This window comes from Theropithecus gelada, chromosome 5 (genome assembly GCF_003255815.1).
Source record: "Theropithecus gelada isolate Dixy chromosome 5, Tgel_1.0, whole genome shotgun sequence".
Classification (NCBI taxonomy): Eukaryota; Metazoa; Chordata; class Mammalia; order Primates; family Cercopithecidae; genus Theropithecus; species Theropithecus gelada.
In genome coordinates, this window is record NC_037672.1 from 72,293,017 (window position 1) to 72,365,105 (window position 72,089).

General features: G+C 36.3%; 1 protein-coding gene across 1 annotated transcript; it reads left to right on the forward strand.

Annotated features, from left to right (window-relative positions):
* The first annotated feature begins 18,516 nt into the window (after positions 1–18,516).
* SULT1B1 (sulfotransferase family 1B member 1) lies at positions 18,517–52,824 on the forward strand. The gene is made up of 9 exons (XM_025386466.1): positions 18,517–18,658; positions 18,864–18,906; positions 23,920–24,111; positions 24,384–24,512; positions 29,436–29,533; positions 45,396–45,522; positions 46,158–46,252; positions 48,974–49,154; positions 52,472–52,824. The coding sequence occupies exons 3-9, from the start codon at positions 23,964–23,966 to the stop codon at positions 52,591–52,593; spliced, it is 900 nt and encodes a 299-aa protein (XP_025242251.1). The 5' UTR covers positions 18,517–18,658; positions 18,864–18,906; positions 23,920–23,963; the 3' UTR covers positions 52,594–52,824.
* Positions 52,825–72,089: the final 19,265 nt, after the last annotated feature.

The following is a 72,089-nucleotide window of genomic DNA, read 5'->3' on the forward strand; positions in this document are numbered from 1 at the left end:
ATAGTTGGAAAAATATAGTATATAGTCTTTTCAGATTGGCTTCTTTTACTTATTAATATATGTTTAAGTTTTCTACATTTTTAATGGCTTGTTAGCTGATTTCTTTTAAGCACTGAATAATATTCCATTGTCTGGATGTACCATAATTTATTAATTCACCTACTGAAGGACATGTTGTTTGCTTGCAAGTTTTAGCAATTACAAATAAAGTCGCAATAAACATGTGTGTACAGGTTTTTGAGTGGACATATTTTCAACTACTTTAGGTAAATAATCATATAGTAAATATGGGTAAATAATGGGTAAATAATCACATAGAGCTAGACTGCTAGATCATGTGGTAAGTGTATTTCTAGTTTTATAAGCAACTGTCTTCCAAAATGTCTGTACAGTTTTTCATTTCCACCAGCAATGAACTCAAGTTCTTATTGCTTTTCATCCTCTTAAGCATTAGGTGTTGCCAGTGTTCTAGATTTCGGCCATTCTAATGGCTGTTTAGTGGTATATGCATTTCCATGATGACTAATATCTTTTCCTATGCCTATTTCCCATCTGTATATCCTATTTGGTGAGGTATATGTTAAGGTCTTTGGCCCATTTTTCATCAAGTGGTTTTCTTATTCTTGAGTTTTAGGAATTCTTTGTATATTTTATATAATAGTCCTTTATCAGCTATATTTTTTGAAAATATATTTTTCCCATTCCATGGATTGTCTTTTCATTCTCTTGACAGTGTTTTTAATAGGACAGAAACTTTTAATTCTAAAGAAGTCTAGCTTATTAATTATTTCTTTCAGGGATCATGCCTTTGGTGTCATATCCAAAAAATGTTGCTATATTCAAGGTCATTTAGATTTTCTCCTACATTATCTTCTAGGAGTTCTATAGTTTTGCCTTTTACCTTTAGATCCGTGATTCATTTCTGTTAAGTTTGGTGAAAGGTGTAGTAATGTCTGTGTCTAGTAACTTACAATTTTAGAATGATCATAGTTTTCTAGTGAGTTGAAATATACATATATCACTATTCAATGACCTACTTTTCCATCGAAATTGTGGGTGTTCTTATTTTACCTGATGTTAATATGGCTAACATAATTTTTATTTGATTAGTATTTTGCAAGTATACTAACATTCTTTAAATTTTAGTCTGTTTTTATGCTGCTGGTGTTTTACTTTAAAATACTTTTATTGTATTTTTTGATGTAATATTCTATATTTTAGGTGGTACAATTAAATACTTTAAAATGTTTTTCAATTACATATACATTTGAATTTATTTCTACCATTTTGTTTTATACTTTCTATTTGTTCTTATTTTATTAAACTTATTTCCATCCTCCTCCTCTTTCTCCTTTATTTCTTTTTTATTTCTTAATTCTTTTGAATTAATTTTTCTCTATTCTTGTTTCTACCTGTACTTGTTTGGAAGTTATATGGTTTCTTATTTTATTTTATTTTATTTTTTTGGTAGCTTCTCTCAAAATTGTCCACATACAATTAACAAAGTTGTAAAATAATCAATGCACACATTTACCTATGTAACAAACCTGCACATCCTGCGCATGTACCCTGGAACTTAAAGTAAAAGTTGAAGAAAAATAAATAAATAAAAATAATCAAACTTTTTAATTTTTGCTTCTGAATAATAGAAGACAGTTAGAATTTGTCTTAACAGCCTACATATCCCTACAATTAGCATTTTGGTGCACGCAATTTGAATTTCACAGATATTTTCTCATAGTCCTAGAAATACGTTATTCTATTACCTTCTGACCTCTGTTGTTCAACAGTCAGCACTATGTTGTGAATGACTGCTATGGTCTGAATATTTGTGATGATTTCTATTGCAAGCAACTCTCCCAAAAATGTGCCCATGAGACCAGACTCCATTAGTGTTCAGTCAGAGCAATATTGGGAAAAGAAAAGATACAGCTTCATGTTAAGGAAGTTCTAGTAATTATGAAGCCATGTTTGACTTCACTCTCAGCTCATAAACACTCCTCATTTTCAGACAGTGTCAGAGAAGGATAACATCTGTTCCTGCATGTTTCTGACAATCAGTTTCCATGATATCTGTGCCCTACTTACATCCCCTTGTTAGATAGCTGCTAAAGATTATAACATGAAGTCTAACAAACCAAAACCATAGCTTAACTCAGAAATTCATGGTATAGTTTTATTTGAAAAGCAAATACATTCTTAATAAAATATAGGCCACAATTTCTAGAGGATATACAGGGTCCACAGTAAGAACTTCTACATCTGAGGCACTGTGATGGCTTCAAAATTCCTGAGAGTAAATTTAGCAAGAACAAATATGAACAGTGTAGGGAATGATAGAGGCTGTGGATGTTTATGGTATGTGAGTTTTTGAGTTGAGGTGTTATGAGAAAAGAGGAAAGATAGTAAGAAAACCAGAGAAGGTGAAGGATGCGCACATACACTGAAATTTTATTTGTACATGTAGGTATGTAGTAGTAGCAGGAATGGAGTTTCCTAGGACAATGGAATGAAAAAACCAAATGTGATTTCTAAGAACTGACCTCTAAAGAAGAGTAGCTGTAGCACAGTTGAGGAGGAAGCCAGTCACAATGACCTTCCCATAGGGATACAGTCCCTACTGTCATGAACAATGTTCTTTGTGAGCATGAATATATCTGGCTCATTAAAAGTTCTACTAAATAGCCTATTTTGCCCCATAACCCACTGCTCAGAAGCCATCTTCATTGTTCTAGCTTATTCTGTTACTTAATGAGAAAGTGAATGAAAAAATAATAATTATAAAAGCCTATACTTCCATAATACTGACCATCAGTGATAGTACTAAGTGCTTCACAAACATTATCTTTGAAAATGTGCACACCGTCTCTGTGTATTAGGTGCAGTTTTATCCCCATTAATATATAATAAAACTGAAAGAGATATTAGGTAACTTCCTCAATGTCTGAAAGAACTGGGATTTGAAACTAGACATTTCTACTTTGCTATAAAAATCCTACCTTATCTGGACCCCAAATCTATACTTTACAAATTAGAAAATTGACACTGGAGTTGTTAAAAGGTATTTCATGGGCTATATTGATAACAAAATAGCAAAGACCAGGTTAGAAAGTATCTTGAATTTTGACTTTCAACCCTAAACCTCTAATGTAATTGGCAAAAGCAGCAGTATAAACTAGAAAGTTAAGGAGATTTAAAAATAAAGTTGTGACAAAATAAAACATAGGCATATCCTGGAAAGAAAGACACAAAACCATGGTGCTTCTGGTAGTGGGTGAGTTGCAATACAGGGTTCTATACTTTCTCTACTTTACCCCTTATGGATTTTCAGTATATTCAACCTGTCCATGAAGTTGCAGCTCTTCCGGAAAGATTAAAAATGGACCAGCTACGTTAGAAGTCTGAATCACTATTCTGTGTTTATTTACTGGTTAAAGTTTATTATTTTATGAGCATTATGATAGGTACAGGGTGTATATTAAACCACCTATGTCAGTTCAACATTGTATAGCCAGGTGACACAAAATTAACTCTAGACTCACCTCTTTGTTTCTTTAAAAATATACAAAAACCTAAAAGTTCTCATGTATCTTAAGTTATTTAATGTAAACTTGGAAAGCTCAACAGCTATAATACATAATATCGCCTTAATTTTACTCAAACTGAAATAAATCATTATATCTTTCAAAATATTTTTATTTCCTGTGGGTAAATAAAATCAGTCATTTATTTTGTTTTTTAAATAATCATAAAACAACCATTTCAGACTAGTCACTCTTTGATAAGTTTACCTTATCTAGCTAGGAAAGTCAAAATTCTCAAAAGATTTAATACAACTTTTAAGAAGTAAATGAAGCTAATCATCGGCAAAGGCAATTTGAGGAAAACCTAGAAGGCAGATGGATAAAAGGCAGCAGGAATCTCTTCTAAAGACTTGTTCAGTGGTAAAATAATAATTTCTAAATATGGTTTTAAAAATTGAGATGGTAGTATTTTGATTCATTTGATGTATGTACAAATAACTACATTCAATCTAATACATAAACCATTCTTCGTTTGTTAAAAATTACATGAAGCAATGTATTCAATAGGGACACTGGCCTAGCTGCACACTTTGATATAGTTTGGCTGTGTTTCCCCAAAATCTCATCTTGAACTGTAGCTCCCATAATCCTCACGTATTGTGGGAGGGACCTGGTAGGAAGTGATCATGTCATGGGGGTGGTTTCTCCCATGCTGTTATTGTGATGGTGAGTTAATTCTCACGAGATTTGATGGGTTTGTAAGCATCTGGCATTTCCCCTGCTTGCACTTCTCTCTTTTGCTGCCTGTGAAGAAGGATGTGTTTGCTTCCCCTTATGTCATAATTGATAAGTTTCCTTTGGCCTTGTCAGCCATGTGGAACTGTGAGTCTATTAAACCTGTTTCCTTTATAAATTACCCAGTCTTCAGTATTTCTTCATAGCAGCATGAAAATGGACTAATACAGTACATTGGTACCAGGTAGTGGGGCACTGCTATAAGGATGCCCAAAAATGTTGAAGTGACTTTGGAACTAGGTAACAGGCAAAGATTGGAACAACTTTATCAGGCTGAGAATGGATGAGGATCAGAGATGTGACCAGTATCTCCAAAGGTGAAGAGTTCACAGAGGAGGGGATAATGGGGTAAAGGTTGGAGATATTAAAGCGCAAATTACATGTTAATAAAAATATAATTTTTATGTTTTACTGAAGCCACCTAAGAAATCTCAGTGTAAAACACACTCTTTTAAGAGAGCTTTTGTTGTTTCTTTTTCATGAAATAGAAACCACAGGCAGATATATGGGCAGTGGAGGCAGCTGCTCACCTTTCTTAAGGCTACAAAAAGAATAAAAGGGCCATCTGTGTCTCCCCTTGCTTCTTTCCAACCTTGGCATAAAAAGGAGAGGTAGTCTTGCAACTCAATCCCTTTTATGGTAAAAAAGAAGCAGGTGAGCCTCCCTGTATTTTTGTAAGTTAGAGTGTGCATGTTGGTCTGATTCCCGAGGAAGTAGTAACTCTCTTATCCTCTTTTATTGTGCCGAGAAAAGGATTGTGAGTGTATGTGTGCTGTAGGTAGAATTGGGTGTGTATAAGTGGGGAAAAAACATATCTGTAAATGAGCATAAGGTAATTAGCTTTGTTATTTCCTTCTCCAGAGGCAAGAAACAGGCCAGAAGTAAATAGAAAAATTATAGTCCTCAAACAGGTCTTCTTTCTTTGGCAGCTAAGAAAGTAAGCACTCATGTAATTCCCAAGATTACTACAATTTTGGTACTGGGACATTCATTGTCTAGTGTTCTATAGACTTATATTTATTAACAATGAGAAAGAAAAAAATACATACCTATCTGCTTAGCCCCAAGAATCTTGTCTTGCCTAACCGGATACATCTCCTTTTCTGGAGAAAGAAGTGAATATATTGGTTGGTGGCAGTTGTGTATGAGAATTTAATTTTGTGCTCATTTTGGTTTCAGTTGTGTTCACACAACAAGCAACAAGTAAGTTGGAGAATCTTGATTTGAACTCAAGTCTTTTCTTTCTGATACTGGAGTTCATGATTTCACCACTGTACTACATTTGTATTGAAAGTTGATTAGCTGGTTTGGGGACAAATAAATAATTAGAGATGAAACAATTGTGATAACAATTACATGATTGTACTTACCAAGTACAATTGGCTCAATAAAATTAATCTGTTTTCTATACCTAGGACTGAAAATTCCTCTTATATGTCACATAACTCTATGATTATTAACATATACCTAAAAGCCTTTCATTCAGAAATACCTTTACTGAGTACATTCTAAAGGCTAGGATCAGTGTTAGTCTACAGTACCAGTGTTACAGAAAAGGGGTCCCAATCCTGACCCCAAGAGAGGGTTCTTGGATCTCACACAAAAAAGAATTCAGAGCTAGTCCACAGTACAAAGCAAAAGAAAGTTTATTAATAAAGAAAAGGAGGCTGGGCTTTGGTGGCTCACACCTGTAATCCCAGCACTTTGGGAGGCCAAGGCAGGTGGATCACTTGAGGTCAGGAGTTTAAGACCAATCTGGCCAATGTGGTGAAACCCCATCTCTACTAGAAACACAAAAAATTATCTGAGCGTGGTGGAGCATGCTTGTAATCCCTGTTACTTGGGAGGATGAGGCAAGAGAATCGCTTGAACCCAGGAAGCAGAGTTTGCAGTCAGCTAAGATCATACCACTGCACTCCAGCCTGATGACAAAAAAAAAATTAAAAAAAAAAAAAAAAATTTTTTTTTTTTTTTTAAAGTGAAGGAATAAAAGAATGGCTACTCCAAAGTCAGAGCAGCCCTGGGGGCTGCTGATTGCCCATTTTTCATTTTTATAGTTATTTCTTGATGATACACTAAACAAGGGGTAGATTATTCATGCCTCACATTTTCAGAACGTATAGGGTAACATCCTGACATTGCCACAGCGTTTGTAAACTGTCATAGCACTAGTAGGAACATAGCAGTGAGGATAACCAGAGGTCACTCTTGTCACCTTCTTGGCTGTGGTGAGTTTTAACTGGCTTCTTTACTGTAACCTGTTTTATCAGCAAGGTCTTTATGAACTGTATCTTGTGCCAACCTCCTGTCTCATCCTATAAGTTAGAATGCCTTAACTGCCTGAGAATGCAGCCTGGTAGGTCTCAGTCTCATTGTACCTAGCTCTTATTTAAAAGGCATGCTCCAGTTCACATGCCTCTGACATTTACCCCCTCCCCTTCATAGGAGAACCTTTTATCTTAAGAGAGCAGAGGGATGAAGATCCATCTTATGTAACTTTTTCTGCTGAATAAAGGTGATGATATTCCTGCCTAACCATGAGGGTCTCTTGTGTTTAGAATAGAGAGAAGCTCAGTCAGAAAGTGTTGGTATGACTAGTGCCATATATAACTCCGAGTTCTGACAAAAGATGATATCTGGAAGACTAATAAGTATTCAATATAATAAAACATTCAGTAAGCTTGTCCCGAATACCTATGCAAAGAGTAAAACAGCAATATATTCCACAACAATAAAGCAAAATCAGTAAAATTATCCCAAGTAAACTAAATCATAGGGCTTTCCATGAAATGGGCAACTGTTGGAACCAAGCTGATATGGGGTTGCTAGGTGATTCCAGCATATGCCCAGGATAAGAGTACTGATCCAGATTTTTCATTACCCATCCCTCTTGCTTCTTCTGAGCAGCAGTTAGAGATCACTGGTTTGTTAACAGGAATACTCAGGATTACCATAAATTGCAGAAACATAAAAACAACTGAGGAGACTAGAATCTAAAAGCCAAATATAACATAGTTCTTGAAATGTAATATTTCTCTCTCTAGTTTCCCATTTTTACTAAAGACAAATCATAGTGAGACTGATTTGCCTTATTATACTTTGCCTGATTATTTGTATAAAGTACAGCAAGAATAATTATTTTTCATATAGGCTTTTAAAAATTGGTTTTGATGAAACCCTGTTCTATAGAAAAAAATCTGAGATAAGACATTTTTGAAGTTGAACCCTGCTATTTGTACCCTCAAATACCTAAGAGTTGGGTAAATTCCTCTTCCCTTGGGTCCCCAGATAACTTGGGGTTCCTGGAACTGTTCAAAAGTGAGATTCTTGGTTGGGCATGGTGGCTCATGCCTGTAATCCCAGCACTTTGGTAGGCCAAAGTGGGTGGATCACCTGAGGTCAGGAGTTTGAGACCAGCCTGCCCAACATGGTAAAACCCTGTCTCTACTAAAAATACAAAAAATTAGCTGGGCATGGTGATATACACTTGTAATCGTAGCTACTCAGGAGGCAGGAGAATTGCTTGAACCTGGGAGGTGGGGGTTGCAGTGAGCCTAGAGTGCACCACTGCACTCCAGCCTGGGTGACAAGAGTGAAACTCCATCTCAAAAAATAAAAATAAATAAAAGGAAAAAAAGTGACATTCTTCACTTACCACAGGTCGGAAACCCTGTACAGGGACTGTGTAGGCAAGGTATGAGGCCAGTTCCCCAAAGGGCTTTTATTGACTTTACAACTCAAATTTGATTCCTTAAAGGAAAGCACACCATTCCAGTCAAAGCCTTAGTAAAATGATCAATTTCTCTGTGTCTCGTTGAAAACAAAACAAAACAAAACAAAACAAAAAACAAAACAAAACAGATTCTTATTGCACTTACGCAAATAATTATAGTGTCATAAATTAAGATACTCACAAATAGTTACCAAATTTTGGAGAAATCAGGTAGAGAGAAACAAATATACTCCAAATTTGGTTTACAGAAGTACACTTTACTCAATTTCTACAAGCTATAAATAGCTCAAAACTTTCCTTGACTCTGAAAAAACAAAGCAAAGGATCAGCAACATTTTAAGCAAAAAAAGTTAAAAAGTTTACTTCAGTTTTCTATTGGTTCAGTTAATTCAGTTTACTCTTGTTCTGCTTGATATTCATGAACATTTCAGCTTTCTTTGAGTATTGAAAGTTTTCCCCTCTATTTTAATGTCATAATCACTAAAGATATCAGAAACCTGCATTCAAGAACACCTGCTAGAGTTTCATAGCTGATTATAAACCCACCCTCTAAAGAGGGTTAAAACAATTGTTTGTAGATGACAAAACATCTTAGGACAGTCACTATTAAAGTCACAATTGATAACAAAATTTGGTTACTTCTGTGGCATGTAACAATTTTACATAACAATTACACCTATTAATAATATACCCTAAATCATATTAGATTATAGGAGTTTCCCATTATTATGGAACAATACCAATAACATATTTATACAAATATAGTCCAAAGAAAGCCAAGCATCATTTCATATTTGACAATGCTTCTTGTATGATTTTTATGCCAAATAAGCCAAATTTCACTGTTCTATTAGTACATTATTTATGTCAAACTCAATTCTTAATAAAACTTTATAGATAAATCTGTCCAAGCTAAATCAGCTTGACCATAAGGTAAGATTCTCATAAACTTTTTATAAACCTTTGAAATTTTTGTTAAAGAGTAGATCATAAGCAGATTTTTGCTCTCAGAAAAACCTGTTATGCTTTTATTTTAATGTTCAGTTTACAGAAAAACTGAATAATACCCCTTTAACTTTAGCCAATATGTTCACAGAAAGAGTTTCTTTTACAATTAATTTTTTTCATAAACCTTCCACAACTTATGCAAACCTTTAGCTTTATTCTATTTAACCTAAAACCATCCTTTAACCTTTTAATTTAGGCAGGAAATCCACATTCCCATGCCTTCTTATAATCTTTTACCAAAAACACACTTCACTTTCCTTACGTGCCCTGCATGCAGAACTGTTTCTTTGGTAGTCTTAATTACGTGTTACACTGTGAGCTCTTAGTGACTTTTACATTTAGTGAAAAGTTGTTAAGTTCAGGATTTTAATTACCTACTAGGTATGGCGCCTAGGACAGCATACGGAAGTACAGATAAGGCCTACTCTTTCTAGTGTTTAACTCCATGTGTCCCAGGCCTTACCTAGCTGTAAAGCAGGCAGGTTGTACAATTAAGAGTCATAGTGGCATTTAATTAAACATTTAGGAGGCTTAATCACCTTTAAATTATACAACATTTCTTGCATAAATTCCCTTTTTTAAAACAACCAGTTATTTTACTTTAAGACAAGAATGTGCCATACAAGATCCTTTCTTATATAAAATCTCTTTAATGTACAAATCTCTTTGCATAACTAGGAGGCATGGCTAATTCCCTATGTCCCCAAGCCTTATCTAGAATATAATGGTCTGAAATAAATTGAACAATTTTCAAGAGTCAAAGAAGCAGTTTATGACTTTAAAGCATTTAGCAAACCTAATATCTGAGCTGTCTAATTTAAACCAAAAGTTTACATTTTTGAAGATACTTCTATTTTACCAATAATCTTTAAAGGTATCATTGTTTCCCAAATATTAATTAAGTCACATGAGCTAAATAAAAGGCATCACATTTTTACTTTTCTGACAAAATCTTTGATTTAAGCTTTTATTATTAAACCAATTAAAGCTTGTTCATATGTAAACATCACACTCATAATACATAGAAGACAAAGGATCATCCCCTAAGCCAGGAATTGAACCCTGAACCCGAGGGACACCACATATACTTTATACACACACACACACAGACAATACACACACACACAGACATACACTCACACACACACCAGAAGTCTGTCTGGTAAGAAATTCTTACCCTTTGACCAGCATGCCAAGCTTCAGGGTTCTCTTTCTCTGACCCTTCTGGGGTCCTACTGACCCTACTCACCCTTCTGGTTGCACCACAGCCCTGGGGGCCGAGTCACAACCCAAAGGAAAATTATCTCTTTCATTTCTGGCCAGAATAAGATACCTGTGACAAAACATATACATTAGCCACTCTTCTTAGCACCCAATATCAAGCTGGCAAGGCTCAAATTTGCCCCCAGTTGGGCCCCCATCATTATTAATCCAACCTCGGACCAGGAGCTTCAACATGTGATCTCTGGGAAAGAAGGTTACCCTGAGTAGTAGGAAAGAAAAGAAAGGGAAAAGAGAGACAGTAAAGCTTTGCCTTGGCAGGGTGGGGTAGGCAAAGCACTCAGGGAGGCCAGAGAAAGGCCTACCCATTGCAGTGACACTTAAATTTCAGTTGGCTGCTTGTTGGTCACAGAGGGATCTTTTCCAGCAGTCCCATCAGCTCTCAAGTTTTCCCTTTTAGGGAGGCAAAAGCTCCCCATGTCCCACGATCCTGTGCATACCTAATCCTGTCACTCATAGCTGTCAGCAAAAAGCGCAAGGCAGATCAATCCAGAGAGAACAGCAGTTAACATCCCAGAGTGCCAAACCCATTCTCAGCTGAAAGACTTTATAGAGAGGGGTTTACCGAGAGGGGCCTCTAACCACTGAAATTTTTGAAGGGACTCTAACCTTCCTAAGTTGGGCCTCTAACCCAAGGTCGGTGAAGCCTCCTTACCTTTTACTGAGATGAGCCTTTAACCCACTCTGTCTTAGGAGACACTCTCACTCCCTTAAGTTGGGCCTTTAACCCAGTCCCATCTTTTACCCGGGTACATCCATCCCGCTTACCCAAAATCATTTAATCACTGCTGCAGTCTATTTCCTTTGGGTCGGGGTCTCCTCAGTATTGTCCCTTCAAGGCTTGCCAGAAAGATGTTACTAGATCCCACCAGGTACTCAAAGTTAGCCTTTGGGTCAGAGATTTCCTTAGCATCGTCCTTTCTGAAGATGTTACAGGATAGGGGTCCTGATCCAGACCCTGAGAAAGGGTTCTTAGATCTCACACAAGAAAGAATTCAGGGCAAGTCCATAGAGTAAAGTGAAAGGAAGTTTATTAGGAAAGTAAAGGAATAAAAGAGTAGCTACTCCATAGGCAGCCCTCGGGGCTGCTGGTTGCCCATTTTTATGGTTATTTCTTGATGATATGCTAAACAAGGGGTGGATTATTCCTGCCTACCTTTTTTAGACCATATAGGGTAACTTCCTGACATTGCTACGGCATTTGTAAACTGTCATGGTGCTGGTGGGTGCACGGCAGTGAGGATGACCAGAAGTCACTCTCATCAATCACCATCTTGGTTTTGGTGGGTTTTAGTCAGCTTCTTTATTTCATGCTGTTTTGTTAGCAAGGTCTTTATGACCTGTGTCTTGTGCCAGCCTCCTATCTTATCCTGTAAGTTAGAATGCCTCAACTGTCTGGGAATGCAGCCCAGTAGATCTCAGCCTTATTTTACCTAGTTCCTATTTAAGATGGAGTAGTTCTATTTCACAAGCTTCTGACACCAGCACTTATGATTGTGCATATTGTGCACTTCACAGTTCCAGGAAGTAAATTACATATCACAGCACACAACATAGTGTCCCTAAGTGGGATCTTGAAAACAGTCAGTATATGAAGAGGAAAAGTCAGAGGTGTTGCCATGAAAGGACACTGAGCTAGTGTTGAGCAAATAGATTTATTTTCTTCTGAACATATCTAAAGAAGAAAGATCCAAATTCTATGAGCTTACTTTTGAATATTTCACTTATTTTCTAATGTCAAAATTTTGTTTATTCTGGATATTACTTTATCTAACAATGTTCCTTTGCTGTTACCATCCTTCTTCCTCATTAAAGATAAGTCAGGGCATACAGGGAGATCAATATTTAGATGAGAGACTTCAATTGTGCAAAAGGAAATGAGAAAAAGCATTCTGGTGACACCTGTCAGTGGAACACAACTTCGGAGAGACAAGTAGATTCATCTTCATTCTAATCCCTGACTTCTCAGGTGGATGAGCTATGATGAAACAAGGGAGGTCAACGATGTGAATCTTACCATTGTTTCTATCACAAGAGAAAAATGATAACCCTGTGGACAGGAACTTATATGGATGCAAATAACTGCATTAAAAAATGTCTGCTTCTTTGAACTCACACATTCAGAAGAGGGGCAACTGGAAAAGAAATGCATGTAGAATTTGCTGGTAAATGAACCAATACATTTGGAAAATTTACACATTCTAATATTAAAATGCATGTCTCTAGATGAGAAAAGTAAAACAAATGTCCTCAAATTATAAAGTAAACTAGGAAAACCATTCTTTCTCATTTTTAGTCAACTCTAAATATATATATTTTTAAATTCCTAGAAATTTAGTGATGTTGAAAATTATTATTTATGAGTTGAGGGACAAACCTAATGCCTTTTTTTCCTAATGTAGTATCTCGGAGCTGGTAAATTTGGTAACTGAATGAACAAATACATGAAAGAATGATTCATGAATGAATTAACCATAGAAATCTTTGAAGCAAGAGTGATTTTTTTTATTTGTGCTTCTAAGTATGGTCCTCAAACTGGTAGTTTACCATCATTTGGGAACAAGTTGGAATTGCAAATTTTCAGACTCCTCCCTAGACCAACTGAATCAAAAACACTGAGTATCGGGGGGAAGCAGAATTCATATTTTATCAAGCTTTTCAAGGTGATTCTGAAGCATTCTAAAATTTAAGAATCTCTTCTCTAGGTTGCTTTTCAATACTGATTTGGAGTTTAATTAGTTAATTAATAACGTGGTTTCCAGGTAACCTATGTACATTTAAGTAGAATTTTTATGTGACTAATACCTTATGTCAAAGTTTGCAAACTGCACCTCGTCATGTGCCATACAAAAGTGTTCGTCTGATGCATGTGCTTGGTTATCAACACTTAAACACTTACTGTATGCACACTTCTCATGAAGAATCTAAATCTTTAAAATGTTGCCCTGTTGTCTTCATGACAAGAATATGCTGGACATGGCCGGGCGCGGTGGCTCACGCCTGTAATCCCAACACTTTGGGAGACGGAGGCGGGCGGATCATGAGGTCAGGAGATCAAGACCTTCCTGGCTAACATGGTGTGAAACCCCGTCTCTACTAAAAAATACAAAAAAAAATAGCCGGGCGTGGTGGCGGGCGCCTGTAGTCTCAGCTACTCAGGAGGCTGAGGCAGGAGAATGGCCTGAACCCGGGAGGCAGAGCTTGCAGTGAGCCATGGCGCCACCGCACTCTGGCCTGGGGGACAGAGTGAGACTCCGTCTCAAAAAAAAAAAAAAAAAAAAAAAAAAAAGGTACAAACCTGCAGTTGTGCACATGTACCCTAGAACATAAAGTAAAATAAAAAAAAAAGAAAGAAAGAAAATAATAATAATAAAAAAGGAATATGCTGGACTTTAGCCTCTCCATATTATTACCATATTATTCTCCCAAAATGGAGACCATGTATCAGTTTATTGCTTTATTGTTTTGCTTGAGCTATTGCTTTTCTTAATCTCAAACTGTTTCATGAATGTTCCATGAATGTATGGGTAACCCATCCTCCCAGTTTGAGGCCCAGTTTACATCTTTTGTCACCACATAATTATTCATAGCCTCTTCTTTATTCCCCAAAATATCTTGGTTCGGATGATAACTGATGGGTCACCCTATTCATAGGCATGTGTTTTTGCAACTCCAGACTTAATGTCAGCCCTGTTCAAAGTTAATATTGAAGATAATCTCTCTAATTAGACATGAAAGTAAATGTGACTGTAGGCACGAGGAAAGGAGAGAAGAAAAGTTAAGGGGCATAGCTCAAACGACCTGTTCAAGAATAATATTTTTTGAAACATTGTATCTTTTCTTTAAATCTATGTAATATTTCCTTCTGTGTTATTATATTTACTCTAAAATTAAAAGACCAGCTTTAAAATGAGAAACATAAAGGGAAAAATGTCTTTAAACTGTTTCAATCAGTTAAGGAAATGCCTTTGCACTAAGTATATTTTAAAAATTTGGCATGAATTGAAAAATAATAAACATCAGATTAAACTCCCAATCAATTTCACTTCCTTTCTTTGTCAGCACAATATCTTGAGAACCCTGGCTTTTATGAATATATGGATTAAAAATGCAATATTGTTTTCACTGGTTTATTTGTTATAAGAAGCCCTAAACATAAATGTTCACAATTTTCACAATTTTGCCAAAGACTATGCATAGCTACCAGGTGGAGGCCTTTTGGGTAGTTTCCTGATGTTGCTGAAAGGTTGTACATAAATCAGTTTGTTAGTTTTTTTTAGATATATTTATAATATTTTTCCAGCGTGGGAACATTGTTGATAGCAACATTGTTTAAGTGACACTGTAAATCTAATTTTGAGCTTCTTATAGTTTCCACAGTCAATTTTCTTCTTTCAAATCTCTTAATTTGTTCTCAGGTTATTTTCTTATATAAATAAAACCATGTAGGTGTGCATTGCAGTAGTTTATTGAAATTTTATTTTTTAATGAGAGCTCAATATGTATATTTTCTAAAGAGAAATTAATTTGTTTCCAAGAGTCTCTGATGGAAGATTATTTTTCTCATGAATAAACCCTACAATTCCACACAAATAAGGAGACCTTATTAAGTTAACATCAGTGTAGTACAGCAAGTGTTCAATGTTATTCTCATTAAAAAGAAAATAACAACCAGGATTTATATTCCTTTTTATAAAGTGTTGCTTGATTTTAACACATCTCTGCACATGTACACACACACAGATACTACTTTTACATTTTAAATGAAATCAAATAAGTAACAAAAGCCTAATTATTGTAAGAGAAATTTCTTCATTAGGGCTTTATTTTTGCTGTATGTATTTGAGATATGCAGTTGACCTAATTTCCAGTGTCCTTGCATAACGACACATCTTTCTTTTCTGCCCAGACAGCATGGTCCATATCTGCAGCATGAAGCCTCACCATTTTCTTCCCTATGACTCTATGATATAACAACTCATCTTCCAAGATGATTTTAAATTTCACACCAAGTAAGAATTAAGTAATTTAAACATATTTTTTGCTAGAATTTGCTTGTCCTTAAATTCATTCTAAACTTGATTCTCTCTTTTGGGTTGCAAAAGATTATTACATATTGTATTCATGTATTAAAACTTCATAGATACTCTATAGATATTAGCATATAATGTAGTATAGACCCATGAAAATTAAATATACTTTAAAAAAATTCTACTGTTTCCTTTAAGCTTTGTAGATTGTATCTCATATGCTGCTGCTAGAATAATCAGCTACAGGGCTTTCTCACAGGACAGATGCTAAGGTTTCAGCTCATTTGTATCTCCGTAACAATAAACACTATATTTTAAACAAACTTTTAATTATAATGACTAAATTTCTTTGAAAGAATGTGATGGATAGGATATGTTCTAAGCGCAATATTTATATTAACTCTTTTAATAATCAAAACAAATATGTAGACAAATGGGAACTGTTGTGCATTGTTGATGGGAATGTAAAATGATATAGACAAGTAAAACAGTATGGTGGTTTCTTTAAAAAGTTAAAAACATTCTTGCAATAGTTTGCTGAGAATGATGGTTTCCAGCTGCATCCATGTCCTTACAAAGGACACGAACTCATCCTTTATTATGGCTGCATAGTATTCCATAGTGTATATGTGCCACATTTTCTTAATCCAGTCTGTCACTGATGGCCAAATACTGCATGTTCTCACTCATAGGTGAGAATTGAAGAATTAGATCACTTGGACACAGGAAGGGGAACATCACACACGGGGTCCTATTGTGGGGAGGGGTGGGGAGGGGAATGGGATAGCATTAGGAGATATACCTAATGTAAATGACGAGTTAATGGGTGCAGCACACCAACATGGCACATGTATACATATGTAACAAACCTGCACATTTTTCACATGTACCCTAGAACTTAAAGTATAATAACAATAAAAAGTTAAAAACATAATTACCAGTAATCCTACTTCTTGGCACACATCCAAAGGAAATGAAAGCAAGCAAGATCTCATAAAAAAATTTGCATGCTCCTGTTCATAGCAGCATTATTCACAATAACCAAAAGGTAGAAGCTACCCAAGTATCCACTTTATTTTTATTACTTTTAAGAATTATAGTATCTGTAAAATATTTAGTCCTAAAAAGGAAAAAACAATCTTACGCAAGCTACAACATGAATGTACCTTAAGAACATTATGTTACATGAAATAAGCCAGTTACAAAAGGACAAATACATTCTGATTACACATTTATGAGGTATTTTGAGGAATCAAATTTATAGAAACAGAAGTACCATGGTGGTTACCAGGGATCAGAGGGAGGATAAGTTGTTCTTTAATGGGTATAGAGTTTCAGTTGTACAAGATGAAACAGTTCTGTAGATTGATTGCACTGTAGTGTGAATATACTTAACACTGCTGAACGTGCACTTAAAACTCATTAAGATGGTAAATTTTATGTTATATGTATTTTCTCACATTCAAAAGTAAAAGGAGAAAACTGAAACAACTGTATAAAGAAGATGCTATTATTCCCAGTGGGGCGATGGAGGCACAGAGAGGCTAAATTTTCTGTCCCTCTCACAAGGCTGGTTAATGATTGTGTTTGGGATTTAAAACCCAGGACTTGTGCTATAGCCCACCCTCTTGCTCACTAGTCCTCTCCCACTGCCTTCAGTGTGTTTTCCTATCTTCACAAATTGTGGCTGGGTTAGAATAATCACCTTGTTCACTGATAAGTTTACTTAAGGAAGCCTGAGGTACAATTCCTCAGGTTTCCAAAATTTGTCAGATTTCAGGCTGTCTGAATGTATTTTATTATCTTGCCTATTGAATTGGTTGTAAATTTACACTGTAAAATAATTTTCAATAGCAGATTTATATACTCAAATGAAAATATAATTTGTTCAGCTTTTGTTTTCAGTAGTTCACTACTGCAGAAAGTTGACCTATACAGACTCTACGTCTATGGAATGTGTCAGTTGACTGCATGAAGGCTGGTAGGAAGGGGAGGTGGTCTGTGGGAGCCAATGGCTTTATGTGTCATCAAAAGGAGAAAAGAAAATCCTAGTTTATAAAATCACAAAATCATATTTAGAAAATAAACAAGTTAGTCTAGAAAGCTAACTTTCTAAGCTAGGGCATCTCAGAAAAGTCAAACATTTCAGGTTCTCAATCAGAGATAGATTGACATATGACAGTCTCAGTGCCCTCCATGTGCCTGTTCCTGATTCATTTGGAGGCATAGTGCTTCCCCATAAGGGCAAAAAAATACAATTATAATAGGTGCACATAAACCCCTTTTCTCTGTATTCTCTGTAATACACTTCCACCCTCTTTACAAAATGAAAATAAAACAACCCTGGCTGGCAAAGATTAGGAATCTGTTGGCAGCATCTTTTAAGAAGAAAACACGCTTTACATTTCTTTAATAAATTTAAAAGTTAAACTGATGGTCTAAAGGAATGTGCTAGTTTCCCCCTGGTCTTCCTGACTTTCCCAGGCCTTCATAGGTATAACTCAGGGGCAAGAACTTGGTGGTTGTAGTTGTGTGTAAGTTTGAGACGAGCGCTCTTAACAAATGGATTGATTTCCAGTCATTTCTTGTCTATGTGATTCTGCATACCAAAAGAAGAAAAAGCCAAGAGTTGTGGAAATGATTAGAGTATTTGTGTTTCAGGTGCCAAAGTAATAAATCATTTCATCTTTAATATGTTTGATATTTAATGATATTAGAAACTCACTTTTATTCCAGATGGAAACATACACTGACACATACACACAAACATGCAAAACCAATTTTTATTTTTGTGTTGGCCAAAATTGTTAGAAGACATTCTTATAAGATATAGAGAAGCAACAATTTTGATCCACTAACCCTTCATGTTCTTTCCCTCTGCATTTCTCAGACCCTTTGAAGCTTGCAGACAGCTTAAAATCTAAACAACCTGTGCCTGTGCTGACTTATGGCCACCACCCTGATCCATTTCCTGTCTTCCTGGCTTTGCTAGCTGTTGAAACAGTGGAGCTTGCCTCGTGTGTGTGTGTGTGTGTGTGTGTGTGTGTGTGTGTGTGTGTGAGAGAGAGATTGTGGGTGTGGGGAGTTTAACCTTTTTATATCTTAGCTGCCTGTAAACTCAGTGATTGCTACGTTCAGATCAAACCTTGAACTTGTTGTTTTTCCTGGCACCAGGAGCCTTCCTGGGCTCCCCATTCCCTCCCGGAACCACTGCCATTTCCCATGGTTACTCTACAACAGTTTCACTGGCTGAAAATGAAAACTGAACAAAGGGATTAAATTGTGAGGTAAAATTTGCTTTTCAATTTGTTTCTTTGAAGTTTTGTCCTACCCCCACAGAATATTGTGTGCCTTAGAACAATTTCTGTTTTGAACATATTTTATAATTAGCAAGTCTTTGGCATAATTCCAATTTTCTTATAGAAAACTGTTGTTTATGCTGTCTAACATCTCTGAAGCTTTCAATGTTCAATTTTAGTTGTCTACATTTAGTGGAACTGAAGCATGCAAGGAATGGAGGTCTTCTCATGAAACTGTAAACCACTTACGGAAAAAGAAATCTTTTTCAAGTTTTCGTTTCTCTGCTCCCATCTTTCATCCAGTCCCACTCACATGCATGCATGCAGACATATGCACATACACACACCTTTAAGGTGCATTCCAGAATATAAAATATGTCATTTACTACATTTATTTAAGTAGCTGGATTTGATGTGTATCAGATAGAGCTAAACTTTGTCAGGGTATGACAAATGGAAGAAATTGTTTTTTTCTAACTGAAAGAAAAATATAGTTTTAATGTTAAATGACTCAGTTTCTTCTAAAACAGGCATTGTTTTTTATTTTTCTCTTTTGTTCCATTAATATTCCTTAAAGTCAATTTTAGACATTTTAATTTTCAGCCTATGGCTCATCTTAAATATGAAGTCTTGAGATCCCATGTATAATTTACAACTACTTTAAATTGCCTGCTCCTTTCCAATAGAGTTTAAAATATTTTATGAACTAATTTTTAGATTTTAAAGCAAATGTCATTCATAAATCATCTTTCAGCATATCTAGTTTAATTATATCAATTATTTGATATCTTCCAGTCCTCCTCTCTATACCCTTCTCCCCATATAATTCAGAACTCATCATTTATCCACTGGTCATAACGAGGTAATGCTAGTTCATGCCTAATACCCTGTAGCTTCCTGTATTGGACGCACCCACTTTCCAGAGGTGACTAGCATATATTCACAATCAGTTGCCTTATTTTCATCTTCTTACTCATTCTATTCTTCTCCAGCAACATTTTTGCAGCATGAAGAGCCTGACCTTTTTGTCACAGGGGATTTTCATTGTCAAAGCAAAAATCCCTTCCAATTTGTAAACACTCTTGTTTGAATGAGATAAATCACAGACATTTTTGACTCTGGGTTGGGCCTACAGTAAATTTTCAGTATGATCACCTGAACAGAGCTGGACAAACTAAAGTCTATCCCTGGGTTGCCACTCCTTTTCTGTGCTTCTTTGAGCAGGGCCTCTGAAGATCTGGTTCCTAATCTTATCCACAGAATGAAAGTAAGACTGATCTTTTCAGGGTAGGTAATGATTAGAGATCATATACACGAAGAAGCACGATAAACACAATTTATTTTAAAAGACACTGAATTCATTTTGATAAATCATTTACATGCACCCTGTATCATTAGATAATTAAAGGTAGTTTAAGGTCATTTTCTCAAATTTTAAGTGCAAACAAATTAGTTGAGGATCTTACTAAAATGTAGATTCTGCTTCTGGGTTGAAGCCTGAGATTCTACATTTCTAACAAGCTCTCCGATAAGGCCAATAACACATGGGGCTTGTACATGGACTGTAATTTGAATAGAAATTGTAAATCAATTTTATGCATATAAAAGAATAGAACAAATTAAATTAAGATGAATAAATAAAGAAAAGGCAAAGGATGAACCAAGACATGAAATGGAACCAGAAATGATGCTATAAATATATAATATAAGCTACTTGCTACATGGGGAATAAATTTGTCTATATAATTTTAGTAGACAGTATGAAAAGGGTATCGGCTCCATCAATATTCTTTCACTTTTGCATAATATGTATGTGTTATAAGAGTTGATAAGCAAAGTTATACTGCTACTAAACATTACATTCTGGAGCCAATGAATAGAGACTCATTTATTTTTCTCAATTAATTCAGAATAGACAATTTTTGAAATGAGGTGTACCATTGATTTTTACCTTTAGATAATTTGGGAAGAAACAACTTGTTAAGAAGTTAATAAAATAAAAAGTTTCAGAAAGAGCTATTTCATTTATCCTGTGGAAATCAAGTCTGATATCTGAATGTACTATGTTGACTCCTGTGGGCACTCATTCCTTCATATCTAAACAGAGAAGGGGCACCATTCTCGAGATATCAAAAGATTCTGGGTGAGAAGTGGAAATCTCATCATTCATTCATTTCTTCATTCAATTTATTCAATGCAAACTTCATCCCAAGTACACTACTTACAGACTTACTTTCTTTTCTTTCAAATTCCTCCTTCTGCTGACTCCTTGACCATCCACATTAATTGTTCCTTTCTTGAGCTGCTAACATGTTCCACAGTATTTCATGCTGGAGAATATTTTCTACAAGACTATCTCCACTAACGAAATATTACAAAGACTACCTGACATTTTAGTGGAAATGGAGGATAACTAAGAAGCATGTAGAAGATAAATATTTAATATAATTTTCCTAAAAGGCTCCGTTCACTCAGCTGTCATTGGCATCCTTGCCCCAGGGCCTCAAATGCTCTAAACTTGTCTGTGTCTAATCTATTTTGAGACTGCTCCTCCATTAATATCTTCTATTCCAGATTTCTGAGGCCTACAACTCCATTACTCAATAAACAGTATGAAAATGCAAAATTCAAGACATTTTTATTAATTTTCACTCTATTTGTAGCATAAGATGCTACATGTTTCAGGACAAACCTATTGTTGAATAATGACATTTACTGGAAAAACAAAATAACACAGCATTTTTGTGTGAAACACATGAATGATAGTGTATAAAAATATCGCATGTAATACATGTCTTACAATATAAAATGAAAAAATGTTTGCCCAAATTTCTTCCTCCTAGATTTGTGTGTGTGTGTGTGTGTGTGTGTGTGTGTGTGTGTGTTGATGAGGGTAGTGATGGTGAAGGAGTTGGCTTTGAAATACAAGGCTGTTATCATAACATGTTCTTCCTAGTCAAAAGCATACCTCTTTCTGTACAAATTAATGTTAGGTAAACTAGTTTAAGCTCCAGCTAGCTGTTAAGTTAGTGAGTTTTGTTTGTGGGTTCACAAATTACTTACAAAATATTTAGCAGAAACTGTTATGCTTAATCAATTAAGAACTTTTGATTGGCAATTTTTAAAGTTATTTTACTAGAAGCAATACAATTTCCTCTAAGATATTATGCAATTTATGCTGCAATTAGTTCAAATTCTTTCTATCCATACAATAGTAAACATGTTCTATGTTATTAAATTAACAGGTCTCAAGAAATAAATGGAACATCGATTATGAAGGAATCTATAAATTGTAAAATAAAATAAAATTGATGTAAAATGAAAACCATTATTAAAAGCAAGGCTATGGTTTTACTTACAAAGTTCAGTGGAAATGAAATGGAAAAAATAAATAATGAGTAGATCTTTGTGATGCTAATTTTATGTGTCCAATTGATGGGGCCACAGGAAACCCAGATAGTTGATCAAACATTACCTAATGTGCATGTATGTGTCTGTGTGTGTCTGTGTGTGTGTGTGTCTGTGTGTCTGTGTGTGTGTGTCTGTGAGGGTGTTTTTAGATGAGATTAAAATTTTAGTTGGTAGATTGAGTACAGCAGATTGCCTTCCCTAATGTGGTTGGGGCTCATGCAATCAGTTGAAGGCTGAATAGAACCAAAAGGGTGACTCTCCTGGAGGTAAAGAGGAATTCTTCCTGTCTGACTGCCTTTGAACACATACATATATGACATTATTTTAGAGGTAGGTATGCAGGCATATTCCAGGATATGTAGGGTGAGCTGGCAAACTGGAGATCCAGGAGAGCTGATGGTTTAGCTTTAGTCAAAAGGCTGGCAGGCTGGAGATCCAGGAAGAGCAATGTTTCCGTTTGAATCTGCAGGTAGGAATAAACAAACAAACAAAAAACAACGATGTTTTCGTTAAAGCTCAAAGGCAGTTAGGTAGAAGGAACACTCCTAGGAGCATCACGCTTTTTGCTCTACTCAGACTTCAACTAATTGGATGAAGATCACCCCCTTAGGTAGGATAATCACTCAGTCTACTAATTTAAATATTAATCTAGTTCTAAAATACCAATACAGAAACACTCTGAATAGTGTTTGGCCAAATGTCTGGGGACCCCATGGCACAGTCAGGTTGATGCAAAAAATCATCAATGACAGTTTCTAAGCAAGCAGAAGTAACAGAAGCACCAAGCATCCAATAAAAAAATTATCAGACATGTAAACAAGGAGAAAAAAGACTACCATAATGAGAAAAAAAACCAATCAACTGAAAACAACATTTAACTACGCAGATGTTACTGTTAACAAAGAAAAAAAATCATTAGAACTGTATTTAGTATGCTTAAAAAATTGAGAATAAAAAATATAAGCATATTGAAATTGAACATTCAGAGACTAAAACTACAAAGCCCAAGATAAAACATATTGGAAAGAAGTAAGGACAGATTAAGCACTGCAGAAGAAAAGGTTAGTAATTACAGAGACATAGCGAGAGAGAATATCCCAAATGAAACACACAGAAAAGCTTTTTAAAAAACTAAATAGATAATCTCTCAGCTGTGGGCAACTTCATATGGCCTAATATACATGTAATTATAGTCTCAGAAGGAGAGAGAGATAGAAAAAATATTTGAAGAAATAATGGCTGAAAATTATCCAAATTTGATGGAAACCATAAACTCACAATTCCAAGAAGCTCTATAAAGCTAAAATGTGCATGTGAGTGCACACACACACACACACACGAAAATAACCACACCTAGCAACATTATAATCCACTTGCTCCAAATAAGTGATAAAGAAAATAATCTTAGAAGCAGACAAAGAAAGAAGATGAATTACAAACTGAAGATCAAAGGTCAGAATGACAGCAAATTTTCTTTAAGGAAAAATGAAGTATAGCTGAAGTCTTAATAATGAACGGTGGATTTATTTTGCCTTAAGCCCAGATTGTTCAGATTGTTTTTGGTATATTTCTGTGAAACATGCATTTTAACTCAAAGAAAGAGATGCAGTTTCATTTCTTTCCAAAACATCCACTAGAGACCTTTGTCCTGCTTGTCACGGAGCCAGTTACTGCTCTTGCAATCTACTGCACCTAATGCCCACAAAATGCGCCCTTTGTACTTAGATCTCCATGTGCCCAGAATGTAAAAGGCCAATTTTACTTTGTGACAAATTGCGGTGTCTTAAGACCAACATTAGTTACTCAGATTCTGATTTTTATTCTCTATATTTCTCCAGAACGACTGTCAATCTATTATATATTTGTACAATCTGGTATTAAAATGCTTTCCCCAAAAGATATTCTGCGAAAAGATCTGAAGTTGGTCCATGGTTGTCCCATGACCTGTGCTTTTGTGAACAACTGGGAAAAAATTGAACAGTTCCATAGCAGACCAGAAGACATTGTGATAGCCACTTATCCTAAATCAGGTGAGTTCTGTGGCCTGACAAATTCAAGTCCGACCTCGATTTTTGTTTCCTGGAAATCAACTTGTCCATAAAATAATTATCATTCTAAATAAAGTTAATATTCATTTAGTGCGGTCACCTATTTTAGTATATTAAAATTGGCATTTGGGGCATAGAAAGGGGAATTAAGTTTGTAATAGAATGTGTTAAAATGGTAGTGTTTCCAATAGATTCTTCTCCCTTCTCCTGTGCAATTTGGGTAATTATTTTGAAAATGTTGCCTTTTGTCACAGGTACTACTTGGGTTAGTGAAATTACAGACATGATTCTAAATGATGGAGATATTGAAAAATGTAAGCGAGGTTTTATTACCGAAAAAGTTCCAATGTTGGAAATGACTCTCCCTGGATTAAGAATATCAGGTAAATTTAACCCACTCGGAATTATTATTTTGTAATATTATTTACACAGCATATGCATTATTGTATGTGTGACTTTCACTGAAACTGGAGTAGATTTGGTGACATAAAATGGAAGCTGGAAAACAATGTAAAACTGAGGAATATGAAGAAACTTTATTTTTGTCTGTTGTATATCCAGGTATGATATCAAAGATGAGAGTCTTACTGTACAAAACAATCACAAATTTGATTGATAAAATAAACAATACTTTTTCTGTCTTATTGACTTTTGTTGGGTAGAATTTGTCAGATTAGATCAGTAAGTTCCTAATTTAGGACATTGTTGTAATTAATAAACAAGGAGCAACTTTTCTTAAAACGTAGAATTCACTAATACTATTAATTTTTCTTCTACAAGTATTTATGGAATGCTTGTAAAGAATTATTCACTGTGCTATGGTATAGATACATAATGATTAGAAATTATATATTGTATCATAGGGAGCTTACAGTAATATTGTGATGTTAAAAAGTAAATAACAGTATGTCAATGTTAGTAGTCTTGCACACCCAAAGAATAGGGTTCTGTGGAAGCGAATGATAGGAAAGCTTACTTTAAATGGGTAATAAAGGAAAAAAACTTAGACAAATTAAAGTAAACAAGTTTAATTGAGCAAAGGACAATTCACAAATCAGGCAGCCTCTTGAGCCAAAATAGCCTCAGAGATTCCAGAACAGCTACATGGTTTACAGAAGGAAGGAATGTGACACACAGAAAACAGAATTGAGATATAGAAACAGTTGGCTTAGTTACAGTTTAGTGTTTGACTTATTTGAACACAGTTTGAAGAGTTGGCCACCTTTGATTGGCCAAAACTTGGTGACTGGCACAAGGTAGAACGTAATATGTTTACACATCCAGTTAGGTTACAATTCACTATGTATAGAGAAACCTTTAAGCCAAACTTAAAATGTGTAAGATGACAACTTTAGTCTAAATTTAACAAGGGGTATCTACTCCCAATTGAGTTTAAAAAGTACATACTTGGGTAAAGAATATCCCAGGATATAGTCCTGGAAAGCATATTCCAGGAAGATCTTGATGTAGCCTGGGGACTAAAATGATCCATGAAAGAAGGAAAAAGTGGGATGCAAAACAATTGGAAATTAGGCTAGGATAGATCATGTAGGACTTGTAATTCTTAAAATATTTTCTCATTTTATTCCAAGAACATTGAGGAAGACATTGAAGGGTTTTATGCAAAGAAAAATTATAGGGTTTTTGTTTTTTGTTGTTGTTTTAAATACAAAGATTCCACAAGTTGCCTGGTGGAGGCAGAATTGAGGATGCTAGAGAAGATATATTTTTGACTTGTTGATGGACTGTCAAGGAAATATGAAGGAAATGAAAGAATCAAGAATGACACAATTTTATTTCATCAAGCAAGTGGACTGTGGAACCATTTGCTTGCAAGGAAAAGTACTTGGAGAGGAACACATTTTGGTGTAGGGTTATTAATATTTGAGTTGTGAAATGGTAACCTTGAGATGCCATTGGATATTATAATCAGTTAAAATTATAGTGAATTAAAATGATGGTATTTGGAGCTTATTAAAATATATTCATTAGGCAATGCTCAGCATAATTGGACATTGGAATCAATGTGATTGCCCGGGGAAAGCCTGTGGAGTAAAATGAGAAGAGAAGGACTGAGCTGTGAAAAACATCAACATGCAGAAGTTAGGTAGAGAAAGAGCGGCTAGCAAAGGAAACTGAAAAAAAATGAGCTAAGAGGGAATGGAAGAGTATGGTGTCCTGTAGATAAATGAGAGGGGTATTCAAGAAGTGAAGCTTGACTGTCTAATGCTGCTAGAATCCTGGGATAAAAATAAGTAGTAGAATCGTGATAGACCTGTATGACAATGTAAAGAGAAATATCCAAATCCTCTTCTGTAATAGAGGTGCTCCTCAGCAGACTGACTGAACTAGTTACTTCCATAGGCAGAGACGGATCAACTGGCAGGATGTCAGTCCTTCTATGTCATTGCCAGAAGTCAGAGAGCAAATGCCAATTTTTGTTTTGTTTCATTTTGTTTAAAAAATAGATTCAATTTTTCAGAGTTACAAATCTAAAATCCCAGTTCTTTCCTAAGCCATTAAGTTCAGCTTATGAATATTATTATTTTACTTATACAACAAAAAGAATTTAATATTTGATCCAAGTTATATTTAATTAAGCTCCTTTAAACACTTGAGTGGCATTTATATAATTAGTATATTTCATTTCCTTGAGTACTTACTTTATCTGACCAAGACAAACCTTCCCAAGTACTTATACTCCAATAAATTAAGCTCAAAAATACAGCAAATCTTAGCCATTTTAAATGTTTCAAAACTACATAGAAACTTAGCAATGATTCCACCACTGTACTCCAGCCTGGGCGACAGAGCAAGACTCTGTCTCTAAAAAAATTTTAAAAAGAAAATTAGAAATTTAGCAAGATTTCAACTTAAAATTCAAGTATAAATACTCAACATTTTTTACTTAGCATTACAAAGCAAATCCGTTACTCTCACAAAGTTGTTACTCTTACATTTGTCAAGGACTTAAAATGCAAACTGCAAAGATTCTTAAAGCAAATGGTTATGAGGAGATGTTCTTAAACGTGCCCATGTTATGGCTTGATGTTCTTAAACATGTCTATCCTTGGAAAGCTTGGAACTGAGGGATTATGCTGGGAGCAAGGAACCCAAATGAGTTCAAGAGTGAGGCAAGACTTCAGAGCCATAGAAAGTATGAAATGAAAAAGTGACAGAACCAAAGTAATCAGAGACGTGGGAGTAAAGGATAACAGATGGAAGGCAGGATTGGGGATAGAGAGGGAGGCTATGCAGCTTTGCCTGACAGTGAATGGCTGGAGTTCAGCAGGTGGATGAGGGTAAACTGCATCATTTAAATCTACTCTAGACCGGGCACAGTGGCTCACGCCTGTAATCCCAGCACCTTGGGAGGCCCAAGCAGGTGGATCACGAGGTCAGGAGATTGAGACCGTCCTGGCTAACATGGTGAAACCCCGTCTCTACTAAAATATACAAAAAATTAGCTAGGTGTTGTGGCGGGCACCTGTAGTCCCAGCTACTCAGGAGGCTGAGGCAGGAGAATGGCCTGAACCTGGGAGGCAGAGCTTGCAGTGAGCCGAGATTGCACCACTGCACTCCAGCCTGGGGGACAGAGTGAGACTCTGTCTCAAATAATAAATAAATAAATACATCTACTCTAGAGAGTGAATATAGATAGTTTTATTGTCTTTACACATTGCTAACACTCATACTTGTGGATATAAAGTGTTCATTTAGAAGACTCACTTGGCAAAATGATTGCAAAACAGGGGAAATTGAGAACTCTTTCAGGGAAGCTGAATGCGGAACAGGGAACAACAGATGTGAGAAAAACTTCTTAAAAGAAACAGACATAAGTTCATGTCATGGCCATTAAGTAATAACGAGTTGTGGAAGATTACAATTTCTCATTTTTATATGCTGGGTAAAGTGACTGTAGTTGCTAGATCAGTAGAGGCATAGTAAAATCCCTGGTGGAGTTGTACGGTAATTTATGTTTACAGTCATTTATATTTGCAAATAAAATACAAGACAATTAATTAATTTGAAATTCAGATAAATATCAATTTTATTAAGTATACAAGCACTTTTCAAATGTTGTACGGGAAATATTCATGCTAAAAACAACCTGCTATTTATCTGATAATTCAAATTTAACTTGGATTTCCACATTTTTTAATTTCCTGTCTGCCAAACCTGTCTCTACTGACATTAAATAGTCTTCTTCATACTGACCATGTGCTAGTCACTGTTCTCTATGCACATTTATTTATGAACAAAACAAGTTACATCTCTGTTCTTATGAAATCTCCATTTTAGTCTATGTTTAGGAGTGAGGTTGGGGAAGGGACATGAGGACATACAGTAAACAAACAAATAATTTAAAAATTTACTAAGTCAAAATGTGTTTCATAGAACATTAAAAGAAAAATGTTGTAATAGGCTGAATGACTTCTTAGCATATGCAGTGAATTATTGTGAACATTTAAAACAAAGTATTGCTTTCAATGAGTGAGTCAGATGCAATTTTACGTGGGTTTGCCTTTGTATTCAGCGATGGCAAGATGATTTAAGATTATCAGGTATTCCAGAGTTTAGACTACGTATAAGTAATACTGTGGAACAAAAGGGAATGCATAAGAAGTTTATGTATCATCTCTCTTAAGACCTTAATTTGAAACCAAGTTCTACCATATATTTGTTGTATGACTTTAAAGAGCTAAGCTAATAACTAAAGATTACACATTTTTCCTGTCCATACATATATGGAGAGACATATGACACATATAGAATATAATGAAAATATAGATACAACAACTGATATTACACTCAAAGTCAATGTCATCTATGCTACAGTATCTGATACAACACAATAGCCAGTTTTAGACTTACTAGTTATTGATTATCTCTTTGGCATGAAGAAAACATTTAAAAAGTCATTTATTGCACAGGTACAAAACATTTAAAAAGTCATTTATTGCATAGGTACAATAAAACTCCAAATTATTTAAGAGGGTATTATTATCTCTCGTTTTGGAGATGGGGAAACTGAAGTACAGAGATTCTGAGATACTTTCAAAGTGTCTCACAATGCTTAAGTGATAGAGTCTGCATTTGAATTCATGGTGACTAACCTCAGAATGTGTACCCTTGAATGTTACACAATACAGACTCTAGTAATGTGGTGAAATGCCTGTGATTGGTTCAGAATTTAGCTGCATTACATAATGCTCAAAAATGTCTTGAAAAACTGGTTGGCAAAATAAGGAAACGTAGCCTTTCTGGAGACTCTAATATTTCTGTATACTTAACTAAATTTCTAGGTATAGAACAATTAGAGAAGAATCCATCACCCCGGATTGTGAAAACACATCTACCAACTGATCTTCTTCCTAAGTCTTTCTGGGAGAACAATTGCAAGGTATACTCCAGACTCCAAGTCAGTTTTTTAGTGTGACCCTATCCCTGTACCCACTCACATAGTTTATTAAAAAATTTTTTTTCGTTTGTTTAACCAAATACTTGCAACAATCTATACCCACTCACATTGTATGTAAATCTTCAGAAGTCATTTACTTGTGACCATGAAAACTGAGCTACATTGAAATATTTCCATTAAAAATTAAGTTTTAGTCTGAGTTTATATATTCAAGTTTTCCGAACTTGAGCAGCAACAGAATCAAAAATCTCAGCATAATATTGCTACTTTTATTTCCCAACTCTCCATAGATCGTCAGGCCTTCTGTAAAAACTGAACTTAAGGATGTGAGCTCTTATTTGAAGATTTGGTGTAAGTCCTTGGTGAAACATTTGTTCCTGCTTATCTGCTTTGGGGGAAATTTTATATTTCAAATTCTATTGCTTTAATAGTTACAGTGCTATGCAGATTATGTGTTTTTTCTTATCTGACTTTTGATCATTTGTGATGTGTGAGAAACTTTCTTAAGTTGTTGACTTTATGAATGAAAAGTTGTTCATATTATACTCATTATTATTTTAATGGTTGCAGGATTTGTTCTGATACCGTTTTGCTCCTGATCTCAGTTATTTGTGTCTTCTCTCTCTTATCTTTGTCAGTCTTGTCATAAGTATATTAATTTTACTGTTTTTTTAAAGCTAGTTTTTTTGTTTTATCAATTATTTCTGTTATCTGTTTTTAGTGTCATAGATTACTGCTTTTTTTCTCTATTATTTCTCTCCATCTACTAGCTTTGGGTTTATTTTACTCTCCTTTTTCTAATCTCTTTAAGCAGGAACTGATATTATTGATTTGTTTCTTTCCTACTTTCTAAAATAAGCATTTAGTGTTGTAAATACTTTTCCTCAGTAAAGCTTTAGTTGCATCCCACACATTTTGATATGTCATGCTTTCAATTGCACTCAATGCTATGCATATTTTTATTTTATTTGAAATTTCCTCATTTACTGCAAGATTTTGAAGTGTATGATTTAATTTCTAAGTGTTTGAGGATTTTTATGTTTTCTTTTTGTTACTGATTTCTAGTTTTATTCCATTTTAGTCAAAGATCATACTCTACATAATTGCAATTCTTTTACATTTCTTATGGTTCATCTTGTTCTATCTTGTTAATGTTTCATGAGCACTTGAGCAGGCTGTGTATTCTTCTTTGTAGGTGGATTACTCTCTGTATTTTTATTACATCCTCTTGACCAATAATGTTGTTCAGTTCTTTTATATCCTTTCTTGTTTTCTGTCTAACAATTCTAGCAATTGCCTGAGAGTGGTTTGTAAACATGCTCAACTATAACTATTGATTCGTCTATTCCTACTTCAGCTTTACTGGTTTTCATTTCATGTATTTTGAAGTTCTGCTGTTTGCTATTTGGAATTCAGAATTGCTTTATCTTCTTAACAGATTAGTCCTTTTATCATTATGTAATGCCCCTTGTAATTTTTTTCCACTGAAGTATATTGATATAACCACTCCTAGTTTCTACTGATTGTTTGCATTACATATTTTTTGCTACCCTTTTACTCTCAATGTATCATTGTCATTTTGTTTGAAGTGTGTCTTTTGAACAGCATACAGCTAAGTTCAGTTTTTATACACTCTGCCAATTTTTGCCTTTAGATTAATATGTGTATATTACATACATTTAAAGTAGTTATGGAATAGAGCCAAGATGATTGACTAGATGAAATCTGGAAGAGCTTCTCCCACTAAAAAAGATAAGAATATCAAGCAGACTGGCACACTCCAAGAAGATCTTTGGATAAAAGGCATTCAGAGTGAATAGAGGGAGAATGCAGATACTAGAGCTACAGGGGGAGGAAGCTAGGAATTCTGAATAGGGTTGTTGAGCACCATGACTCATTCCTGGCCCTGCACAGTTCCTAGAGAAGGAGTGAGTGAAACAGGCATGAACAGCCCCCTCTTACCATGGACCTCCAGGATCCTAGCTGCAGGAGACTCCATGACTCCCAGAGACGTTTTAGTTGGCAGGGAGAACTTCCCAGAGAATTGGCAGAGACAGTACTCTACTCTGTGTGGAACCCAGAGGGTTTGGCACAGGAATAGCTGCAGTGGAACACGGCCATAGGTGCCCATCCCCCAAGACTTTCCATATTTCTTTAGGTGGCTTTAGCTTTTGTTAGCTCCCAGGTCTGGAGAAAGCAGGTCTGTCTTGCACATGGGCCGGGGCCAGTCTGATCTGACCACTCCTCTCTGTGCTGGCTTCTACTAGGGCCCCTGCATAGCCACACTCACTTAGTGCACAGCCTCAGTTGCCCTACTGAAGCACTTGCCAGCAGCTGCTGTCATAGTTCTTCAACTAGCAGCCCCTAACTTCCAGTTTTTAGCCCAGGTTTTGCTTTTGCATATGGATCGTTACTGGTGCAGATTCACTTTCAGCTTTCTCCCACCAGTGCCCAGTAACCTGCAGCCTACTCTTGCTACCCTATGAGCAAGTGGATGCATGTGGCTGCCCCATCACTACATATGTGCCTCTGGCCCCCTGCTTCCCTGTTGGATTACACTCTCTCATGTCATCTCCAATGCCCCAATGAAGCACTTTTGCCAGCATCCCTGATTGGAATGTTGTTGCCAGTAGTCTGGGAACACATCAGCACCTCCAGCAGAGCAGGTGCTTGACCTCAAGGGGCCAGAAAGCAAAGTAAAGGGTCTTGTTCTAGCTGCCTAGAGACAGAGCACATAGCCCTGGAGTGCTGAATTAAGCCTTGGTCCCCTAAAACCATCCAAAAAGGAAAACAATCTAATAAACCCAAATTTACACTAGAGTCAAAACCTCAAGGACAACAAAGAATATAAAAGCAAGAAGCACCGCCCAAAGAAAAGGAATTTCAAAGATTAAAGAAACATTAGCCATCACAGATGAGAAAGAAACAGCTCAAGAATACTGGCAACTCTAAAAGCCAGTGTCTTCTTGCCTGCAAATGACCTAACTAGCTTGCCAGCAATGGTTCTTAACCAGATTGAAATTGTTGAAATGACAGACATAGAATTCAGAATCTAGATGTCAAGGAAATTCAATGAAACATAGAAAAAGGTTGAAACCCAATCCAAGGAAAATAGTAAAACTGATGAAGAGCAGAAAGAAAACATAGACACATTGAGAAAGAACAAAACTGAACTTCTGGAAATAAAAAATCCACTAAAGGAATTTCATAATACAATGGGAAACATTAATAATAGAATAGACCAAGCTGAGAAAAGAATATCAGAGATGGAAGACTGTTCCTTTGAATCAAAGCAGGCAGACAAAAATTTTAAAAAGGAATTTTAAATAATAAACAAAACCTCCAAGAAATATGGGATTATATAGACACCAAACCTGTGACTCACTGGAATTTCTAAAAGAGATAGAGAGAGGCAATTAACTTGGAAAACAAATCTGAGGATACTGTCAATAAAAATTTTCTCAACCTTGCTAGAGAAGTCAACACACAAATTATATAAGACAGCAATTCCCGAAATATAGAATGAAAGAGGATCTCCAAGGTCAACATGAAATAAGAATTCTTAAAGACAGCTAGTGAAAGGGGAAGGTCATGTACAAAGGGAACCTCACCAGGCTAGTAGTGGACTATTCAGCAGAAATCTTATAAGTCAGAAGAGATTGAGGGCCTATATTCTGTATTCTTAAAGAAAGAAAATTCCAACCAAGAATGTCATATCCAAACCACTTCATAAGTGATGAACAGATAAAATCCTTTTCAGAAAAGGAAATACTAAAGGAATTCATTCTCATCAGACTTGCCTTCTTAGAGGTCCTTAAGGGAGTGCTAAACATGGAAACAAAAGACGTACCAGCTACCACAAAAACATACCAAAATACACAGAACATTGGCACTATAAATCAATTACATAATCAAGTTTACATAATAACCATCTAACAGCACGATTACAGGATCAAATCTTCACATATGAATTTTGATCTGGAATACAAATGGGCTAAATGAGCAACTTAAAAGGCACAGACTGGCAAGTTGGATAGAGAAGCAAGAAGACTCTGCTGCCTTCAAACTTCAAGAGACTCATCTCATATGCAACAACACCCATAGTCTCAAAGTAAAGGGATGGAGAAATATATATCAAGCAAATAGAGAACAACAACAACAACAAAAGTGGCAGTTGCTATTCTTATTTCAGACAAAAGAGACTTTAAACCAACAATCAAAAGGACAAAGAATAATATACGATGATAAAAGGTTCAGTTCAACAAGATGATTTAACTATTCTAAATACATATGCACCCAACTTTAGAGCACCTAAATCTATAAAACAAGTTCTTACTGACCTACAAAGATACTTACATAACCATATAATATTAGTGAAAGGCTTCAACACCACGCTGATAGTGTCAGATCATCAAGGCAAGACACTCAGGACTTAAACTCGACACTTGACTAAATGTACCTAACAGACATCTATCCAACAACAGAATATACATTCTTCTCGTCTGCAGATGGCACATATTGTGTGATTGACCACAGGCTTTACTCAGCCATAAAGCAATTCTCAATAAATATAAGAAAACCAAAATCATACCACCCACACCGTTGGGCCACAGCACAATACAAATATAAATTAATGCCAAAAAGCCCTATCAAAACCCTACAATGACATGGAAGTTAAATGACCTGCCCCTGAAACAGAGTAAAGAATGAAATTAAGGCAGAAGTTTTAAAAAAAAGTCTTTGAAACAAATGAAAACAGAGATACAAAGACACAACATATCAGAATCTTTGAGACACAGCTAAAGCAGTACTAAGAAAGTTTATAATGCTAAATACCTACACCAAGAAGTTAGAAAGGTCTCACATTAACAACCTAACATTGCACCTACAGGAACCCGGAAACTAAGAGCAAACCAATACCGAAAGTAGCAGAAGAAAAGAAATAACCAAACTCAGAGCAGAACTGAATGAAATTGAGATGTGAAAGTCCAGACCAAAAAATAAACAAAAACAAAAGTTTGTTTTTTTGAAAGAATAAGTAATATATACCACTAGCTAGATTCATAAAGAAAAAAAGAGAGACGATCCAAATAAACACAAGCAAGAATAACCACCAACACCACAAAATTACAAGGAACCTGCAGAGACTGCTAGGAACACCTTTATGCATACAATCTAGAACACCTAGAAGGAAAGGGATACGTTTTTGGGAAAATACAACCTCCTAATGATGGCAGCGGCAAGGATTCCAGAGTGGCTGCTGCCATCACATCAGCTGCAGTGGGGAGACATGGGTGGTGGTGGCAGGAGCGGCCGCAGGAACAGCAAAGGCAGCAGTGGGACCCCTGTGCCCCGTGACCCCACAGCAGCCTACTGCACCACCCTTACCTTTGCATGGCCGGGCAGGACCCACTTCCAGGCCCAGAGTCTCCGCTGTGTCGGGTTCCTTCGTACAAAGTTGGCCAGGGCCGCTGCGCCTCCGCTGTAGGGAAACACAGAGAGGAGGCAGGAGTCCCGAGAGTCCACCCCTGGGACTCCCCCCGAGAGGCTGCTGCCGTGGTATCGCCCTGCTACCGCTATGAGGCCACGCCGAGTCACCCACTGATGGGGGAGCAGCGTGGTTAGACATGGAGGGAAGGGCGTAGAGGGGTTCCAAGGCAGAGCTGGGCCCGGGGTGGTGCCCTGCTCCACGAAGCCAGTGGGAGCAGGGAGCAGGCAGGAGTCCCACCCTCCTGGGCACAGTTGCAGCAGCCCAAGTAATTGTGGTGGACCCAGGGCTCCCTGTGCTTTTGGGGGCCAGGAGCAGGCAGGAGTACTGCCTTCCTGGGAGCATCTGCAGTCACCCATGCGCAGCTGTTGATTGAGGCATTTCTGCAATATCGGAGGCCAAGGAAGGCCCCCACCTTGTTCCCATAGGCTCAGGGGTGTCTGCTCCCACTGTCTGGCCTCTACCCACTCCCGGAACACACTCCAGTATCGGAGAGTGGTTGACACCAAGCCCGGGTGCTGTCATAGCCCAGTTGGATGTGTGCACACTTGGGGCAGCTCTGACACACCAGCCCCCTGCCACCTCGGTCCCCTCTGGACTTTGGGCACCCAGGACACAGGAGGGAAGCCGAGGGGCTGTTGAGGGCAGGTCGAAGCTGGCCTCCAGGCAACCCTTGGCAGTGACAGCCTTGGTGCTATGAAGGGTGGCAGGCGGTAGACAGGCTCCTGGGCAGAAGGGGGTGTGTCCCAGCTGAAGCCCCACCTTCAAGCTGGGGAGGGCCTGAAGCCTGGGAGCTGGACTGCTGGTCCTGTGGACCGCAGTGGGAACTTGTGGTGCTTTTTCTGGGCCCACCCATGGCTGCCCATGGACCACTGGGCCTGCACTTCTTCCCATCTGAGGCCCGTAAAACATCCTAGATTCAGATCAGAAGAGACAATGGGAGGAACAGCTACAGAGAGAAGCTACTCACCCCAGGGTCTGCTCTCTGCTGAGAGCTGAACACTCATCAGGAAACCCTGACTACCATGCTCAAGAAAGCTCCTCGTCATCTTGCTCACCTCCATTTGTCTGCATACCTCATTCTTCCTGGATGCAAGACAAGAACTTGAGACCTACCAAATGGCAGGGCTGAAAGAGCTGGAACACAAACAGTCCTGAAACAGACACCTTGCTCACCACCTTGTGTGTGACAAGAAAGACAGAAGAGAGAAAGAGAGAAGAGCTGTGGCCCTTCAAGGAGCCCAGACCTAGGAGCACCCTGAGCCAGGGCTGTGACACCCTCTTTAGGGCCCTGTGTTTCCTGGTGTCTCCAAGCTTCTGGGTGCCACTGTGTTCCCTGGTATCAGCTGTGGAAGTTGTTTATGGTGTGCTTGGTCCAGCTGCAACCTTGCAGAGAGCTGGGGACATGAGGCTGGGGCCATGCTGGTGCCTGGAGCTGCCCACCCCATTGCAGCTGGTGTGCTAGGCTTTACACAATGGCCAGACTACAGGCTTGCTTACAAACCCATTGCTGCTTCACACCTGGCTCACCCTCGGCAGGCATGAGATCCAGGCTGGTAGCATAAGCCAAGCGCAACCTGCAAGGCTGAGTGGTCAGAATGAGTCCAGAGGGCCGGAGAAAACCTTGAACAAAGGCATCACTGGCCACAGAGGTTTCCGGCTGGTAAAGCAAAACCCCAAGGATCTCATAACACTAGGATTGAAACCCCCATAAATTTAAATCATGAACAGACCAATAGCCAGTCCTGAAAATGAATTCGTAATAACAAACCTACCAATCTATCAAAGCCCTGGGCCAGACAGATTCACAGCTGAATTCTATCAGATGTACAAAAAAGAGTTAATACCAATCCTACTAAAATTATTTCAAAACGTCAAGGAAGAAGGACTCCTCACAACTCATTGTATGAGGACATAATCATTCTCATACCAAAACCTGGAAGAGACACAACAAAAAAGAAAACTTCATGCCAATATTCCTCATCAACATAGATGGAAAAATCCTCAACAAAATACTAGCAAACTGAATCCAGGAGCACATCAAAGATCTAATCCATCATGATCGAGTAGTCTTTATTCCCAGAATGCAAAGTTGATTCAATACATGTGAATTAATAGGTGTGATTCACACAGCAAGTACTAAAAACAAAAACCACAAAATCACTTCAATAAATTTAAAAAAAGGTTTTTGATAAAATTTAACATCTTTTCATATTAAAAACCTTCAGTAAACTAGTTATTGAAGGACCACACCTCAAAATAATACAAAATAATGAGAGCAGTCTATGACAAACCAACATTCTGAACAGGAAAAAGCTAAAAGCATTCCCTGTGAGAACTGGAACAAAACAAGGATGCCCACTTTCACCACTCCTTCTCAATATAGTACAGGAAGATCTAGCTGAAGCAATCAGACAAAAGAAAGAAATAAAAGGCATGCAAATAGATAGAGGAAGTCACATTATTTCTCTTCATAGTCAATATGATTCTTTAGCTAGGAAACTCCACAGTTTCTGCCCTAAAACTATTAACTTCAGCAAATTTTCAGGATAAAAAATCAGTGTATAAAAATCAGTAGCATTTGTATACACCAGTGATGTCCAAGCTGAGAGCCAAATCAAAATATAATCTCATTCACAGTAGTCTCAAAAAGAATAAAATACTAGGAATATAGCTAATCAATGAGGTAAAAGATCTCTACAATGAGAATTACAAAACATGGCTAAAACAAACCAGAGATGAAAAAAATTAATGGAATAACATTTCATGCCCATGTATAGGAGGAATGAATATTGCTAAGATGACCATACTGCCCAAAGGAATTTACAGATTCAATGTTATTCCTATCAAACTATTAATTACATTCTTCACATATTTAGGGAAAAACTATTTTAAAATTCATATGGAATCAAAAAAGAACCCAAATAGCTAAGGAAACCATAAGCAAAAAGAACAAAGCCAGCAGGATCACAATATCCACCTTTCTAACACAAGGCTGCAGTAACCAAAACAGCATGGTACTGGTACAAAAACAGACACATATACCAATGGAACAGGTTAGAGAGCCTGGAAATAAAGATGCACACCTACCTACAACCTGCTGATCTTCAACAAAGTTGACAATAATAAGCAATGAAGAAATAACTCTATTCAATCAATGATGCTGTGATAAATGACTAGTAGTATGAAGAAAATTGAAACTGGAGCCCTTATTACCATATACAAAAAAATTAACTGAAGATTGATTAAAGACTTGAATGTATTACCCATAACTATAAAAACCCAGAAGAAAATTTAGAAAATACCATTCTGGACATAGGCTTTGAAAAAGGTTTCATGATTAAATCTCTAAAAGCAATTGCAACAAAAACCAAAATGTCGAAGTGGGACCTAATTAAATTAAATAGTTTCTGCATAGAAAATGAGAGAAAATATTTTTGAACTATACATCTGACAAAGATCTAATACACAGAATTAAAAGGAACTTAAATCAATGAGCAGAAAAAAACTCTATTAAAAACTGGCAAAAGACATGAACAGCACTTTTCAAAATAGGACAATTAAAACAGAATTACCATGAATCCCAACAATCCCATTACTGAATAGTTACCCGAAGGAATATAAATTGTTCTACCAAGAAGCACCTGTACTTGTATGTTCATCATAGCACTATTCACAACAGCAAAGGAATAACCTAGATGCCTGATATGGATTGGTTCTGTGTCTCTACCCAAATCTCACCTTGAATTGTAATAATCCTCATGTGTCAAGGGCAGGACCAGGTGGAGGTAATTGAATCATTGGGTTGGTTTCCCTATGCTGTTATCATGATAATGAATGAGTTCTCGCAAGACCTGATAGTTTTTAAGTGTCTGACATTTCCCTTGCTAAAACTCCCTCTGTCCTGCCACCCTATAAAGAAGGTACCTGCTTCTCCTTTGCCTTCCACCATGATCGTAAGTTTCCTGGGGCCTCACAAGCAATGGGAAACTGTGAGTCAACTAAACTTCTTTCCTTCATAAATTATCCAGTCTCAGGCTGTTCTTTATAGCAGTGTGAGAATGAACTAATATAGTAAATTGGTACTGAGGTAGTGGGGCACCACTATTAAACATACCAGAAAATCTGGAAGTCATTTGGAACTGGGTAATGGGCTGAGGTTGGAACAGTTAGAAGGGTTCAGAAGATGACAGGAAAATGTGGGAAAGTTTGGAATTTCCTAGAGACTTGGAGGGCTCAGAACACTGGAAGATGTGGAAAAGTTTGGAACTTCCTAGAAAATTACTGAATGGTTTTGACCAAAATGCTGATAGGGATATGTACAATGAAGTCCAAGCTGAAGTGGTCTCAGATGGAGATGAGGAACTTGTTGGGAACTGGAGTAAAGGTTACTCTTGCTATGCTTTATCAAAGAGACTGGCAACATTTTTCCTCTGCCCTAGAGATCAGTGGAACTTTGAAATTTCTAAGTGGCAAAGCATTCAACAGAAATCACCGCATAAAAGTTTGGAAAAGTTTGCAGTCTGACGGTGCAGTAGAAAAGAAAAACCCATTTTCTGGGGAGAAATTCAAGCCAGCTGGCTGCAGAAATTTGCATAAGTAAAAAGAAGCCAAATGCTAATCACCTAGACAATGTGGTAAAGGTCTCCAAGGCATGTCAGAGACCTTTGCAGCAGCCCCTCCAATCATAGGCCCAGAGGCCTAGGAAGAAAAAATGATTTCACAGGCCAGACTCAGGGCCTCCCTGCTATGTGCCGCCTAGGGACTTGGTGACCTGTGTCCCAGACCTTCCAACTGTGGCTAAAAGGGGTCAGTGTATAGCTTGGGCCATGGGTTCTGAGGGTGCAAGCCCCAAGCTTTGGCAGCTTCTACATGGTGTTGAGCTTGTGGATGCACAGAAGTCAAGAACTGAGGTTTGGGAACCTCTGCCTAGATTTCAAAGCATATGTGGAAATACCTGGATGTCCAGGCAGAGGTGTGCTTCACGGGTGGAGCTCTCATGGAGAACCTCTGGTAGGGCAGTGCAGAAGGGAAATGTGGGATTGGAGCCCCCATACAGAGTCCCTACTCGGGCATCACCTAGTGGAGCTGTGAAAAGAGGGCCACCATCCCCCAGACCCCGGAACAGTGGATTCACTGAGAGTTGTACTGTGCACTTGGAAAAGCTGTACACACTTAACACCAGCTGTGAAAACAGCCAGGAGAGGGGCTGTACCTTGCAAAGCCATAGGGGTGGAGCTGACCAAGGTTGTGGGAGCCTATCTCTTACATCAGTGTAATCTGGATGTGAGAAATGGAGTAAAAGGAGATCATTTTGGAACTTTAAGGTTTAATGACTGCCCCACTGGATTTCGTCTCGAATGGAGCCTCTAACCCCTTTTGTTTCGACCATTTTCTCCCATTTGGAATGGGTGTCTATACCCAATGCCTGTACCCCCATTGTATCTAGTAAGTAATAACTGACTTTCAATTTTACATGTTCATAGGCAGAAGAGACTTGCCTTATTTCAGATGAGACTTTGGACTTGGACTTTTAGGTTAATGCTGGATTAAGACTTTGGGGGACTATTGGAAAAGCATAATTATGTTTCAAAATGTGAGGACATGAGATAAGGGAGGGACCAGGGCACGATGATATGGTTTGGCTCTGTGTTCCTACCCAAATCTAATGTTGAATTGTAATAATCCCCATGTGTCATGGGAGGGAACATGTGGAGGTAATTGGATCATGAGGGCAGTTTCCTCCATGATGTTCTCATGATACTGAGTGAGTTCTCACAAGACCTGATGGTTTTTTAAGTGTCTTGTGTTTCCCCTGCTTGGACTCACTCCATCCTGTCACCCTGTGAAGAAGGTGCCTGCTTCTCTTTTGCTTCCGCAATGATTGTAAGTTTCCTGAGGCTTCTCCAGTAATGCAGAACTGTGAGTCAATTAAACCTTTTTCCCCCTTTTTTTTTTTTTGAGGTGGAGTCTCGCTCTGTCACCCAGGCTGGAGTGCAGTGGCGTGATCTCGGCTCACTGCAAGCTCCGCCTCCAGGGTTTACCCCATTCTCCTGCCTCAGCCTCCAGAGTAGCTGGGACTACAGGCGGCCGCCACCTCGCCCAACTAATTTTTTGTATTTTTTAGTAGAGACGGGGTTTCACCGTGTTAGCCAGGATGGTCTTGAACTCCTGAACTCATTATCCACCCACCCCGGCCTCCCAAACTGCTGGGATTGCAGGCTTGAGCCACTGCGCCCAGCCCTTTTTCCTTTATAAATTATCTAGTCTCACCCAGTTCTATACAGCAGAGTGAGAACTTGTTAATACAATCCCCATTAATGGTGGAACACATAAGAAAATGTGGTGTGTATACACCATGGAATACACACAGCTATAAAGAAAAGGAAATCATGTATTCTGCAGCAACATGGATGCAGCTGGAGGCCATTATCCTAAGCAAATTAATTTAGGAGCAGAAAACCAAATACCGTATGTTCTCACTTACACATGGAAGGTAAACCTTGAGTATACTTGGACACAAAGATGAGAGCAATAGAAACCAGGGCATAACTAAGGATGAAGGATGGTAGGAGGGTACAAGTCAAAAAACTGCCTTTCAGGTAATATGCTCACTACCTTGGTGACGAAATCATTTCTACACAAAACCCCAGTGACACATAAATAAACAACAAATCTGCACATGTACCCACTGGACCTAAAAGCTAAAAATAATAAATAAATAAATAAATAAAGACATTATTGGCATTTTAGGACTTATGTCTACCTCATTATCTGTTTGTTCTTTCTGTATCTCATTTCTTTTCTTTTTCTTTCTTTCCTTTGTTATACCTAAACATTTTGGAAATAATTTTTACTTATTTCTAGTATTTTTTAATATATTTTTGCATAGTTTTCTTAGTGAGTGCTTTAGGTATTGCCATAAATATACATAACTCATTACAGTCTAATGGTGTCAACATTTTCTCACTTTAAGTGAAGTGTAGATATCTTACTTCCATTTAGGCCCCTTTACTTTCTCCGTATTTTCAACATAGTGGTCCTGAGTGATCCTGTACATAAACTGAACACTGCATCAGATAATGTAACTTTTGCCTCAACTGTAAAATATGACTTAAGAAATTCATTAGGTGAGTGATTAGCTATTATATTTACTTCTATTTTTACCCATTCTCTTTTTCTTTTTCCTTTCTAAAGTTTTCATCTTTCTAGTGTCATTTTCTTTCTGTTTGGAGAACTTCCCTTAGCTATTCCATAAGATAGGTCTACTAGCAAGTGATTCTCTTAGTTTTCCTTTTTCTGAGAATGTCTTTTTCCCCTTCTTGACTGAGAACAGTTTTACTGGATATAGGATTAGGAATTGACAATATATTACTTGCTGCACTTGAAAAACTATTGTGCTATTTCCTTTTGGCCTTCATGGTTTTAGATGAGAAACTTGTCATTTGAATTGGTGATCTTTATTATGCAATGTGCTGTATATCTGGCTTTTTTCTAAGAGTTTTATTTATCTTTAATTTTTAGAAGTATTTTTATAATGTTTCTTGACATCTTTTTTTTTTTTTTTTTTCCTTTTTGGAGTTCACACAACTTCTTAGATATATTGATTTGTTTATTTCAACACTTATGGGAAGTTTTTGGTCACCAACTCTCCAAATACTGTTTCAGTTCCTTACTCTTCCGCCTATAAATGTGTAACTCTAAATATACAAATGTTAGGCCTCTTGTTATTGTCCCACAGATTCCGAAGGTTCTCGTTATTGTCTTTATTCTATTTTCTCTGTGTTGTTAACATTGAGTAAATTCTATCGATGTGCCTTTATGTTCACTGATTCTGTCCTCTAACATTGCCATTACACTATTTGGTCCATCTAGTGATTTATTTATTTATTTCAGTTATTATATATTGCAGATCTATACTTCCCACATATTTAACTTTACAAATATAACGCAAATTTCTTTTCTATTTTTTCACTTGTTTTAATTTTTTTTTTCAATTTTTAACTTTTGTGGGTACACTGTATGCATATATATTTGTGTGAATAGGAGCCTCATAACTCAGACTGGTACCTTATCCTACTGTGGCTGAGCTGGTATCTAAGATGTAAGATAAAGTCCTCTTTGCTCTTCCCTCTCCTCTGCTCAAGTGGAAAGAAGGGATCTCTTTTGAATCCACCAACTGTGCAGCCTGGAGTTTGGGGAAGGGTGGTACAAGCATTCCCTTAGTCTTGTATATCGCAGTACGACTTGTAACCCTCAAGTCCACTGGTTCTGAGGCCATCTCAGCACTGGAACATGCCTAGAAGCATGTGGTCTAGACTGTCTTTCAAGTTTATTTACAGGTGCAGAGCACTTTAGCCTGTGTGGTGAGGCTTGCTGGAACTCATATTTCTACCACTGGGATGTGTGATTCCCTCTAGATAGGATTGGTCTATATGCTTCCTTCATGGAAGGCTGCCAGCTGAGTTCAATCTGGTTTTGCTTTCCACTGTGACAGGGCAGCACTGAGTTCGATGCAATGTCTCATAATTACTGTGCTCTCCCTCTCCCAAGTGCACAGATTCTCGCCATGCCACACAGCTGCTACTCAGGGTTGGGGGAGGCGTGGCAATGGCAATTCTAAGACTGTCTTTCCTGTCATCTTTGATGGCTGTTTTAGTGAAATGAAGTTAAAACTAGGTACTGTGAGTGCTCACCTGGTTTTTGTTTCTTATGAAGGTACTTTCTCTGTGTAGGTAGTTGGCAAATTTGATATTCCTTTTGAGGTGTGGGGGATGATTGGTAGAGCCTTCTATTCAGCCATCTTGGTCCACCCTCCAAGACAATTTTTAATGGAATGTTGAAGCTCTTTTATGACAGCTCCTTTAAATCTTTGTCAGACAATTTAACATTTGATTCATCTCAGTTTTGTTTTTCTTGCTTATTTGATTTCTGGGGCTGCTGGACATACTATACCATCCCTGCTGATGCCACGTAAAAGGGGTATAAGGTACTTTCCTGGACTTCCTGCTCTTGTTGGCTGACCATTTGAAAGTAGGAGAGAAGCCTTGGGGCCTGGGAGAAACAGGGATTCTCTGATGTTATCACTGTGAATGGGTGGGACTGCCCATGAAGCCCCATTTGTATCACAGGAGTTTGAATGGCCCAGTGCTTCATTGCCACTACTGGCAGTGAGTTAGTTCACCTACAGGGACCCCGAGTGTGGAGCAGAGTTTGGGATTCTCCACTATGTCTCCGTTGGGCTTCCTCTTTCCTAATCCTTTGACCAGGGAGAGCAGGTTTTTCTAGATTTTGTTTGTTTGTTCCAGGTCACAGTCCTTTTTGCTGCCCAGTCCAAGAGTATACAGGAGATAAAAAGGACACCTAGGAGGAACTCACCACATTGGCATTACTCAGCTCTTTATCCAGTATGCCTTTAGAGTTCTTGTATCATTGTATGTTGAATAATTTCCAGGGCTTTAATGATATTAAGAATAGAGAAGGCCAGGCGCGGTGGCTCACGCCTGTAATCCCAGCACTTTGGGAGGCCGAGGCGGGCGGATCACGATCTCAGATCATTGAGACCTTCCTAGCTAACACGGTGAAACCCCGTCTCTACTGAAAATACAAAAAATTAGCCGGGCGTCGTGGCAGGCGCCTGTAGTTCCGGAGGCTGAAGCAGGAGAATGGCCTGAACCAGCGAGGCGCAGTTTGCAACAATGAGCCGAGAGATCGCACCATTGCACTCCAGCCTGGGCGACAGAGTGAGGCTCTGTCTCAAAACAAAACAAAACAAAACAAAACAAAAACAAACAAAAAGAAGAGTAGAGAAGTAGCGAAGCAGAAAACAGTGTGTACTGGATGCCCCCAAATTTATTTTAATGTCTTTTACTATCTTTACCTTCTTCTCCTTTCTGTATATTTTTATCAGCACCTAATATTTCTCTGGGTATTTAACTGGTAGAAATGAAAAGTGAAAACTTTTATTTTTTTCCCCACTATTTTGTTATTTTTAATTTGCTGGTATTCTCTCTACTCACAGTGTCATTTTCTTGATAATGTGTGTTCTAGAACCTTGCAGTTCTTCCAGAAGACACAGTAGTCTATTTGTGCTTCACCGTGTCAAGTGGCCAGAAACTGAAATCTTTGTTTCAAAACCTCTATAGCTCAATGTTTCTAATCTCAGAAATTCATTGCTGTATTGAAAATCACTTGAATTGATTCTGTATTTTAGCTGCTAATAGAAGGGCCTTCCGGGCCCACGATTTCCAGTTGAAAAAGTACTGTGCTATTTTACATGCTTATAGGTTAATTTTTTCCTAAATAAAATGTCTTTTGTTTTATTTTTTTCTCCTACCCCCCCGCCCCCCACTGCAGATGATTTATCTGGCTCGTAATGCCAAGGATGTTTCAGTCTCATATTACCATTTCGACTTAATGAATAATTTACAACCTTTTCCTGGTACCTGGGAAGAATATCTGGAGAAATTCATAACCGGAAAAGGTACATGGACTTTATCTCAAAATTGATAAGTATTATTTTATTTTAATAATACTATTAACAATAACTGTTTTGACTTTCAAAATATTTATTTTTCCAACCCAGTGAAAAGTATGTTCAAATATTATCTAAAAAATTAAATCTAATGCATCTAATATTTTACCACGACATTCGATTTATAAAACTAGCATTAATCATTGGCATACGAAAGTATTCTATAATCTGTTCTCAGTTGCTAGAAATCCATTCTCAGTCCCTGCTCGCAATAGACATTATTTAACTTGCTTAAGCAATTAGTTAGATCTGTTAATGCATATGTTATATATGTGTAATACTTAGGTAAATAGTTGATATGAGTACTTTGTAAGATAATGGTTTTCTTCTTTATGAGACTAAGCATAACTTTTTGGAGGTCAGAGTATTTTTGTCTGAAATGCTTTCTTTGTACTTGACATTAAAAAATATCTGATGTTTATATATCCATAACTAGCTAATTTTACTTTTTAAAATTGGTCTCATATTCTCAGTTCCTTTGGTTACTAAATTCCACAAAATATTTTCACAATTTGATTTACTGTTCAGACAGAAATATTTAATTTGATGAATGTTTATGAAAATAGACTTTTATCTGGTTTTAGTGGCCTATGGTTCCTGGTTTACTCATGTTAAAAACTGGTGGAAAAAAAAGGAAGAACACCCAATACTTTTCTTGTACTATGAAGATATGAAAGAGGTAAAATGATAGATATGGATTCTGGATAATTTCCCTGCTGCATCATGGTGTAAAAGGATTGATATTTGCTTTTCAACTTAGTCTATGGAGTCCAAAATGCTGATTGCTTTGCCTATTCACAATGTGTTTTTACCCAAATCTTGCTATAATTAATGACTTTCTAATTGTTAAATCAATTATTTATTTTTGTTTGTGTTATCTCTTAGCCACTGCATTGTAAGTGACCACTCTTTCTTCTACAATTATTTCTACATTTACCAGGATATTACATGCTTATGGTTATCCTCTAGATATCTACTCATTAATATTTTAAAATTGTTTTTAAAAATTGTTTGCTATATTTGAGTTACCCCTTTCACATTTACTGTTTTTACAGCTATTTATGTGCTAATCATCCATTATCTGTGCCTCCATTTTTACTTCTACCTCGATTTTCTAGCCCATGCTTGTATTAAATTTAACATACTCAAAATTAAACTTATTTTCTTTCTCTCCAACATGTAATCTTTTTTCTATTTTATTCTCTCTCAACAATAAAAGTTATTCTTATTCTGTTTTCTATATTTCGCACATTCAGTTGGTTCAGATAGTGTATCTACTGTATCTTTCAAAGTATTCCCTCCTTTACTTCCTCACTACCTCACTCAGTGTAGAAACTTGTAATCATCTATCTAGTATGAAGTAGTATTAATTAAATACAACTACAAATTTTCATGCCACCATTATGGAACTCTTCTACTTAAATTGGCCAAATACACACAGAGACACACACAACAGGAAAACATGTTGAAATTAATTCCTTTACTTATAAAAGCCTGAACATACAAATTAGAATACTTTCAGATCTACAATGAAAATTACAAAGTTTGTCTTCTTTGTAACTACATCCTAGTACTTAGTACAGTGCCTACCACATAAACAGGGGCTCAAGGTTACTTGCATGGATCATTGATTGCTTCAATAAATAAATGAGTGAGTGGTAATATCCAAAACTTTAATGGCATTAATCCTACTTTTCATAACACAGAAATTTGACTCCATGTGAACTATTCTTTGCTTTAGTTAGTTTTGAGAAACTCCCAGGGGTTTCTTGTATCTTAGCACAAAGAATCCTCCGAGTTTTTATTCACTGCCCAAGTTTTCGTTCTACATCACAGTTGTCCACATCCCATAATCTGTGATCTATGTCTTATCATTGTCCCTTTATACAGGGTTTGACATTATTAATGTTAATTTACTCACACCATACAGCTGCAAAACCTTGCATGGTTTATGAAACTGTAACAAAGTCATACGTCTCTTGAGAGCTTGTTTAGCCAGGGATAAGTTATAAATTCTTCATAAGAGAGAAAATTATTCCAGCTCTCTAACAAATATCTCTCTTCATGTTTTGGACAGCAGAGCAGCACTTAAAAGCTTTATAAAAAGAACAATTTTAGCTTCTGGCAATAGTCCCTTTTCTCCATAAGACTAAGAAATACATTTTCTCTGTTTGGCTGTTATTCAAATTCCAAATCAACCGTTACACTGTTTCCCACATAATATTTGAGACCATTTCTGTCTTTATTTAGCTAAAATGTTTTATTTAAATAAACTTACTCATTTTGATTTATAGTCTAACCCAGTTACCTTTTTAAGCATATCCATATATTTTCAGTTTCCTTCAAACTTGCAACATACATTGCATTAACAGACAATATTTTTCTTCTGCCATACAATCATTTGTAGATAATGTTATAGAGAAGTTTAATACAACAACAATAATGGAAGAAAATTATACAATATACATCAATAATAAAATTTGAAAAAAAAATCCAGTAATTTACAACATGTTTATAAGTATCTACATAAATTCCTAATAAGTGAGATAAAAGAGTAACAGATCAGGGGAAGATTCAGACCAGAGCCAGGTCTCTTTAACTTCCACTGGTCTATAGACTAACACAGAGGCTCCCAGCCTTTTTGGCACCAGGGACCGGGTTTGTGGAAGACAATTTTTCCATGAACAGGGTGCAAGGGGGCTGTAGATGGATGGTTTCCAGATGAAACAGTTTCATCAGATCATCGGGCATTAGATTCTCATAAGGAGTGTGCAACCTAGATCCCTCACATACTCAATTCACAATAAGGTTCATTCTCCTGTGAGAATCTAATGGCACCACTGATCTAACAGGAGGCGGAGCTCAGGCAGTAGTGCTTGTTCCTCCACCACTCACATCTTCCTGTGTGGCCCAGTTCCTAACAGGCCACTGATTGGTACTGGTCTGCGGCCAGTGGATTGGGGACCCCTGGACTAATATCATCATTCATATTTTAGGATTAGCCAAATTATTCTCCAAATATTTTTGACCCCAAAAAGAAAATGTTCTCTATTTGCCTGTCCATCTACGTGTTTTCCTAGCACAACTACTATCTTTTCTTTTGGGCTTATATCTACTATCATCACGTCTGCTCTTTTACTCATTCTAACCACTGACACACCTTAAGTTCTGATCTCATTCTTCTGTCAGAGAGGACTGATATAGAAAATAAAACAGATATTCTTGATTTTTAATATTTTATGATTAGTTTATTTAAAAATTGAGAAAAATAAACCCAAACAAATATGGATTTCCTATACTATTCAGAGTTAACATTTAGAAAAACAGATTATAAATGTTTTGTAAGTATTCACATTGTGTGAGTTACTTGTTTATTGTCTTGGGTTTTACCCACTAATAGAATCCAAAGGAGGAAATCAAGAAGATCATTAGATTTCTAGAGAAGAACCTGAATGATGAGATCTTGGATAGGATCATCAATCACACCTCATTCGAGGTGATGAAGGACAATCCTTTGGTAAATTATACACATCTACCAACTACAGTGATGGATCATAACAAATCCCCTTTTATGCGTAAAGGTAAATAGTTTGCTGGGTTTAATTTCCCTTTTGTACTTTCTCATGAATTACCATGAGCTAAGGATTAGTTCTGTGATCTCTACTAAGTTGCTTAGCCTGTTTAAGCTTCACAGTAAATACATACCACCAAAAGTTGCTGAGATTCAAAATTGTTAAATGAAACAATGCATTTAAATCTATTACTAGAATACCTTGAATATTTGATAAATGTTTATTCTCCTATTTACTACTGTGCTAAATGAGAGTGCTTTTGGCAATTCTGATGTGAGCAATTCCAAATTTGTCCTTCTTACTCCCTTAAATCTTTAAGATGGCATAGATAAGCTTCCTTCCACTCCTCAGTGAAATGCTAATTTCACTTAGTACGGTACCATAGTCTTTAAAGTCCCTATATCACTTAGAAAACCATGGTAATCGCATTAAAATTAATTCATCAAAAGGAGAAACTGTTATGTGACCTTATAAGAAGTTTTAGCCCTCTACAAATACTGTTTAAACTATTAGTAACATAGAGTCCAAATTTAACTTAGAAGAATATGGCATTTACTGTTGAAATACATTACTTCCATTTAAGTAGTCTGTTTATTGTGGTTCATTATACATAATATAAGTAAAAATGTGTTAATAATAACAATACATTTAACAAATTATAAACTTAAATAACTTTGAGAAGTTATCCACCTAATAATGCCACGATCGGTTTTCAATATCCTTGATTGAATTGGAGGGAGAAGGGTAGAATTTCAATTTATATGTAGGAAGTAAGCATAACCTTAGGAATGTATTATGCATATGAACATATGAAACAAAACCACTGATTTTGAGTAATATGATAGATATTTTTTGAAAAGTTGTTTGTTAACTTATTAAGGTAGCAAATAGTCCTAGTGTTTTCAAATTATGCTCTTTCTTTTCTAAAAACAATACATTTAACCTATTAAAAATAATTTACAGAATATGAAAGCAGGTATATTTTTCATCAAAAATTGTATGCATTATAGGTTTGAGCAAAAAAGACGGATGTATATATATCTCATCTGTATGCTTACACACAGATGTAAATGTATGTGTATGTATAGTCATCTCTTGTTATTGTGGGGGATTGGTTCCAGGAACTCTGCCTCTGAATATACTAGAACCTGCCTATATGAAAAGTTGGCACTCCAAACATGTGCGTGGGTTTCTAATCATGCAAATACTGTATTTTTTATTGCTTTTAATTGAAAAAAAAAACTGCATATGAGTGAACCTGGCCAGCGCAAGTCTGTATTGTTCAAGAGTCAATTGTGTACTTGTACATATATATTCTTTTTCCTGGTAGAAGAATCAGAAAATAAATCTTTATTAAACATGGTAAATTCTCATTGTGATAGATACCTGAATATAATTTCCCAGAAATTTTATCTCAAATCATATGAAAATTGATGCCATTTCATGACATTTAATTATGGTGTAGACATAAAGAAGACAAGCTCAGTATCTGGATTCTATGGCTTCTCCAACCTCAACAGAAAAAAAGCACGTGCTGTTCTAATATTGAAGGCAGTCTTTATATCCCCTCTCTAGGGGGTTAAGAACATACTTTTGTGGTCAGATTGATCTGAGGTATATCCAGGCTATGCCATTCCCTGAACCTATTACCCTGAATACATTAATTAACCTGCCAAAGCTCTGATTACATCACTGGCAAAATAGATAATATAATAACACCAGTGGCACAAGTTTCTGGGGAGGATTATGGTAAATGATATGCAAGTATTTAGGATATTTTCTCACAATAAATAATGCATATAGAAGTAAAAAGTATTATTAGTCTAAAAAGTTTGAGATTTCCTTCTTCCTTCCTTCCTTTCTTTCCTTCCTTCCCTGATGTATCCAGTAAACATTTAGAGTACTCATTCATCCATTCATTCATTCATTAATAAGAAAAACTTCTTCATGAATACCTATATACAGCACATATTCTTTAAAAGATTCAAAGGTAAATGATACATATCTTTGACTCAAGAAGCTCACTATGTAATGCAAGGGGCATGTACATAAATGAATGCTGAAAGAAGTGAAGTATGAACAAATGTGCCAGGTACACTGAATTTTGAAAGATGCCATATTAGATAAATCAATATTATTATTATGAGGGTGGGATAGATTATGTCCAATGTTTATTCATATGTCCTAAATTATAACAAACAGAAAAACCTGGCCTTTGACCAGCATTTATCAAGTTTTTTTTTAAAGCAAATGTGTTTGTGTATATTATAAAATTTATATGCAGATCAGATCATTGGAATGATTTATGTATAACTTTTAATTGCTTAAATCTGTGTTCTCTTCTGTTTTTAATGACATCCTTATGGATGCATTAGCCCCACTATGTTTACGTTGAACCCTTATTCAACCCTATGTTGAATTCCAGAGCTATTGACATCTGGTGAACATAGAACAAAATGTAACAACTAGGGAAACAACCATATCTATAAGAATGTTTTTCTTTTAAAAGACTTGGAAGTTTTATCAAACCACTGTGGATTAATATAACTTGTAATTTAATATGATGTGTTACTATTTCATAAAATATTAAGATGTTTTTCTCTAAAAATATTGGCAGTACATTAAAAGTTTGTTCATTTTCCAAATACGTATTTATATATACCCAAGTATGAGAGATTAAATTTAAATTTTTATCCTAAAAGATTTACTTTAAAAACATGGTTCCAGGATGTTGTATATTTGATATTAATGTTATTGTTCCCACCTAAATTACAAATAAAGAACAAGCCTAATGAATTTAGGAAAAACAACTATCATCTCCATATCATAGCATCCTTGTTTATAAATTCCAGGAACTGATACTTATCAACTTTTTTATTTCGCAGTTTTGTTGTGCTGATGGCTAATTTTTTGTCTAGTTTCCAAAAGTTACTTTATGAAATAAAATATGCCCTGACTATTGATCTAAGTGCTCAGTGATAACCTCATGACCCACGGCCAATAGAAACAGTGAAATTATCACTCTCAGGAAACTATTGTAAAGCCCAGGAATTTAAACAAGAAAATTAGTCTTTTTCAGAATGCCTCTTCAAATGTCAGACTCTATTTAGTTATAAGCCACCTTTCCAGATGGAAAAAAAATTATTGAATTTTTAAAAGGCTTAAAAATTTAAAGCTTAATACAATTTAAAGGCTGTTTTAATTCATTCAAATAAAATGAAAGTCTTTCTTTAGTCTTTCTAACCTTTTCCTTTGGTATATACTGCTTTTTCTTCTTACGGAAATATTTTATTCTTTCCTATGTTTTTTTTTTAATTTATTTTTAGGGATGGCTGGTGACTGGAAGAATTACTTCACAGTGGCCCAAAATGAGAAATTTGATGCAATTTATAAGACAGAAATGTCTGGAACTGCACTTCAATTCCGCACAGAGATTTCACGTGTCTAAATCACAGATCTGAAGAAATAAGAGATTGTCTGTAGTTGAATGAAACGAGGGCAGTTATGAATTGATTTGGGCAATCAAATGAATTTATGAAGGAGAATAATATGCTTTTAATATGTTGATTCTTTTCAATGTCATTAATCAGATTCCAATTTTGTTCCTTTGATTCTGAGGTTCCAAATTCTCTAAGGCTAAAGTTCATTGTTAACTTTTTGTAACAAAGGAACAGTGTAACCACAGGCTCTTCCTGCCTTTTTCTACACTAGAACTAATAAGAAAGAAGGGATTTATTTTACTTAGTCTCCCATATATTATGATTTAGAATTAAGTTCCCCTCCCTAGTACCATGGTCCAAGAAATGCTGTTTTCATGATGAGACTATATTTCTTAACTCTGCCCCAATTTCCCTTTGCTGAAAATTTGACCCAGGACACTGTGTTCCACTGCTGTCTACCGAGTTTCAAGTTGTTCTCTGAGTCATAGCTCATCTTCCTGCAGTGCCTCTATTTGGATAACATAGTTCATGTCCCCGATCGTGTAGTTCAGATTTTGGAAATGTTTTTTCTATATCATGCCTAATGTCTAAGTCTCCCAAAGGCAAACACCTACAATAGTCTCTGTAGGGTTCTTTCCTGGGAACTGGAGCTTTGTTCTGAAAACCAACCCTGAGGGCTGTGACCTGCTTCCTATGGGGAGTCCTTTTTTTCCCAACAGACCCGTTTGAACTTCAGAGAAATCACCTACTGCTGTGTTCTGGTCACCATTTGGGAACTTCAGTTACTTAATCTTATGTTTGAAAAGATGTGGATACTTTAATAGCACCTATAATACCCTAGACATAATCATAACCTCTGCAGAATATTTCCCAGTCTGGTGCCCAAGGAGGACTCTCTAGACTGAATTTCCACTCTGCCCTCCTGACCCAATGTTCCTTCTACTTAATATTACGTGCTTATGTCTATTTGTTTGGTCTCTGATCTATGGTTTTTTTGACATTTGTTCATCAACTCCAGCTTTGCATTAGAAGTAGTTGTTTATATATCCATTTGCAACAAAGTATTTTTCCTGAGATCAGATCACAAGTGCCACCTTATATGCCAAGCCATGGTTCTCAAGCTGAAGGTAGAGTACCCTGGGCCCTTACTTGTTCTGAAAGGGGTGGGGATGGTGGTTCAGACACATTGCTAGACTTTCTGAGTCACAACTGAGGTAGCTATGGCTTATGGTATTTTGACTTCACAGGTGAATCTCTGCTGTCAGCCAGGAACAGCTAAAATAGCTCCTTAAGCTGTAATGTTTCTCTTTTCCAACCCCAGCAAAGGACTTGTCTAATGTTAACCACAAACACCATAGAAGTAGTACACCTATTATTCTGGAGATAGTTGCTTCTATAGATTTATTACAATATGTATTATAAAGTATTTGAGTATATAACTTGTGTTTGTGTTCCACAGAAACATATTTTATAGTAGTTAATCGTGACTATCTAAAGGTATTGGGAACTAGTTCCAGCTTTCTCCAATACCCTTGTCCACAAGAAGTAAACTAAAATCATGTATCTATTTCCTCTATTATCTTTATTAAATAATAAGTTAATGTGGCCTGAATATATATGGATTTCTGATACTATAGTCTATTACTGGGGGAAAAAACACCACTAAACTATCCTCTAATCTGTGGAATAGATTAGCAACACTTTCTTCACTAGCAAGATAAAATAATTTCCACTTTTTCTAGTTTTACTATGTAGAAATAAGTCTCTGTAATTCGACTGTATTCAACAACAACTTAGTAAGTTGCAATTATGCCTCAGATATGGTTCTATGCACTGAGTGAAGAGTGGAGATAAAAATAGAATTTAGATTTTCTTTTACTTTTTTAATAGGTTGTTGCCTCTTATATATTTATTCTATGATGCAAATGCCACTATCCTAATTCCTGTTTATGTTTAACACCACACAGTGGCACTTCTATGATTCAAATACATTTGATATCCTTTGAAATTATTCAGAGTACTGCACAATTAATTTTTCTAAAACAATGCTTTTATCATTATTTCTCCTATTGAATCATCAGTACAATTTCCAAATGAAAACACTTAATCTCATATTACTATCTTTCTCTAATAGAACCATGATGTAAGGACAGTGATAACAAATATCTGACAATGATATGATTATTTCCTCATCCATGGAAATTCTCCTTAATCAACTGAAGGGCTATTTTCTAAAAAGCCAAAGCATTGCTTCCAAGAACTTTTCATCGTGACATGGATAGACACTCAGATTCAGACACTCAAAGGAAAGTGTCAAGTATTCCCTTTCACTCCACTCTATTCTATTGTGTTATCTTCCTAAATTATTTTCTATCCACATTCTTCACTCCCTTTCCCATTGACCCTATGTTCTGTGTGATAAAAATTGCATCATTTGTGGCTTTTGAAGGTTAAGTATTATGCCCCATTTCACCATTAATAAACATACAACTCTACTCCATATTTTGTAACTCCTTTCATACACAGAAAAAAAATAGTATAATTTCTTCAAAATGCTTGATATTAATGATATATGGGAAAACAATTATTTGGTGCAGTGATCTTCGGATAACTGGGAAAGGCCAGGGGAAAAGGAGAGATACTGGTGGTGATCAATGGACCCATGTATAAATTGTTTTTATTGTATAAGCTGTCTTCACACATGTCTTATTATGTATGATCATTAGAACTGTTTTATATGTATGTAAAATTTCCATATTATTTAGGCATTACTTTCAGCAGCGAAGTAATCCTTTTTTAGCTGCCACTTAATGAATACAATACAATATAATTTATTGTATTTTGCTATAGTAAACCTACTGATGACTATTTGTGTGCCATTATGACATTTAACTGGCTTATATTTTGAAATCTCATGTGTGTTTTTTGTGGCTATTTTAATTTTCCACCCTCAAAATATAGACGAGTATCTTTGTAGTAGGAAAATCATAAAAATTAACAGCTTCTTCCCTAGTTAATAACCCTGCATATTGTTTTTGTGTATGGAGCAGGGGATAAATCAGGAGGGTATTTGAGGCAACACTGAAGACCAAGCAATACAGAACAAAAGATAAGAGCACAAAATCTGTAATTATAAAGCCATTTTAGAATTAGGTCTTTGCCACTTTCTAGCCATGAAAGCTTGAGCAAATCACAACTTTTCTGTGCTCAATTCCTTATCTGTACAATGTAGACAATGAGTATTTCTTGCAGAGATGAAATAATGTATAAGCCAATTAGAACAGTGCCTGGCATACTTCAATGTGCTCATTTAATATTAGTTGCCATGAAGGTAATCACTGTGAAAATCTTGAAATTTTATTTATTTAAATGGGATTGAGGCATCGGATTTCTTGTTCCACACTGCTAGCTGGCTTCAAAATGTACAGATATTTTGCAAATTACTGGGAGGCAAGGAGGTTTCTGGCTTCATTACTGTTTCCATTGTTCTTTTGTTGTTTGCTACCAAGTTAAATTTTTCACATGTGTCAAGTACTCCTGCTTAATGCATTACTTTCAAGTACTTAATATTTTCAATGTGTGTCAATGATCATCGTTCAATAGAAAAGCACAACACTGTAAAGATTGGAATAACACTGCAAATGGTGTATAGGTTGTAATAATCCAGCTATTGAAACAAATAAAGATGAGTTACCTACTGTGACATAGGTGGATTGAAATTTCTCAGTGGGAATTTTATTACATGGGGAAGCCTATATTTTAAATTTTAAATTTTTATTTATGTAATTTGTAGAGCAGGTTTTTGTCATGTCGCCCAGGCTGCTCTCAAACTCCTGGCCTCAAGTGATCCTCCAGTCTCGGCCTCCCAAAGCACTGGGATTATAGGCATGAGCCACCGTGCCTAGCCATAAAATCTACATTGTCAAACTTAGCATTTGGGTGTCATGACATTCACGTATATATTCTATCAGTAATGCTTTGTAATCATTTTGGTAGCAACTGGGAAAGGCCATGTCTCAGCATTTTTTAGAAAATGCCAGTGGACACATAGAAAATGATTTTCAAATGTGTTTGAAAATCTTAAATACAAGTTTTCTTGGCCCTATTCAAATCATAAGTTTATTGGTCAGGAATGTGAAAATGGCTAAACCCAAATGGGTTCTATCTCTTACTTTATCATCTTACCTAAGGCTGATCACAGCCTTTTCTCATTAGTTTACAAGAAGAAATAATTTCCTTAATCATTATAGAATATGATAATAGAATTACATATACACAATTGTGTAATTTAATTCAACATTAATATGATATGTAGAATGATATACAATTATTATATTTTATATTTTATTACCATTTTAACTGATAATTTATTAGATATCAGACAATACTGTAGAAGCATCAATATATTCTATTTTAAAGCAAGCAAACTGAGACTTAGAACTGGGATTCAAATATAAGTCTGTTTGTCTTCAAAATGTCATTCAACACTACATAATACTTTGTAGAATTATATGTAAATAATCAACTTCAGATATTAGATTACCTCTCAAACATGTCATGGAAATAATTAAGTAATGGTGCCTAAGCTGACAATGCTAAATTTACAAGTTCTGTTGTCGCTTAGAGACCTCATATTGCAAGGACACTGCCTGAGAACTTATGAAAATTAGATTCGTGCATACTTTTTCTCTATAAACTATGTCATAATTGGTGCTTGTTTATAGTCTTAAATAATGATGGCAATACCATAGTTCAAACTCATCTAGGTTAATTTGAGTTTCAAGTGTTGATTTTAAAACTTACTCATTAGAAAGGAATGTCTCTGGTAAAATGCATAGAGTCCTAACAAATGATTAATAAGATAATGCAGTCTATTCATAAGAAGGGCACTAACTGTACCTTGTCCTGTTCTCTTCTATTGAGAGAAAGAGAACAAGATGTCACAAATCTTATGAAAAAGCTTCTCCTGTAACTTTGAATATGGGAAAAAAGGAGAGGGAGCAAAGTATTTTCTCACAACTTGCATCCTCTATATCCCCTCCCTCCCCTCCTCTGGAACTATTGGCAAGAGTATCAAAACTGCTGTGCATCTTAGAAGTTTTTGTAATAGCTCTCTCTAGAGATTCTGATTAAGAAAGCCTGGAGTGGGACTCTAATTTACACGTTTTATAAGACACCAGAGGTAACTCAGTAGCTTTATTATATATTGCAATTTCCAAGTGATGAAGATGAACTACTCATTTTGCAAGTAATAGATAGATAGATAGCCAGATTTAACAGCTACAAAGTAGCTCCTTTTGTACGAATGAAATTCATATTTAGAAATGCAGAAAAATAAAATAATGGAAACATAAAACTTAAAGCCAATGCCTAAATATAATTGAAGGGAAAGAGGAAGTTAAGTGAATCACATAGCTTAAAACTGGCCTTTAGACAAATATGCAGTGTGTTTCAAAATAAAATAAATGGGCAACTCTCCCAGTACAGTTTGCTTAGTGTGTATACTATTCATTTGCTTAAACAATCAGTATACATTGGGTTGCATTGAGAACATTTTTTTCTTATTCCCTGGGTAATTATTTCTTCCACTTTTTGAAAGGTAAGTTTCTGAATAGATTAATATGTGATAAAACTATGTTCTACCATTGGTAACACAGAAGCCTGTGTTGTTCTTATTGTCATATTTTGGGGTCTTCGACTTGAACCACACTGGGCTTCTGCAACAAAGCCAAAATGTAAGGAAAGCAAACCAGAAAGGGATAGCAACATATAATAAAAATAAATAGATACGAAGTCTGTTCAGAGCAGCCTAGTGGTCAAGGTGTATTATAGGGGTACCAAAATTTCATCTCAATATCTAAATTTTTCATGATCATTGAAGTTTTACCTTTTTTTTTTTTAAAGTATAGCATACAGATAGAAAACTCCAAAAAACATAGATATACAAAGAAACCTTCCAAATAAACACATCCGAGTAACCAGATTTCATATCTCTGTTTAATCAATGTTTAAGAAATAGAACATTACCAGCATATCAGAGCCTCACCCTTCCTGTCAATGTTACTCCCGATGGAAACCACAAGTCTGATTTCTAACACCATGGATTACTTTTGCCTTTTATTTTGAAAGTTATGCTAATGGAATCATACAAATGGACTCTGTGGACTTTGTGACTTTTTTCGCTCAACATTGTATTTTACTGATTTATCCATGTTGTTGCATGTAGTTGTAGTTTTTATTTTTATTATTATATAGGATTCCATTGTGAGACTATACCAATATTTATTTGCTTTTGATAAGCATTTCAAAATTTTCAGTATGGTTTACTACAAATAGTACTACAGTGAACATATTATTTACATTTTTGGTATATATATTTTAGGTGCATTTTCCTTGAGTGCAGCCTAGGTATTGATTTACCAAATAATGTGATGTGCATAAGTTTAAGATATACCACCATATACTTTTCCAAAGTGGTTATATTGATTTAAAATTACACCAGCTGTACAAAAGCATTCCAGTCACAGATTTTATACTCATCACCTATTACTTTATATAATTTTCATTTTAGCCATCTTGGTAAATGTGTATTAAGTTCTGGTTATAATTGATATTTCACTGCTGATAAATTTTGAGTCAGTTTTCACATTAATTTGTCATATTTCTTGTTATACCTCTTTTGTGAAGTACCCATTCAAATCCTTTGTCTAGTTTTTTATGTGTTGCCCTATTTTTTTCACTGATTTGAAAAACATGCATGTCTATTTATGAGTGTGCATGTGCATATGTTTGCTTACACATATGTACATATTTTTATGTAGGGCAATTATTTCTTCCAGTTTTTGAAAGCTAAATTTCTAGAAAGATTAGTATGTGATAAAACTATACTCTCTCATTGTTTCACCTGAATTGTTCTTATTGTCATATTTTGGGATCTTGGGCTTGAACCACACTGGGCATCTGCAACAAAGCCAAAATGTAATGAAAGCAAACCAAAAAGGGATAGCAACATATAATATAAATAGATATAAAGTCTGTTCAAAGCAGTCAGTTCAAAGATATATATATATATCTTTCCTTTTTAAGATTTTTAATATCTTTGCTCTTGTCGAACATCTTTCTTATTTTCATATTGCCTATAGAAATATTAGTGATATTCCTATTTCATCCTCAATATTGATGCTTATTCTCACTCTCTTTTTAAATATATCTTGCCAGGTGGTTGTCAATTTTATTACTCTTAAGAAACACAAAACTGTTGGCTTTTTTGCTATCGCATCTGCTATTTCATCTGCTTATTCTATGACTTGAGTTTTTAGTCGCTTAACAGTGTCTTTTGGTATTATTAGTGTTAATATTGTTCAATTTATAATTTTTTTCTGCAGAGTAAGCATTTTGTACCCCACATAAGAAATATTTGTTAGCAACGAGGTAATAAATATGCTTTTTTAAAATACAGGATTTATTGTTTACATTTCACATATAAATCTAAAATATATCTGGAAAGGATATTTATATGGTAGAACTCCAGTGGTTTTCCCCAACTAGAGATAGGTTGACTTAGCACAATTTACTAGAAAGGCCATTCGTCCTCACTTTACTGCAGGCACGTTTGTCATACATCAGTTGTCCTTATAAATGTGGGTCTGTATTTGGACTATTTTATTCTATTGGTCTTTTATAAATGTTTACACTAACACTATATTGCTTTAATTAATATAGCTTAACAATGTGACTGAATGACTGATAGTAGAACTCTTTCAATTTCATTTTTCCTCAGGAATGCCTGGTCAATTATTGACCTTTTGCGTTTCCATATACAATTTATAAGAACCTTGCCAATGTCCCTCAAAAAAAAAAAAAAAAAAAACCTGCTATGATCTGTATTAGGATTGCATTTAATCTATTGATCAATTAGTCAAGTAATTACATGATTACAAAAAACTATGGTTTTATTTGGGAATTATTTGTTTCCCTCTAATAATTTGTTGTTTCAGTGTAGAAATCATATACTTCTGTCAGATTCAGTTCTCTATATTTGACCTATCTTGATCATTTTAAATGATGTTTTCTTTAAAGGCTATTTTATGATTTTCGTTGCTGGTATAGAAATGCAACTGATTTTTTGTTTAACCTTTTATCCAGAGACCTTATTAAATTCATTTGTTAATTTTAAAAGTCTACAGATTCTATCAAGTCTTTTTACATACAGTATAATGTCAATTATCAATGATAGTTTATAATTATTCCTTTAAAAACTTTGTATTTTTTTAGTTCTTCTTGTGCTGCCTAGCACATTTAATAAAATATTTAAAAAATAGTGAATTGAGAACTTAGGCTTTTGTTTTCAGTCTCAGAAGTAGAGCTTTTAATATTTTATCACTAATCCTATTTTTTATATTTCAAAAATTGAAATTCTTCAATTTGTTAAGAAAATTTTGTTTAACTGTGTGTTGCTAGAATTGTATCTTTATGCATATATTGAGATTATTTAATTCCCTTTTATAATTTTAATAGAGGTGAATGACTAATTTTTGTAAAATAACGTAAAATCAATATTGCATTTTTGAGGCCGGGCGCGGTGGCTCAAGCCTGTAATCCCAGCACTTTGGGAGGCCGAGACGGGCGGATCACGAGGTCAGGAGATCGAGACCATCCTGGCTAACACAGTGAAACCCCGTCTCTACTAAAAAATACAAAAACATAGCTGGGCGAGGTGGCGGGCGCCTGTAGTCCCAGCTACTCGGGAGGCTGAGGCAGGAGAATGGCGTAAACCCGGGAGGCGGAGCTTGCAGTGAGCTGAGATCCGGCCACTGCACTCCAGCCTGGGCGACAGAGCGAGACTCCGTCTCAAAAAAAAAAAAAAAAAAAATTGCATTTTTGAAATGAACCCACCTGGTTGTTGTGGATTATCCTGTTTATTCCTACATTCAATTTACAAATCTTTGAGATATTTTTATTTATATTCGTGAGGCTAATATATAATATTTTTTCCCATATTTCCCATGTTAGATTTTATATCAATTTATGGGAGTCTCATAAAGAGAATTGGAAAGTGTTTATCTACTCCTAGCCTATAAAATGTGTGAATAAGATTGACGATATTTCTCTTTTAAGCTTTGGTGAAACCATTAGTGACTGGGATTTTCTTTGTGGAAAAGTTCTTAATAATAATTTCAGCTCTGTAATGTATACAAAAATGTTATAATTTTCTATTTCTCTGTCAGTTTTGACAAATTGTCCTTTTTGAGTAATTTTTCCATTTCTTTCAAAATTTTAATTTATTCTTTAATTATTTTGTCTTTATATTTTCTATGGAAATATTAGTGATATCCACTTTTTCATCCCTGATATTGATGATTGTTCTCTTTCTATTTTTTAATATATCATGCCAGGTAGTTGTCAATTTTATTACTTTTAAAAAATACCAAATTTACTTGGCTTTTTTGATATTACATGTAGGATTTCATTAAATTCTATCTTTATATGTTTCTTAATTGAGGCTTATTTTGTGTTGTTTTCAAGTTTCTAGAGATAGAAGCTTTGATCATTAATTTTCAGCTTTTAAAGTTGTTAGGACAGGATGTAGTGGCTCATCCCTGTAATCCCAACACTTTGGGAGGCTGAGGCAGGCAGATCACCTGAGGTCAGGAGTTTGAGAGTAACCTGGCCAGCATGGTGAAACCTCATCTCTACTAAAAATACAAAAATTAGCTAGGCATGGTGGTGGGTGCCTGTAATCTCAGCGACTTGGGAGGCTGAGGCAGAAAAATTGCTTGAACCCGGGAGGCAGAGGTTGCAGTGAGCCAGGATTGTGCCACTGAGCTCCAGCCTGGGTGACAGAGCGAGACTCTATTTCAAAAAAAAAAAAAAAAAAAAAAGTTAATAGGTAAGAATTGTACATATGTATGGAGTACATATGATATTTTGATACATGCATATAATGTGTAATGATCAAATCAAGGTAATTGAGATTTCCATCACCTCATTTATTATTTGTGTTCAGAACATTCTAAATTTTCTCTTCCAGCCATTTAAAAATATACAGTAAAATATTCATAACCACAGTCACCCTCCTGTGCTGAACACCAGAACATATTTCTCCTAATTTCAAGATTTAAATTTTCCAATATGTGCATATCAATATAACTCACTTGAAACATTTTTTATCTTCACCCTTCAACTTCTTTGTCTTTGTTTTTTTTTTTTTTTTTTTTTTTTGAGACAGGGTCTTGCTCTTTCACCCAGACTGGAGGGCAGTGGCAGTGGCTCAGTCATGGCTCATTGCAGCCTGGAAGTCCTGGGCTCAAGTGATCTTTTCACCTCAATCAACCATGTAGCTGGGACTACAGACGTGTATCACCATGCTCAGCTAATTTTTACATTTTTTTGTAGTGACATAGATCTTGCTCTGTTACTCAGGCTGGTCTCAAACTCCTGGCCTCAAGTGATTCTCTCTCCTCAGCCTCTCAAAGTGCAGGGATTACAGGTATGAGCCACTGTGGCTTGCCACATGACAACTTTTGAAGTGCCAAGTTGTATTATCACTTAATTCACAAATTTATTTAATTTCCTGTCTTATATTATCCTGTTTAAAGGTGAGAATACCCGAAGCTCAATGGGTTAAGTAACTTTCACAAAGTTAGAGCTGATACCTGAGAGCCAGCGTCAAATCCAGTTCCACTGATTATAGGGACAGTGCTGTTTATACAGGGGCTTTCTGCATGCCAGGAAGTGAGATATTCTGTTGCTGCTACATTGCAATAAGTGCAGGCAAGCAGGCATGCAGTCAGCATTAGCCATGGTAATCTTTACACAAGTTATTACATAGATGACACTCGCTGCATGATTATTGTGTAATGATTACCACAGCTGATGCTCACTGCCCACAACTGATGCTCATTGCATGATAATCAAATCATCACTTTGTACTCCTTGAATATATATAATTTGTATTTGTTAATCAGTTGTATTTTTACACAGAATCAGAGAGCAGGATTCCAGGGTTCAGCTCCTCTACATCTCATAGCCCTTTCTGGCCCATGGAACCCATCCACCATTACCTGCTCATGTTGCTCTGGAGGTTATTTTCTGAAATCATTGTCTGGACCTTGGTGAGCGCATTTTCCCATCCCTTTCACCTACAGAAACAAGTGTCTCAGAGGTCAGGTAAAGAGAACTGAAATAGAAAAATATCCAGGCTCTTTTAACAGGTTGATCAAATAAATGCACAAGCAAATAGCTCCAGTAACTAAGTTTTAATTTCTCTTTATGGGTCCCAAACTATTTTCTTATATTTGTTAGGGGAAATTTTATCCAAGGTAGCACCATCTTTTGAAGACAGCAAGTTGAATCATGTTCCTGTGTGACCCCTCTGCATACTTACCAGTTTTTACTTATGACCTTCCTTTTTCCCCTTGGCCATTTGTTTCCTGTGTGGCACCTGGGTGATGAAGTTCCCTTTACCTTGGAGAAAAGGTTGATGCTGTTAATAGGGAGGATCACTGTGCCCCTGCAGCTTTCCAGAGCCTACAGGAGGTTCTTCCACCAGGGTTCTGAGCAGAATAGAAATTAACCTCACAGTTAGGGTCAAGAGCCAGGGTTGCAGCAGTGTCATTTGGTAAAACGAAGTGGCAGAGGGAGATGGTGTAGTGTAGAGGAAAAGCACAGGCCTTCCTGTCAAACACACCAGAGTGTGGATCCCATCTCTGCCACATACTAACTCTTTCATCTTATGCAAGCTATGACTGTTGCCGAATCTCAGTTTCCTCAACTGCATGAACACCAGGACAAACAATACCTCTATCAAGGATAGGTCATAGGATCATAGTATTATGAGGATTAAATTAGATAATAAAACCTCAGTTGAATCTGGTCCTTGAGAGGGGCTCGATAAAGACCTCTTTCTCCTCCTTTTCTTAGAAGAAGGCTCATCTGCCTACCAACACATGACCCAAGGAATTAGGGATGTGTATTAGTCCATTTTCACACTGCTATAAAGATACTACATGAAACTGGGTAGTTTATAAATAAAAGAGGTTTAATTGACTCACAGTTTCACATGGGTGGGAAGACCTCAGGAAACTTACAATCTTGGTGGAAGGTGAAGGAAAAGCAAGCACGTTCTTCACAAGGGGCCAGGGAGAGAGAGCGAGCCAGCAGGGAAAATGCCAGATGCTTTTCAAACAACCAGATCTCCTGAGAACTCACTCACTATCAAGAGAACAGCATGGGGAAAATCGCATCCATGAGCCAACCACCTCCCACCAGGTACCCCCTCAACACGTGGGGATTACAATTCTAGATGAGGTTTGCGTGGGGACGTGGAGCCAAATCCTATCAGGGAGGTTGAGGAGTAGGATTTGACCACTCTGAGATGAGGCACAGGTGTATGGTAAATGCACCTGATAGCAATAACTGAAGCATATTCTGAGAATGACCCTGCATGGTACATGCACCTGAATGTGTGTTGTGAGCTAGAGCTAGAGAATCTTGGAGTAGCCATCCAGAGATTTGTTTCTTGACTATGAGGAACATCTAAGACCCTGGCTTCTCCTATGGAACATGGGACATACAAGGGAGTGAGTTTTGGGTTGCATAAACGTTGTCAGGTGGAAATTGTTAGGGAAAGGGTACTATGTGAAAATGCTGTACAAACTGCATTCCTTTTGCAAGAGTTTCAGTCTTCTGCCCAGTCTACCACCACTGGGCTATGTGGTTGGTTCTCCTGTCCAGCCCACTAATACAGATTTTTAGGCATGTAGGTAAGTCCCCAGTAAAACCCGATGTGTCATTTGCTGATTCTGGTCTCTTCTTTGGCCTCTTGAACCTGGTGCCATCCTTACTGGAGTAGACAGGAGGTCAGCACAACAACAGCTCATACTGAAACTCTTGGCAAGAAATCTTTCCTCAATAAACTCATCTCTGACGACCTACCTGATTCCATCAGTTCATTCATTCATTTGAGTTAGTTATTGCCCTCCATCTAGGTTTTCTTTTTCTAAAAAAAAAAAAAAAAAGATAATTATTGTATTTCAGTTGTGAGGTAGTGGAGCTGGGATTTGACACCAGGTAGTCTAATACCTGAGCATAGTCTTAACCACTATGCTCTCCTGCCTTCTCCTAGACCTCAGTCTCTTCTCATGAATTCATCTGTGCACATTAACTGCTTCCATACCTCTCTTCCCTGGAATACTGGGAATTCCTCACTCTCCCCTTAACAAATTGGTGTTTCTCTCTACTTTGAAAACTTTATGTACAAAATATATAAAAAAGTGTATTTTACTTACTTTGGATTCCTAATATAATAGCTAGCTTTTGAAAATGAGATGTTGATTATTATCTGCAATGAAGAGGCAAGTTAGAATTTCTTCACTGGAATTTGGCTTTGGAAGTATTCTATTTGGCCAGTAGAATTTTCAGTGTTGTTGTTGGTACTCAGGTATTTGTTTGACATTTACTTTTTTAAGAATTTGAATATCTTTAGCTGGGGGCATATAATCTCCAGTTCAACATAAGCCCCACTATCCTTCTCAGTCACTCTCACATTTATGTGACTTGCCTATGACATTGAAAGCATTTTAGTTTTTGGCTAGTCCAGAAAAATCTCATCTAATTTCTTCCCCAAAGTATATAATTCCCTTCAAAGCAATATTTTCTGTCTGCACAATTGGTTTTAGATTCAATCGTTTAGTTGAAGCTGAAATATATTATTAAACCATCCACATTTTTCCTGTTATTATCTCACACACAGAGGAACATACACAAATATAAAATAAGTTACAAATAGAAAAAACAGCAAGTTAGAAAAGTAAAATGAGCTTAGTCATTCAATTAAAATGAAAATAGGTTGATATGGTTTGGTTGTGTTCCCATCCAAATCTCATCTTGAATTGTAACCCCCATAATTCCCACATGTCCTGGGGGAGACCAGGTGGGAGGTAATTGAATCATGAGCGTGGGTCTTTCCCATGTTGTTTTCATGATATTGAATAATTCTCAAGAGATCTGGTGGTTTTAAAAAGGGGAGTTTTCCTGTACAAGCCCACTTGCCTGTTGCCATGTAAGATGTGCCTTTGCTCCTCCTTTACCTTCCACCATGATTGTGAGGCCTCCCTAGCCATGCAGAACTGTGAGTCCATTAAATTTCTTTCCTTTATAAATTACCCAGTTTCAATTATGCCTTTATTAGCAGCATGAAAAGAGAGTAATATAGTAAACTGGTGCCAAGTAGTGGGGTGCTGATGTAATGATACCTGAAAATGTGACTTTGTAACTGGGTAACAGGCAGAGATTGGAACAGCTTGGAGGGCTCAGAAGAAGAAAGGAAGATGTGGGAAAGCTTGGAACTTCCTAGAGACTTGTTGAATACCTTTGACCAAAATGCTGATAGTGATATGGACAATAATATCCAGGCTGAGGTGGACTCAGATGGAGATGAGGAACTTGTTGGGAACTGGAGCAAAGGAGACTTGCTATATTTTAGCAAAGAGACTGGCAGCTTTTTGCCCCTGCCCTAGAGATTTGTGGAACTTTGAACTTGAGAGAGATAGTTTAAAGGCATCTGAATGAAGAAATTTCTAAGCAGCAAAGCATTCAAGAGATGATTTGGGTATAACCAAAGGCATTCAGTTTTATGTATTCACATATATATGGTTTGGAATTGGAACTTATTTTAAAAGGGAAGCAGAGAATAAAATTTCAGAAAATTTGCAGCCTGACAATGCAATAGAAAAGAAAAACCAATTTTCTGAGGAGAAATTCAAGCCAGCTGCAGAAATTTGTGTAAGTAATTAGGAGCTAAGTGTTAATCATCAAGAAAATGGGGAAAATGTCTCCAGGACATGTCAGAGGTCTTCATGGCAGCCTCTCCCATCACAAGTCTGGAGGCCAAGGAGGAAAAATGGTTTCCTGGGCCAGGCCCAGGGTCTTGCTGCTTTGTGCAGTCTCAGGACTTGGTGTCCTGCATCCCACCATGGCTAAAAGGGGCCAACATACAGCACAGGTCTTTGCTTCAGAGTGCAAGCCCCAAGCCTTGGCAGCTTACAGGTGGTGTTGGGTCTGTGGGTGTGCACAAGTCAAAAATTGAGGTTTGGGAACCTCCACCTAGTTATCAGAAGGTGTTTGGAAATGCCTGGATGTCCAGGCAGATGTGTGCTACAAGGACAGAGCCCTCATGGAGAACTTCTGCTAGGGCAGTGTGAAAGAAAAATGTGGGTTGTGAACCCTGACACAGAGCCCCTACTTGGGGGCACTGCCTAGTGGAGCTGTGAAAAAAGGGCCACTGTCTTCTAGACCCTAGAATGGTATATCCACCAACAGCTTACACTGTGTACCTGGAGAAGTCACAGACACTCAATGCCAGCTTGTGAAAGCAGCCGGGAGGGGGGCTGTACCCTCCAAAGTCACAGGGACAAGACCATGGGGACCCACTTCTTGCATCTGTGTGACCTGAATATGAGTCAAAGAGTCAAAGGAGATAATTTTGGAGCTTTAAGATGTGACTGCCCCGCTGGATTTCAGACTTGCATGGAGCATCTTGTGCTTTCATTTTGGCCAACTTATCCCATTTGGAATGAGTGTATTCACACAATGTCTGTACTCCCATTGTGTCTAGGAAGTAACTGACTTGCTTTTGACTTTACAGGCTCATAAGTGAAAGGGACTTGCCTTGTCTCCAATGAGACTTTGGACTTGGAATTTGAGTTAATGCTGAAATGAGTTAAGACTTTGGGAAACTGTTGGGAAGGCACGATTCGTTTTGAAATGTTAGCACATGAGAGTTGGACGGGGTCAGGGGCCAAATGATATGGTTCGGCTGTCTCCCCATCCAAATTTCATCTTGACTTGTAGCTCCCATAATTCCCACATGTTGTAGGAAGGACTCAGTGTGAGATAATTGAATCATGGGGACAGTTCTTTCCTATGCTGTTCTCATGATAGTCAATAAGTCTCATGACAACTGATGGTTTAAAAAAGGGGGATTCTCCTGCACACATCTTCTTTCCTGCTATCATGTAAGACATGCTTTTGCTACCCCTTCACCTTCCGCCATGATTGTGAGGCCTCCCCAGTCATGCGGAACTGTGAGTCCATTAAACCTCTTTCCTTTATAAATTACCTACTCTGGAGTGTTTTTTTTTTTTTTTTTTTTTTTTCTTTCTTCTTATTAGCAGCATGAGAACAGACTAATATAGAGGTTAACATCTATATTTTCCCAATTACTAGCTCCATGACCTTGGCTTGTTAGTTAGCATGTCTGATTCTATTTCCACAATGCTAAAAGTATTTCATAGCATTATGAAGAGAATAAAATAAAATGACTATGCAAAATCTCACATAGAGTACATAAAAAAGTATATAAAAATGGTAATTACTATTATTATTTGAATTATTTTTGAAATTATATAATGAAGTAGTACATGAGAGTTAAGATTGTGGGCTTTGCCACTTTCTGGCAGGGTGATATAAGTCAGGTAGCTTAGCCTCTGTTTCAGTTTCCTTCCTTAAAAATGAGCACAATTATAGTGGCTACTCATGAGAGTGTAACGAGGGTAAAATTAGTAAGCATATGTCCAGCCCTTTGAAGTTACTCACAGATAGTAGGTCTAAAGAAATGTTACTCATCTCATTTGTAAATATCATTTTAGAGAACGAATGTTATCTGTTGGAGACTAGCCTGGCAAAAACAAAGCTCTTAAAGCAACATATTTTTTTGTAAAAGCAAGCATGAGACAATTGTCTAAAAATTAGCATGGCAGAATGGGAAAAGCGCGCACACACACACATACACACACACACACACAGAGCAAATATGCCTTGTATGAGTAAATTTTTTCTGGTTTGTAATGGACAGAAATATATTTTTAACTTTAAAATGTAATATCCAAATGAGAATTTCAACCCTTATCATAAAATTGAATCCAGATGATTCATTTTGAAAAAAAAAAAGAAATAAATATATCTTAATGGGAGAAACATGTAGAATATTGACTCATAGTCAATTTTGATGAAATTTGATGAATTTCCATCAAATTATTCTGTCACATGTATACCATGAAATATGAAATTAAATATCATTATCTGGTGTAAAGGCACACTTAAAAACACACTCAACAATAACTAAAAGAGGTAAAGAAAAGGAAAAAGGAGACAAACTCCAACACGCCTAGAACTGAAAGGCAGTTGTAAACGTCTCCTGCCTTAGGCAACACTTTATTTCATAGCTCTGTCGATTCTGCCCCAGCCAGCCATCACAGGTGTGTTTAGTTCAAAGAATTTATAGAGGAAATTTCCCAGATAGTGAGAGCATTCTGGCATGAGTAATGATGAGATAGTGTGTGACATGCCAAAACCATGATTTTAGCATTGCCAAAAATAGTGCTATACAAGCCAGGTTTAAGAAGCTCATGTAGATCCTCAGAAGAGTAAGTGAAACCCGAAGAAATAAACAGGAGCGTAACTTCATGTTTCACAGGTTTTTTTATTAGAGACAAAAGAACTCTTGAGTCCTGAAAACCAATGAGACAATTTGGTAGTTTTTTTCTGAAGTGAAAATAATCTTACAAAATATAGAGTGATTAAAGAGGTATAAATAATTTTCAAACTAAATTCATATATATCTTCTTATTTTGTCCTGATATTCAAAGATCTTTCAAAATTGCGTAAAAATAATACAGCTTAATAAGGGGTTTTGGTAAATATTCTAAAATTAAAAAAAATAATTTGTCCTTTGCTCTCAAATTTTCTTTCTCACTCAATATCAGTATATTCTTACCTCTTTTATCTCACCATACATATGTTAAAAATAATCCCATTAACTTTATCACATTTTCCAGATAATTTTTAATTCAAAATCAATGCATGAAAATATTACAGGCAATCAGTAAGAAAATCAGTTTCCTTTCTTAAATGAATCATTTATCTATCGATTTTTCAAAATGCATTTTAATGAACCCACTTGTGAAATTTTAAACTTTGATAGATTAAACTACTACTAAGAGCTTCTATTTTGATGGAATTAAAAAGAATATCCTTCAGCATGCAGTCGAGTTAGAAAGTCTGACTGACAAAAATGAACAGCATGAATTGAGCAGAAACATTCAGAAGTGAAACCTGATTTCTAATTCTGCTTTAATAGCTATGTGATCATTAGAAACTCACTTTATTTTTCTTTGCCTAGCTTCTTCTTTCTCAGACTGGGCATAATCACATTTTATCTGAGTATAATTGTCCCAAATCACCAAACCGTCCCATTCATCAGAAGTATTAAAAATCATCAAATGTCATTCTCCCATAAGTAAGGGTTCTTTCTGGGGGGAAAAAACATCATAATGTCTCCAGAGGAAGGAGATATTGGAGATGTTCAAGCAGATGATCTGCAAGGAAGTTAAAAGAAGTAAGTGAGGGCCGGGCGCCGTGGCTCTCGCCTGTAATCCCAGCACTTTGAGAGACCGAGGCGGTCAGATCACGAGGTCAGAAGATCGAGACCATCCTGGCTAACACAAACTCCGTCTCTACTAAAAATACAAAAAAATTAACCAGGCCTAGTGGTGGGCGCCTGTAGTCCCAGCTACTCGGGAGGCTGAGGCAGGAGGTTGGCTTGAATCCGGAAGGCAGAGCTTGCAGTGAGCCGAGATGCACCACTGCACTCCAGCCTTTGCAACAGAGCCAGACTCCGTCTCAAAAAAAAAAAAAAAAAAAAAAAAAAAAAAAGTCAGTGAGGTTTGGTTTGATTAGCTCTCATCTCATACAACTACTAATGCAGAAAATGTCTCACCCTAAAAGCAAAGAAAATGAGCAGAACTGCAGTAGTATGTTTGCTTTACTTAGGTTATTTTCTTCTAATAATATAATCAGTGGCCAGTAGCAAATGGGAAGTGAGGGAAAAACAGAAAATAGAGATAAAAATAAATGAAGAAAATGTATAATCAAGAACTCTCCAAGGTATAAAGATCTAAATCAGATACTGTTGAATTGAAGATTTAAAGTCTTGCAAAGACCCCTGAAGATCTAGATTATCTAAGTAATTTCTATGCCTAATAATCATTGTTTTATTTTTTTTTATTACAACTTTGAAAGGAAGTTTTGTTTTAAAGACTCTGTATGCGAGTACTTCTCAAACTGCTTAAGACTGAATAATCTCAGTTTCTTCTTCCCCTAGATGTATGTATTATATAATAAATGTTATTTAAAATGCCACAACGTTTTTCAAATCACTCTTTCAAACACTAATAAGATGAACACATGCAAAATATGTAATAATTTTAACGCAGCTCTACAAACGAATCCACAACTATAGAACTTTAAATGGGAAAAGTCAAGAAAGGTCCATGACACTTCATCCTTTGCAACAAAGTATTATACTAAGAGATTCAATTAAAAGTAAACATACAATGAACTGTATAATGAAATTTTAAATAGTTTTATTGGTTATTGTAATATTTGAGTATTTCTCATCTAACATATTTGTACCTATGTAGAACACACACACACACGTGCACAC

Excerpts from the sequence above, each read along its gene's own strand:
- SULT1B1 (XM_025386466.1), top strand. The coding sequence starts at position 23,964 with ATGCTTTCCCCAAAAGATATTCTGCGAAAAGATCTGAAGTTGGTCCAT. Across the intron at positions 29,534-45,395 it reads TCTGGGAGAACAATTGCAAG|ATGATTTATCTGGCTCGTAA; the intron begins GTATACTCCAGA and ends CCCCCACTGCAG. Across the intron at positions 49,155-52,471 it reads ATCCCCTTTTATGCGTAAAG|GGATGGCTGGTGACTGGAAG; the intron begins GTAAATAGTTTG and ends ATTTATTTTTAG.